At 35.0% G+C, this 72,089-nt stretch overlaps 4 protein-coding genes, 1 long non-coding RNA gene and 1 pseudogene across 7 annotated transcripts; 4 read left to right on the top strand and 2 right to left on the bottom strand.

Annotated features, from left to right (window-relative positions):
• Nucleotides 1-7,495: 7,495 nt before the first annotated feature.
• On the bottom strand, nt 7,496-18,453 carry LOC113714753 (SWI/SNF complex subunit SWI3C). 2 transcript variants are annotated; one of them, XM_027238808.2, is made up of 9 exons: nt 18,210-18,453; nt 17,543-18,097; nt 16,218-16,753; nt 12,596-12,959; nt 12,409-12,482; nt 10,366-10,493; nt 9,188-9,243; nt 8,940-9,118; nt 7,496-8,373 (listed from the first exon to the last, which is right to left on the bottom strand). In XM_027238808.2, exons 1-9 carry the CDS (start codon nt 18,226-18,228, stop codon nt 7,912-7,914), a joined length of 2,373 nt encoding a protein of 790 aa, XP_027094609.1. In that variant the 5' UTR covers nt 18,229-18,453; the 3' UTR covers nt 7,496-7,911. The 2 variants fall into 2 exon arrangements, with proteins under 2 accessions (XP_027094609.1, XP_071924970.1); XM_072068869.1 differs by having other exon boundaries at nt 16,218-16,756; nt 18,210-18,430.
• A 21,162-nt stretch (nt 18,454-39,615) lies between these two features.
• Nucleotides 39,616-44,714, top strand: LOC113715018 (N-glycosylase/DNA lyase OGG1). Of its 2 annotated transcripts, none has more exons than XM_027239168.2 (4): nt 39,616-40,398; nt 42,563-42,773; nt 43,507-43,753; nt 44,362-44,714. In XM_027239168.2, exons 1-4 carry the CDS (start codon nt 39,665-39,667, stop codon nt 44,388-44,390), a joined length of 1,221 nt encoding a protein of 406 aa, XP_027094969.1. In that variant the 5' UTR covers nt 39,616-39,664; the 3' UTR covers nt 44,391-44,714. The 2 variants fall into 2 exon arrangements, with proteins under 2 accessions (XP_027094969.1, XP_027094970.1); XM_027239169.2 differs by having other exon boundaries at nt 39,638-40,398; nt 43,507-43,773; nt 44,362-44,604.
• Nucleotides 44,715-45,574: 860 nt separating this feature from the next.
• On the top strand, nt 45,575-46,037 carry LOC140016115 (uncharacterized). Its single transcript, XR_011822452.1, has 2 exons — nt 45,575-45,708; nt 45,989-46,037. It is a non-coding gene; the product is annotated as an uncharacterized lncRNA (long non-coding RNA).
• A 1,699-nt stretch (nt 46,038-47,736) lies between these two features.
• On the top strand, nt 47,737-47,847 carry LOC113715257 (U6 spliceosomal RNA; annotated as a pseudogene).
• Nucleotides 47,848-56,113: 8,266 nt separating this feature from the next.
• Nucleotides 56,114-58,401, top strand: LOC113715187 (berberine bridge enzyme-like D-2). Its single transcript, XM_027239430.2, has one exon. The coding sequence runs from the start codon at nt 56,571-56,573 to the stop codon at nt 58,272-58,274; it is 1,704 nt and encodes a 567-aa protein (XP_027095231.1). The 5' UTR covers nt 56,114-56,570; the 3' UTR covers nt 58,275-58,401.
• A 3,750-nt stretch (nt 58,402-62,151) lies between these two features.
• On the bottom strand, nt 62,152-71,470 carry LOC113715186 (beta-galactosidase 16). Its single transcript, XM_027239429.2, has 18 exons — nt 71,093-71,470; nt 68,644-68,739; nt 68,452-68,564; nt 68,141-68,207; nt 67,809-67,901; nt 67,592-67,735; nt 67,230-67,324; nt 67,026-67,134; nt 66,734-66,818; nt 66,543-66,661; nt 66,185-66,349; nt 65,705-65,886; nt 65,029-65,114; nt 64,521-64,630; nt 64,013-64,117; nt 63,621-63,698; nt 62,996-63,141; nt 62,152-62,601 (listed from the first exon to the last, which is right to left on the bottom strand). The coding sequence occupies exons 1-18, from the start codon at nt 71,255-71,257 to the stop codon at nt 62,418-62,420; spliced, it is 2,142 nt and encodes a 713-aa protein (XP_027095230.1). The 5' UTR covers nt 71,258-71,470; the 3' UTR covers nt 62,152-62,417.
• Nucleotides 71,471-72,089: the final 619 nt, after the last annotated feature.

Genomic DNA, 72,089 nt, shown 5'->3' with positions numbered 1-72,089 from the left:
TTCATGCTCCGGCATGCTTGCTGCTGCAGCTACCTCCCAAAACAGATCTCTAAGGTCTTGATCCTTGAATCTTTGTTTGAAGTTCTCGAACATATGTTTCAAACAGAATCTGTGCTCTGATTCAGGAAATAATTCTTCAATTGCATGGACAATACCCTTTTGCCTATCTAAGATGAAAGTGTAAGCCACTCATTTGTTTCCTCTTCCAATTTGGCTGATTAATTCCCGCAAAAACCAACTCCAACTGTCGTAATTCTCAACCTCAACAACAGCAAAGGAAATAGGGAACATATTTTCATTGGCATCCCTACCCAAAGCTGTAAGCAGCTGACCTCCAAAGGGACTCTTGAGGAAGCAACCATCTAGACCTATGATAGGTCTACATCCTTGTAGGAAACCATTTTTCAACGCACCTAAACCATAATATATCCTCTGAAATGTAGCCATTTCCTCAATATTTCACCTATCAATTTGCAATGAAATATGACTATCAGGATTGGAATTTTTTACAGTAGCTACATAATCCCAAAGTCTGTGGTATTGCTCCATGTCATTGCTCCTGAGTGCCTCTAATGCTTTTTGCTTTGTCCTGGCAGCTTTTTTTTTTACTAATGCCTAGCATGAACAATCTTCTTGTCTCATTCACCATGCCAGGAATACTACACCCAGGATCATCTCTCACTTTGGCTTGAAATTTATGACTCAGATATGTTGAGGTGGCATGTCAATTGCTGTAATCCCTGCCACAATGGTGATGTCCCTTAAGAGTCTTGATCATAAATGTCTTTGATCTCTGGATTCTGCTTGCATGAATCCTCCAACTACACCCCTTTGCACATTTAACTGTGATTCGAGACCCCTTATTTCTGATGTACTTGTGCTCATATCCCTCTCTAATACCCCATTCCACTAAAACCTCTCTAAACTTATGAAAGCTGCTAAATTTCTGGCCAACCTTTAGTTCAAATTACTCTTTTCTAAACTCTTCATCCGCATTAAAATAGCTGTAGACAGGGGTGCTTTCATCATCAGAACCTATTCCTCTGTCAAACAGGTTTTCATCATCATCTACTGCCTCATTCCAATCCCGTTCTTGCTGATTTTGTTGTTGTTGTTGATGTTCATCTAAATCAGCTTCTGGGTTTTCGGTTGGTTGCTGATTTTCATGTTGTTTTTGGTGCTGTTCATCTAAATTAGCTTTGTTTGATGCTTTTGGTTGCTGATTTTCTTTTTGCTACTCAGAAGGAATACCAATCGAATTTGCAGATCCAATATTTATAGACGCCTGTGTTGATCCTTAACTATGTAAACCTGCAAATATATCATCATCTTCAGGCAGTTCTACTGCTTCTCTTAGCCAGTCAGGAAAATCTGAGTAATCCAGTATGATTTCATCTTCTTCTACGCCTTCATGAATTGGTCTTTCTCCATAACAATCAGTCTGCTCTGATATTGGATCTCTCTCTATCTGTATTGTTTCTTCTGCTGATTTCCTTGTATGAGGCTGCCGAAACTCTGAGGATGTATCACCTTCTTCTTTGTCTTTAAAAAACCGCCTGACTGATTTCCTTGCGCTTAACTTTACTCTTTGTGACTTGACTTTTTTATCATTTCTTGTCTTCTTTCTCTTGAACTTGTCACCATATCTTCTCTTTATGTGGTCCCATAACAGTTGGATCTGACTCCATTTGTGATGACTTTTCTTCGCAGACGTCCTTTGCTTTGTTGTTAATGTCTGGAATGTCATTATTGTCCTCACTCCCAATTATTTTCTTGACCATGTCATCCTTGCCTTTAACAGTTGAGGACGAACTAATCTCAGCCTGCCAGGCATCATGATATGGAAGTGCAAGTATGTCATCACCAGTCACTCTCTTGTACAGTAATTTTCCTTCCGGGGACACAACTTCAATGGGATCAGACCCCCTCTCAGCATAAATGTGCATTTCTTTAAGCCCCTCATAACATGTTGTCAATAATTCGATGTCCACATCATCATTGATGCTAACCACACGAACATCAAGGTTATGAAAGGGAATAGAGTACCAGAAATTCATATTTGTAACGCCGTGCTCAATAGTTTGGTACATTTTTTGAAACTGAAATACGGATAATTCATCAGGGTCGAAATCACAAAATACCCTCACATGTTGGCCAGTGTATCTAATTCTCAGTTTCCATTTGAAATATCCACCATAATGCAAGTGTATGTCTACGGTCTGCCACGAATTTCTCCCATTTTTATGCACCTAACCCAAAGTAACCGAGATTATTTTACTAATTTCGTTTTCAAGTGTATCAAAAAACAGAGATTCATTTACTCATTTGCTTTTCAGATGTATCAAAAAGGACATGCAATATTTCATACACTCAGTTTCAAAAACATAAAATATGAACAACAACACACTTATCTAGAAGGATGAAAAACATAATCAAGACCAGTATGGACCAATGAAAATTCGATTACTCCCCAAAAACTCATATTTTTTTGCAGTATATTGCAATTTTTTAAATAATTGCACCCAAACATTGTCAGAAAAGCTTCTGACTAAGCCAAATCTTGACATTTTGCGTATTGTTATAAAAAAGCAAAAAAAATTCCCACAAACATTGTCGGAAGACTGTCGGAAAAGCTTCTGACCAAGCCGAAACTGACATTTTGCAATATTTACCAAATTTTAAAAATAAATTCTCACAAACATTGTCGGAGACACTTCTAACTAAGCCAAACATGGTGGTTCCTTTACCAAGTTTCAAAATATCCCCAACAATTTAGTACCAAAACACCTGCTATCAAACAAATCAACTCGTCTAATGCATAAGGTTCATATATGTATTTTACCTGGTTCAGATATGCTCAATGCGTTGCGACTCTCGACCAATCTACACATAAACGCTGATCCATCTGCACTAAAGCACCGACCGATGTTCTTGGCTGTAGGTTTCCCGATCCGCAGCACACAAACACCTTCTTTTTGGAATTAGGTTTAGGGTTTCTCTCTCTAAACGTGAAATGTATCTCAAGCCCGACAGATCTTCACCATAACTCGCACCGCTCAACAATACAGTTACCTTCTTCTTCGTTATAGGTTTAGGGTTTCTCTCTCAATTTCTTTCATCCGCTCCAGATTGACTCATTGCATCTGTAACTTTTCACATATTATATATGAGGGTATTTTTGGTATTTCATATTATTACCGGCTCCCCAGCCGATTAGCAGGTAAAATCCAAACAATGCCAAAGCACAGGAGGGTTAAGTGGGAGTTTCTAAATCATGAGGAGGTTTCGTGTCAATTTTCTTAACCACAGGAGGGTTTTATATACTTTACCCAAAAAAAAATGAAAAATGAAAAACACAAAAATCATCAAACAAGAAAGACGAATCAATCTCATTTAACTCCCAGTAATTGTTCCTACTCCCTCCAATCAAATCAATCTGCTTTGGAAGGAACGAGCTTCACCTTAGAGTATCTCTCGTTTCCTTAGGCCCTGTTTGGTTCTAGGAAACCAGTGAGGAAAAGAAAGTGGAAAATAAAAAGTGAATTTCTTTTTAAACCCAAATACTTCAAAGAAAAGTGCTAAGGAACTGGAAAGGAATTCTAAAGAAAGAAATTCCTGTATTTGGATTATGGATTTTCAAAAGGAAATAAGAATGGAGAACACAGCTTAAAATGAAATTTTAACTTAAATTAAAATTAATAAAAAATTTCCAAAATTCAACCTATGTTTATCATAGCATTTCATTTTCTTGTATTAAAGGAAAAAAGGCAATCACAACTTTAACAAAAATTTGACAATTTCTTTGTATGATTATTTTTAGCCATTTACAAGATGATGTGTAAAATATCTAATTTACCGTCACAACTCTTATTAGTTATCTTTTGGTTGGGGGAGAAGGGGATGAGTTAACCAGCTATTGCCCACCATCAAGTCTTTAAAGTTTGGTGGGATAGGAAGTCAAGGATTCAAACCTTACTTCCTATCAATTGCCATAATACGTGGTTTCTCTAAAAAATTCATACAGGTACATAGTGCACCCGTAGTAGGATATAGATAAAGTAACGATGACAAAAAAAAAATAGAGAGAGAGAAGGAGATGAGTTAGGTGGCATAGGGGAACAGAGTGTAAATGAGAAATTTCATACTCGAAACTTTCCACCTACACTTAAAAAAAAAAAAAAAAAAGAGTTAGAGTTTGTGGTTGCTAATGAGATTTTGGTCTATTGATTAATTAACCACATTTTAGTATTCGTCTAAGCATTTGTTAATAACTACATGTTACTTTTTGGATAATAGATACTTCTCTTCCGTTTAAGTTGTGTCTCACATAAATGACACAAACTACAATACTAGCAAATGAAATGAAATGAGAAAAAAAAAAAACATTATACTCAAATGCAAAATATTGAAGCTAAAGTTCTTCTGAATTGTAAAGAATTAGTTGGTCTTCTTGAATTTTTGTGGTATCAGTGGCATGCTATAAAATTAGTTGTGTATTTTGACTTTGAATGTGGTGATTTTGCAATTGCATTTGAACAAGTCTGTCCAGTATAATTGTCATTTGACACATATGTACCTAATGAGAAAACAATTTTTAAGAATTATGGTTGAATTTTAGTAATCTATCAACCCTAGGCACATATACCAATATCTTTCTAAAGCCATTCAATCAATCCAGTTCAAGTTAGCAAATGACTCATTATTCACCTTTGGTGTAGGTTTTGCCACTTCAGGAGTGCCCAAAACATTCTAGACTTTCATTAGCTGCTGCAGATGCAACTGTGCATCAATTCCCCTGGTAGGGATGAAGGCCGAAGAGGGTTTTTAGTATCATGAAGCCAAATGAAATAAGATCAACTGGAGGAAAAGGCAAAACCAAGCAAAGATGTAACAAACAACATTCTAATTACATAAAATAAATTGCTGATCTCCACTTTAGAATGATTCAAAATCTGATCCATCAGCTTGGATGGGAGACAGAGAAAAAGAGAGAAGAAGAAGAAGAAGAAAAGAAAAAATGAACATTAGTATGATGATTAACTAATTAGAAAGATTAGTAGGAATGTTAACCACTAGGAAATATAATTGTTTTTATTAAGAAGCAACTCACTTTAGCATTTCATGCTTGTTCTTTCTCTTTAAAACTTTTCTCATGTAAACACTATAATCTATACCTGGCAGTTAGGCGGGTTTCGCGCGGGTTAATATTGGGTCTTCATTTAAATGGGTTACATCCAACCCGTCCAACTTTAAATTAGATTAATTTTGGGTTGGATCATGTTGGGTTAACTCAAACCCCATGACCCAAATATGACCTAATATATCAATTAATAGATTTTGATACATAAACTCTCTCAAATACATTTTCAAATACAAAAAAAAAAAAAAATTGTCACAGATAAACATATTTTCACACACTAAAACACTCACAGATACGAGCATACACTCACTTCTTAAGCTCTTTTAAAATACTTTATTTTTACACATACAAACACACTAAAATACACTTGCGGATTATTAACTTAACATACTTTGTGGGATCATTAATCCTATCAAGGAGCCAATCATAGAAATTGGAGTTGCAGTATTTGAAACCCTTGAGCAGGAGTTCAAGATTGGGGAGGACAGCCTGTACAGCATTGTTACGTGCAAATCCTAGAGCACTAGCTTGTTCAAAACAGCCAGCATGGTGGCCTTTAGGATTTCGAGACCTAGGAGTGCCGGCAAGCAACCCAAGGGGCATAAGCTCAGAAATCCAAATTTTCTGGCTCTGCGATCATACAACTCCTAAATTGAATAAAGCACGTGTTTACTTTCATTATTATTTCTTGTTTCCTGATTTTAATTTGTTTATTTGTTTTTTTAATTTAAGTTGGATAATAAATACCCAACATAAATACCCAAACTGCCCAAAATATATATGGGAAATTAGTGGGTGGGTTGGATGGGTTCTTGGGTTTTGGACATAATTGTCAGATCTACTACAATCCATATATACGGGTTTTTATTACCCAATCCAAAACCCAACTTATCCAACCTAACCTCTCAAATTAGTGGGTGAGTTGGATGGGTTCTTGGGTTTTGGACATAATTGTCAGGTCTACTACAATCCATATATACGGGTTTTTATTACCCAACCCAAAACCCAACTTACCCAACCTAACCTCTCAAATTAGTGGGTCGATTGGATGAGTTATTGGATTTTGGACATAATTGCCAGGTCTACTACAATCCATCTAAAGAGAACTTGTCTCCTAATCATGGAATTGAGTTCTAGGCAGGTGATGCAAAGAATATTGCTTGTTTTCATTAAATTTCTTAGATTAAACTGTTGCAGAGGATTTATAATTTGCTTTGCATTTCAGGAGGAGGACCAATGAAACTCCCAACCTAAAACATGAAAGTCCCTCTTCGCTTATGACAACCAATTGCTACGGTGGATGAGTTTTAACAAATTCCCAGTTTTGTTCCCAATGTTTAAACATCATGCACTTAAGAAAAATCATCTGCCAAGCTCATTCTGGTCAACTTGAAGTGGATTGAGAGTAAATTTTTTGGAACCAAAATCAAACTAAATTTCTTAAAACCATGGCAGGTGCCAATTTAATAGGGACTGTGTCAGAAAAATGTGACTAAAAACAACACGAGGACCTGAAAGAATGCACGCAAACTTCAGCTAAGAAGAAGCCGCGAGCAAAATTTCTGGCTCAGCCCATTTGATTAAGATACTGGAAGGTGATTTTAGGAATCACATCTAGATTCCAGACTATGAACTAACAACTTTTAGTGCCCAACGACTTTAATAAGACAATAAGCCAGCTCTTAGCATGATGATTACCATTGTATGCCTTCATTCTAATATAAAATAGATGTAATTATATCATTCAGCAGGACTAACGGATGAGTTTCTAGATTACCAATTGGCCACAAATTTCCATTTCCCTTTTGACGGTTTCAAGCCAGCCCGATCAAGTGAGAATCCACATTCAAGCTAGTTGCACAAGAAAATTTAAAACAGAAAACTAACCAAAGAAACCCACAAATTAATAAGTGAAAACAAGAAAGCAAGCATGATACATCAAACCTAGAAACTGCATCAACCAAAATCCCGCAATAGAGGAACCTAAGGAATTGATTTTGTAGGCAAAAAAGCATTCCCAATTCCCTTCTGAAATGAAATCCCACGATTTCCTTTCCATACTGGCTTTCCCCCACACCAAACATGGGAAACACTCTCTCTCGGAAAGACTTTCCTTTTCCTCAGTACTTTCCTAGAACCAAACAGGGCCTCAATGTTACGTTCCAGCACTCTTTTTGTTCACCAATTCCATATATTTAAGGAGGCAGAAGCAGAGAGCTGCAATATAAAACAACGCTACAAAATTATCACGTCGCATGGGACGTGTAACAGAAAGTGATCTACAACCCAATGCCACTTCGATTTGCAAAATCAAGGCAGCTGCAAAATGACATGAAGATATGCATATGCCAGAGATTTAAATAACAAGGCGTCTATTTCATGCTTTCACTACATCCCTGCATATTTCATGATCTGTACAGCAAGGTTGCAACATCTCGAGCATGCTACTTAAATTACTCCTGTCTTGGTAGTTAATCAGTCAGCAACAAAAATAACATACTGGAACCTACAATTGTAGCAATGAAAAGGAACAATCAATTAGTTGAACCACCATTGCTGAAGAAAGTCACGTCACTTTCCTACTGATCTGAGATTTGCTGCATCATCTTCTGCATGGGCTGCTGCGTCGAAAACACTGGCCCCCAGTGAAACATACGGGCCAAAATACAACATGCACAGCAGCTATCTACCCCATCCACTCTCCCAACTTTTAGTGCTGAAAGCACAAGAATTGTAACACAAGCAATCTTGTTGCATCATCACTTCTACAGTCAACCTAATCCAGATTTAGACCCAGACACAGGTCTCAACATTGGATGATTTAAAGCAGCCTGGGAGGTCGCTGCAGGGTTGAACATAACATTAGGAGAGGAGGAAGATGGCTGTATAGCTGATAATGGTAACCTAGGCCCAATTCCGTACATCGATTGTTGTTGTGACATGAGTGACATATGCGGATGGATTGGTTGATTACTGCCAAACCCAGATATAAATGGTTGAGGAGAATTTGAAACTTGTTGCCTATTATTACCGACATTACTATTAACCATGGCTTGACCAACACTTGGTGGGCCCATAGGTCGAGATAATCCAGAAGAGCCAAGATGTGCTGATAATATAACATTACGTTCTGCAGCAATTCTCTGCCTTGTCCTTTCCATTTGCTCACATTCTCTCATTAAGAGTGTCTCTACTTCTGCAAACTGCTTCAGTTTCAGCTCCAATCTTTTCAACTGCATAGAAAGGTGAAGTTGCAGAGTCAAAAGTCAGAATGCTCGCAAGGAACCACGTCTAGAACTAAGTTGAACTATTCCACATAATAATACTGTGAGTTCAAATAGAAAATCAAAGTGTAACATGTATTAAATCAGCAATTGTCAAAAAGTTCCCCAAACAAATATCGAGATTGGAATATGAAAGGTGCACAAATCCAGAGACTTTTAAAGGCCTCACAAGAGCAGCAGAGTAACATACCCAAGTAACAAAAATTCTAGGTCCAAAACAATTCTCTGTATGGATTAGGGAGTATTTCAAAAACAAGTTTTGGAGTAAGTTTTGGAGTCTACAGTACGTGGAGTCAGTAACACCCCAAAAAACACTCCAAATATTCACATTATAACACAATTCCAAAGCAAACAGAAGTTATTTTCCTCAATTCTCCCTTCAAACCAAACCCACTTTGCTAAGACTATCACAAATGCAAAAGTGTACCTCCTTCCAATCAAACACCTTACAGAAAGAATAAACGAATATAATCCTTAGAGATCTCAAAGATTCATCGTATTAGCAACTAACATACCTGATGATTTATGATATTAGCCGATAACCTCTGAATTTCACGTTCTTCATGGTCAGCAAAAAGCTTTGCCTTTGTAGCTGCAGCTGCAAGGCCAACTTTTGCAGCAGCTTTTACTTTTTCAGCAGATAATGGAAATGTATCTGTATTAGTCCAGGGACCTTGTCCTCTCATCTTTTCTTCTGAGAATTTTGGCCACTGATTATTATAAAGAAGAAGAAAGAAGATGAAAAAATTAATTTACAGCATACCTTTTTGCTGGCTTGAGTTTCCAAAGTCTCCACGGGGACCGCTATCCTTACTTATCCTTCAATAGCATAAAAATTTGTGAAGGATGTCAGGAAAGGAATAGACTCAAAGGAAAGAATCAATAAGAGGAACACAACAGCATTCAAATGCACAAGCCGTTAAAATAGTAAAGCAGTGACTACAGACCCTTATCATACAAATGTTCACTCTATAACATGAACCAAAGGAATGACATAACCAAGGTTCCGTTTGATAAAACTAAATCTGAATTCTGAAGTTGGAATTCTGAAATCTGAATACTGAAATAATTAATTTACTGAATTTTAAGCACTGAAAAAATATATGAATGTCTGAATTTTAATATTAAACCTATTTATACTGTTTGATAAACATTTATAACTGGATGCTGAATAAGTTAAATTTGACAAATTTGCCCTTATATCTTTTCATCCAAAAAAGAAATAGAACCTGTGATTTAATTAGCTAAAAATGTTAGGAATGAAAATGACAATATTTATTTTTAAATCAAATTAATATAAAAGATAAAATATATTATATGAGTATGGAGAAGATGTGAAAATCATTCAAAAGGGAGAAAAAAGAAATAGAAAATCATTAGATAGAGAATATTAAATTGTTTTATTAGATAAGAATTTTTTAACATAATTAACAAATAAGGGTAGATTTGGTAGATAAGATAAGGTAATTGAAGTAATTCTATTGATTCTTATCAAAATTAAGCATTCAGTTAGGATTCTTGTGCTGAAAAAAATACACACAAGTTCAGCATTACTTAACAAGTTCAACAAATGGATTTTCATTTATCAAATACTCAAAACATCTAAATGTCTGAAAAAATTCAAATTCAGCACTTTTTTATGTTATCAAACAGACCTTAATAGCATAAAAAATTGTGAAGGATGTCAGGAAAGGAATAGACTCAAAGGAAAGAATCAATAAGAGGAACACAACAGCATTCAAATGCACAAGCCGTTAAAATAGTAAAGCAGTGACTACAGACCCTTATCATACAAATGTTCACTCTATAACATGAACCAAAGGAATGACATAACCAAGTCATGAAATTGAAAAAATCAATAGTACATTCGGAAAAGCAAATAAGAATTGCCAATATCAAAATACTGACTAAAGAACCAATTGAAGAAGACAGTAAACTAACCTTGATCCATCCATCTGCATAAAATTTCTAGTTGAAGTTGAACAATCATCCTTAGATAATGTAGCCAGGGATGCATGGGCACATGCTGCAGCAACTCTTGGTCCGACTGCAGAAGCCAGAAAGGCAACCTAGGAATTATAACAGATAGGTCGACATGAATATATATATATATTGAAAATTTAAAATACAAAAAACATCAAAGTCGCTAAAATGCATATGCAGATTCAACAAGTTTATATTAGAAGCTTTCAATACCATAAAAAAGACGCCCAGAGTAAGTCTCAGATTTCGTATAGCCAAGGGTTAAAATATGTGGCTCAATGAAGAGTGGTTCGATAGATGTCTTGATATCAAAGAAAAGAAAAAAAATCTTATTTTGAACCTACACATCTGGTGCAGAATATGGCAACTATATGGCTCACATTACTCTCAATTCTCTTACCATCTATATTCATCTAACTTGACATTATAACATCTCTAGAAAGCAAAGCTACTCTAGGAGATTGGACACGTTCACCAGGAGTGCAAAACTTACCTTACCCTAACATTCAAAAATTCATATTCTACATGGTTCATGTCTGTAATCTATGCCAGCCACAGACAGGGATTGCTAGCAAAGGGAGAACATCCACCTTTTGCGTATACTACATGCTTTTCTTTTCAACTAAAGAGGAGAGAGAGATCCCAAGCTAATAGAAAATTGTCAAAGCATACTCTTAATTTGGTAAACATAAATCGCTTTAAGATGGCATGAATGGGAAAAGCAACTATTCTATATTATTGTATAATTACTTATTGTCAATATTTGGTTATCTATAAAGCACATTTGACATTTAAGCAATACTCAAGACAGTTTCAGCTGCTTCTAAAAGTTAACATGCCTAGCATACATTACCTACAAACTTGTGAGGTATGCAAAATTACAAAAACCAAGAAAGTATTCTGCGGAAGAACTTAACCTATATTACTATAGAAAACAAGGATACACAAGATAGTTTACTCTGAGGTGCCAATGTGTGGAGTAGTGACTAAGGTCAGATAGAACCTTCATAGCTTTAAAATCCAAAATGAGGAGGGGAACAAAAATGTAAAAAAAAAAGAGTTCCACGTCCAGGGATGGGAGGAAAAGAAAGAGAAAGCATAGAAATCAGCATATGAATTGGAGTTGAAGCTATACAGGAAGAAAAATGGTCTGACGTACCTCCTATGAAATAAGGAGGACCAGTAGTAATACCTCCTTTAAGTAGGAATAAAAATATCCTAGGTATCTGCTATTAATGTAGAAGAATACAGAGGAAGTAACAACATAGAACTAAGGGTTGAGCCAGGCAGGACTTTCACTAATGAAATCACAATCCTCCTTCCACTTTTAACACCAAGATACTGTTTCCTTGATGAAGTTAGCAAACACGTACAAAAGAGGAGACAAATTAAAGAAACGCTAAAGAAGGATATGACTCTAAAGAAAAACAATAGAAGGAAACAAACATCCTGTAGGACAAGTATAAGCTGGGATTACGATTTTTAGCCTAACGCTTTGGTGAGTGGGTGAGGGAAGAAAGTGCAGCCGCTCATACGGCTGAGACTTGTAGATACAAGGCTGGCTTGCACAAAGACATGGATATCAACCATTAAACCATCTCTCCCAAAGACAAATTCATCTCAGCAAACTGGAGGAAGTCAAGGTGAAGCAACATGAATTACTTATGACATACATAATTGGAGGATGCCAAGGTGAAGATGATCTCTCTCTCTCTCTCTCTCTCTGTGGATTTTCTAGATTTTCAAGATTCTTCTACCTCAGTGTACAATTTCAAGTCAATAACATTGCAGGAAAAAAATTCTCCACATTCAGTCAGTCAATAAGTATGAATAAATGTAACATGCAGTGTAACATGCAGTCAGTTTTTAAAAATGATACAAAGTTTAATAGAACTCAGACATGAATCAGGTAATAGCTAAGCATGCAAAAAAACAGCACTAGAAATAAACATGCTACAAAATCATGTGAAAAGGAACTAGAGTTTTAGAGAAACCACCTACCAGAGCCATAACTGGGTTTCCACAATTAGCAAAAGGAAATTTAGTTTCAAAATCAGGGTCTTGCAAGCCACATCCTGGATCAGTAAAGAGATGCAGATTTTTAATTATTAGCAGATCCTTATTTGGAAATAAGAGACCAAAAGGGCGAAGTACAAGATAAGGGCAAAAAGCAAGCCCAGTACAGTACCTGCAAGATTCCCATTTGCATTTGGATGTGACCTCCCACATTCATTTCCATCCGGGAGATTTGATGAATTAGCGCAGCCAGGGACATCAATATTTCCCAAGGGAGTAGCATCAAGAGGCAGACGGACAAAATGGAGGATACATTGTGCTTTAGACTTGGTGCCCACATGCTCTGCAATTTCATTCCAGTTTTCATTATAGAGTTGCATCCCTTCTAGAAGAAGAAGGGTTTCCTGATCAGTCCAACTTTCTCCATCCAGACCTGCATAACCTTTCATGGAATTGACCTTCACAAAATCCAGGCTAGAATGGCCTGCAACATATTTGCCATCATGGAAGCAATCCAAACACAATAGCACATCAACCTGTCAAAGATGCTTGCCAGTCATGAATACGAAACAGGAAAGTGACGAAAGAAACAAAAAATGTTTAGCAACTCCGAATCAGCTTACGTTCCTTTCCTGATTACTTTTCTCTTTATAAGCGAAATACAAGACACTCCAGAAAAGTCAAACTGGTACAAGTACACACACACAGCTTTACCAATAAAACAAAAAAAAAGAGAGAGAAAATGTGTATTTTTTTAAAAACAAGGGAACTCGCAGTTCAATCAGTGAAAGGTCACCTCATATGCTCTTCTAGTCACTAAAAATCTCTTACCTCAGAATGCACCCAAGGACAAACACATATCTCTTTCCCAGTAAGAGGTACATAGCCAAGTGGCAACACAACATGTACAACAACTTAAAACTTCTCCATCTCATTGTATCAACCATAACAGCTTCCTAAGTTTATTTTAGCAGTAATGCCTATACTGATTTTTTTCTAGAAAATGGAGACTAATTTGGGAATATTTCCACAAAGTTGAAAATGCCTAGCTCTTCAAACTATGTGCCAACCCTAAGAGACCAATCAAAATGTGCAAAGTGAGTGCAAAATTCCTACTCAGATTCAATCCCCAAGGGCAAGTCATTCAAAGCCTCAAACTCAAGACCAAAGACAAGGATGGACTTTAGGCACCAACAAACGTCCAAACCCATCCAGAAAGGTATGGTAAACATGTTACCAGGAACATTATCGTCCCCAGTGGCAAACTTTACTAATTCATAAAGGCTTCTAATGATTGGCTAATTTCTGATTACGTGAGGTTTCATGGACAAAAGTGTGTCTGATTTGCCCTTACTACAAAATCACCAAAAATTCTACCACTCTTTGTGAATGTAAACATTTCCCGACTCCCACAGTTCCAATTCTCTTTAAAACATTGATGCGATTGTGTATTAGAGGATAAGTAGAAAAGGACAAAATGTCAAATACAAGTTTGCAAGGAGATTTTCCTATGGGGATTGTCTAGTTTTCACTTATAAAAGGTTTTCCATTTAGATCTCCTAACAAATAAATTTTGATCCACTAAGGTCTGTTACCTGGACTCGACACTTCTCCCTCAGATACTAATGTCAACACAACAAAAAACAGGTACCAGTCTGAAATGCATCCAGGATCTGGTAAAAATTATCGGGTTTTTTTATCTTTGACTAGGAGACAAGCTTTAGTGCACTATATATGCATGTTCAGACAAAAAATGCAACTAGAAATTAGGCACCATGAAGTATGAGGAGAAAATGAGCCAAGCAAGATAAAAAAAATCCCTTGAACTCCTATTTCTATATACACTAAATAGGTCGCATATGTGAATGTGGGATAACAGGTAACAATTGCCATATTTTTTCTGATTGAATCATCAACTGGATTCATTTCATAAAGCATCACAACCAACTCTTGTTGGATTTCGTAACTAAAAAGTCGCAAACATCCAGCATTCTGAGTATCTTATCAAAACAACTACAACCATCATCATAAGAATAATATTTTGGTATTTGCCGACAAGGAACAAAACAAATACTCCCGCTGGTCTCAAGAGATTGTCACTGTCTGGCGGAGCTTTTTGACAACAGTTCTATGCAGGTTATTTAGTTTGCATTAGTTCCATCTTTATTCTTCTCAGTGGGAGTTTGAATAGGAAAAAGCTTGAAGAACTAGAGTAGTACATCTTGTATAGTCACAGGTGGGGCCAAAATGCTTGTGTTTCCTTTTAACATGTAAATCACATATACTGCTAGTCTGTGCACCAAACGATTTGTAATCACCTTCCTCTAGTTTGTGTATGTGAAACGCCATTACATGGAGTTAGTTTGAATAAGATTCCTGGGGGCCTAACCCATTCACTTAACATCATATTTTTGCCAGTAAAGTAAAAAAGAACAACTGAACCTGACACATACTTTGGACGGACCAAAAAGAAAAGCGTGACATCATTACTGGGACATAGGTAGCAGTTACAATAAAGCCTCCGAGTGAAATGCAGGCTCAAGAAATCCCAAAAACTATGTATTATAAGTCTAATAACTCCCCCCCCCCACCTTTTCCGTGGGGACATATCCAACTCAAAGACAGTATTACCATATCTATATTCTAGTACCCGAGTATGTAACATAGCAACTATCTCCTCCTGTTTATTGTGCAATTCAGTGTCTAAATTTTATAAAGAATCACAGTGTCCATAGCTAGCCAAGTAAACATTAATCAACCAAAAATTTTGGATCCATCCTGCAATATGCACTTCTACACCAGTATAAAACAGACAGAACATAACAGAGTTCCATTGACCAGTTACTTTAACAAGATGTCACATGATAAACAAGCCACATGTTAATGGTCTAGACTCAAAAACCAAAACATCAAAGTATCAACTCTTGGCCAATAAGTTGGCCAAGATTTGGCCATTATAAGTTGGCCATCCTATACCAATCAATGAAGATTCCACCAGAACTTAAATATCCTAAAAAAAGTAACCCAACGGAAAGGTTCAGCAAACAATCAGTAGAAGTGGCACCATACATGCAATTAGTGCAGCTTCAAGTTTCCATTGTTTTCATGCCTCCAACATTTGCTTGCTAAAGTGCAATCTTCTGTCTGAAGCATTAAACTCAATTGGCAGATGCAAACCCAAAACCCTTGGACCAAAAACAAAAAATTGAAATTTAGGCCAACTAATTGCTAAATGGTCCTTTCGTCCATGTTTGGACACAGAGGAGTTCAAACATCACTATCACCTTTAACAGAAATCAGACTACCAAAAGAAACGGAACAAGATTAAGTCCATATGGACAACCACCAAGAACGAGATTAACACAGAGAATATATATCAAATTCCTATCCCAAGAACCACATATCTTGGTCATATAAAAGTTTCAAGCCATTCACAAAATGTGAACATCTCTTTTGCAATCAACAACATCAAAATCAAACTTACCTATGATTTTGATTTTGGACAGATGTATATGACATGCAGGATGGTTGCATTGCCTAAAAAGCCACGTGGAAGTAGATTACTGAAAAGGTTATAACTGTGTGAACTCTGCGAGCATGATTTGCATACATGCAAGGAGAATGTGAAAGGATAATATTCCAACACATAACCCCATGAAGCTGCATAACATATTGTCCTTTAAAAGACACACAACAAAGTTGTCTATCCAGCGACTTAACCGCAAAAGAGAAGAATATGAACCCATTCAAGACCGATCGCAGCTGAAATAATTAATAAGACAATAAGTAATTACCTCCTTCTGTGACTGATAGTATACTGTAGGAGTTGGCCGAGAACAACAGTTGCATCTGGTTTCAGATAAATGTTCCCGGATTGCACTATCAAAATCAGAGTCTTCATCGTGCTGACATGCAAGTTCCGGATATACTTCAGCTGCCTTTAACCTACACTTAGGCCTGTCAAACTGAACCAAGCTATCAATACTTTTCAAAGCAGCTCCAGGAACACAAAGGTCACCGTTGGAGTCCTCACATAAATATGTTCCATCCTTTTGCACACTACGACTAGGGGTAGGAGCACAATAATTGATGATCCCCCAGTGGTCAAGAAACCGCAAAATACGAGTTAAATCGTCAATACTGACACTAGCTACTAATCCCTGGCAGTCAGATAGTGACAAGTGCTTGTCTGGATTCTCCATGTATTTGGCAACTATACAATTTCGACACTCCATGTATTTTTCAGGTGTATGATCTGATGATTTTCCCGAAAAAAAGTGTGGCACAACTTGCCTTTCCAATCTATGCACTGTATTAGGCGAAAACCAATCTGCTAAGAGATTAATATGAAAAAACTAGATTATATTTCACAAGATGATGTTAATCACAGACTTGAACAGATGAAAACACTCAAAAGAGAGGGGAAACCACACAAAAACAAACATCATGTTCTATTATTTAAAGAAGAGGAGAACCACACCAGTTAAGACTATTTTAATTTTATGAAGCACCCATGCACAACAGTTGTACCTGGCTAAAACTTAAGGATCATTCTGCAAGACATTTTGCAAACAAATTAAAAAGGATATTTTAGCTCAATTTCACAACAATACCATACACAATCCTCTTAAGTAAATCCGCCGAGAGTCATATCAACAAGCATCATAGGCAGCTAAGAAAAAATCAAGCGCATTGGAGAATTTAGTCTCACCACCTAGAGAGACAAATCTTTGCACAAATTATATAATCTTTACATAAACTTGTATTAAACCATCCTCAGAAGGACTATACATATCTCTAGACAACCCTAAGCAACATTGGTCATTAGTTCTCTTGACCTGACCACCCCTGAAACAAGTTGCTCACAGCTATGCCTACTTTTAAGCAACTGATTACTCATTCTGAATAAAAACTAACCAAACAAGCTATTACGCCAGATTTATAACTAAACAACAATATGATTCCATTACATCCTCAGCTCTTCATTCCCTGGTTTTTCTAGCTGTCAAAATAATTTTCTATTGGTATACAAAGCCATTAAGTTGGAATAAACACCAAGCATGTAAATTTATAACTATTAACTACGAATCAACGCATAAAAGAATTTTTCCACAATAACCTGCGTGCATTGGAACCACATGAACCCTTTCAGCACTGCCAAACTTCTTAACCACGCCGTGCCCCTTCATAATCCTGGGAGGTGTAATCACATACGATCCACTCCCACCCTCCTCACCTATAACCAAATTATCCGTGGGCACAGTAGACAAGGCCTGTAGCTGCCCATGAGAAATATTCTCCAAAACGAGGGCGTTTTGCCCCTGCCCTCTACTTTCCCCTAAATTCCCAGCTCTCTCCATCGTCACGGCAGAGGTCACGGACGAGTGCGGCCGGTGTACCGCCCGTTTTATAACCAGAGGGAAGCTACTAATCCTCTCACCGCCGTCCGACACCGACTCGCTCTCCCTAATCTGGACCGTCCGTTCAAGGGTAATGTTGTTAGGGTTTTGGTTATTATTGTTATTGTTGTTGTTGTTATCATCTTCGTTCAATTCTTCTTCGTCCTCGTCGTCGTCTTCCAAAACGTCGTCGTCTGGAGCAGGCTGTTGGGGTGCTTTCAACTTTCGCGAAATTTGGGGCTCTCTTTTCCGCTTCCTCCACCTCGTCCTCGCCTCTGATTCATCCAAGGGAAAAAACCCAAATTCATAAAAATGTAAATTGAACAACAGAAGAAAAAATCAATCAATAAATAGAAAATAAATGTTTTCTTTCTGCTGCAAATAAACCTGAGGAGGAAGCAGGCATTGCTGGGAAATTTGAACGGAAGAGGAGGGTTTAACGAGAGTTTTCCAAGGGGATAAATTCAGGGTTTTGGTTATGGGGGATGGGGTGGGATGTTGGGGGGCCCCGGGGAGGGGAATTGCACCGGTGGCGCTCGATTTGGGATACTGAAATCAGGAGAGGATTTCAGTGGTGGCGACCGCGGAGACTGGCGACTGGGGGGAAGTGGGGAGTCCTGAAAAAACGAAAAGGGAGAAATTGCTATAGAAGGGCTGTTTATTATGGAAATTATTGAATGGGATACTAATTATTCATAATTGATTTTTCATATTGACTGTTTTCACTAATCTTTCCTAATTTGCGTTCGAATATAAAATGAACTATGTGGTAACTGGTAAGTAGTAGGACTTAGCCCCCGCTTGAGCACGATTTTATTTACTTAGTTGTGAATTTGTGCAAATATGACTAATTCAAGTAAAAATTCAACAAAATTCTCACATAATATTAATTTTAGAAAATGCACTCTAATTATTTGACTACAATATTTTCTTTTAAAACTTCTATGCATACTTCTACTATAATGTAATAATATCATCAAATACTATAACATATAACAAAAATTACAGATATTTTTGAAAAAATTAAAATCTTTACCATGACCATAAACTTAGAACTACATATTTGTATGCAATTAAATACAAAAGAGTTAACAACTCATTTTCTCATAAATGAGTATTCAGTTTTCTACAACAAAAAAAAAAATTTACTAATGCAACAATTAAAATGATAATAAGTAAAGTTAATCCATATTGATAAATCAAACTATACAACTTTGCTAAGAAAAAGATAGATATTATTAGAAGAGAGAGAAATAATAGGAAAAATAATTCAAATTTATTTGAAAACATAAAACTTATTAGAAGAGATAAAAACTATAGGAAAAATTAATTAGAGAAGAAACGGATACAAATATAGGTAAAACTTAAGGATCGAAATGACCTATCAATTCTATAATTCTATTCAATTGGACATCCCATGTAGGTGGGTAAAGGTGGTTAATTAGATTGAGTGCTTTTATTTATTATAGACACAAAATATGTATGAGAATGATATTGGAGATTTATTACATTGTTTTTATTGATTTCATAATTGTTTTTATTGATTTGATTGCCACAAGTTTCCTTCAATTGAGTTGTAAAATGATGTATAATCAAATATGCTAATTTAGAAATGGGTTTATTTGGTTTTTTTCTTTTTTTGAAAGAAAACTACCTTTGTCATAAATAGAAATTAGAGGCATATTTAATAAATAAGAAAAGAAAGTAAGGAAATACTCCATAAGAAAGAAGGTGGCTATTTTGAGTCTCTTATATTTTATTCTTAGGAGCTCATGAAAAATATGCTAAGGAAAAGCTACCACATTTGTGTACAAAAAGTTGAGAGCTTGATACAAAACAATGTCAAGTGAGTTGCAATGTCATAAGTTCAAAGAGGAACTAACATATCATTTTTAGCTATTTTTCCTTAACAATGGTTAGACACGATTAGGAATATACATATACAACTTTTATAAATTTGTTGGAGTTAAGTTGTTCGTGATATTTGCCCTCTGACTCATTAATCATTAATTGTGACAGCACCTTTAAAGATGAAAACTGTGGTGGTCATCAAAATTAGGTACAACAATAAAAGTCGAAAGGACAACATGTAATATATTTGAAATCTATGCTCAAAGGCAAAATGGAAATAGTATTGCCTTTTCTTGGCTAAAATTGAAATAAGTAATAAGTATTGATCCAATTGATGATCTTCAATGTGTAACGAATAGCTGAGTTGAGAATTGAATGTCTAAATGTGTTCATAGTGGTGGCATATTGTTCATGACAAGTTTTTTTTTTCTGAAATTTGTTACCAAGATATAAAATGCCTTGTTGGAATATTTTAATAAAATATTTAACTTTTCAATTTTACATGAGTTATTTGGAGACAAAAGTTGTAATTGAATAACTTTAATATTCATTATTATCAGGAATTGAACCTATTTCAATTATTAAAATTTGTAAGCTACAATACTAATTTAAGTATCCAATATTGTAACTTATGATTTGCTTAACTTTTCATCTATATATATATATATATATATATATATATGAGTGTTGCTAGAGATAGAAAATACTAGTAATCTACTACAACTATTATGTATACTTTGTCCACCTTTTATCGCACGTAACACACGCACATAACTTGAGATAAAAAGCACTACCAATATTAGTGCAACTATTTCTAGTAATGTTTTCAGAGTTAGAAAGAAAGAAAGTGGCTCTGTTTGGATCCATCAATTTTTCAAAAATTAGTTTTTCAAAACCTATAAAAAATTTTAAAAAGTACTCTAAAATGCAGTAGTCTAAATTTTTTTTTATGTTTAAAAAATATCTCAAAATATATTCTAAAAACTCTGTTACTCTTAACTATTGCAAAATATATTCTAATAATATCTTAACATATACTATAAAAACTCTGTTATAATAAATTTTTCAAAAATAACCCCAAAAACTGTTAATCCAAATAGAGCAATTTTTTTCTCTATTTTCTATCTCATATTGGCAAGTAAGAATGGCACCAATGGAGTTATACTCCAGAGCTATATACTATTTTCTCATATTTTGCTACCTCATATTTTTCTATCTCCATTTTTCTACATCGAAGTTGATTTTTCCACAAAAATTTGAATCACTTTAAAAAAAATGAAATATCCATGTATCAACTCTTCGGACTTAGGCATTACTATAGTATTATTAACATAACTATTTTATTATTGTTGATTTTTTATATATAGTATTAATCCTTTTGTTCTAGAGGAACAACATGTCTTCAAAGATGGTTATTAGTTGTGAAAAGAGGTTAATTATTTGTCTCCAATTTATTACATGTAAATGATGTAGTTACTCTTCGTGCAAATTATGTCCTTATACTATATAAGATTGAGTTTTGGTGAAAGAGTGGGTTGCATTTCAACCACATAGGCAGGAACTTTTTGGAAATGCGAAATATTCTGTAGTGTTTTACAAACTATAGGTACAAGTGAGGAAAGCTTGTGGTTAGGTATATTAACCAAAATACCCTTATTTATAGACATTTAAAACTTTATGCTGTTGAAACATACGGGTATTTATGGTACGTGCAATTAATCTGCAACCATTTGTTGCTTTTGGTACAACACACATAAGCCTGTGGGGTTTGTGAAATTACTTAAATGGCCTTCACACATCATAAGTACGATCATTACGAAAAGAAAAAGTCATGACCATAAATACGGCAATTGAATCACACGGTCATTACTGAAATGGCCTTCACACATCATAAGTACACCGTTTGACTAATGATCACTGAACTTGGAAATCACTTGTATAGGGAACCCACAAGTGAAAGGGAATAAGAAAGGCCAACCTTGCTCAACCATCGCCCTGGTTAGAGCTCAGGAGTGGAAGCACCTCCTTTTAGACCTCCTTCTCTATCATTTATACCTGAATTTAATGGCAAAAAACGTGGGCCTACTAATGGCTCCTGAGCTTCGGGGATTGGGTTTTCTCTTGCAACTTTTGTCTGAAACAGAATCATTTCCCCTCTCACCCAAGCTTATGGCCAAAACACTCCATTTCTTTCTCATTATAGCCTCAATTAAATAGCCAGACGTTGGTAAGTTAATGCCCAACGACTACATCGGTTATGATTATTTCCATGCCTCCTCTTCACCTTCTTCAGTTTTAACCTTTTCATATTCTGGGATTGGGATATTTTTTTATGCCCTTATACTACATAAATCTTAGGCATGGAAACAATCACCACCCACTGAAGCAGGAAGTTGCGAAGGGCCCGACCGACAATCTTTACGAGGGTCATTAAGTTAATTTGGGATTTGATGAGACTTTCACTTGGCCTTTGCTTCATTTTGGTCCCATAGTATCTTTATTCTGCTACAACTTGTCATTAATCACCTTCTATTAGTAAGTTAATGACTCACTCACTTGAAAACCGACCGAATGTGGGCATTAGCAGTGCGTAGTCCTTCACCACACAACTCCTTCAGCTTACTTGCTTCCTTAAGCCAAAAGCACCAAAAGTAGCTACTCCGACAAGAAAAGGCACCAACATCCCTGCGTTGCCTCCACTTTCAACTTCAGCAGTCAGAGTAGTTGAAGCAGGAAGTTGCGGAGGGCTCTTGATCATGTATGTTCTACACTCATCATGTAGATGATGAAGTTGGGACCAAAATGAAGAAACCACCAAGAAGCAACGCATCTGATTGCTGTCTATTACAGCATCTATATGAGTTTACTACTATTCATATCACTAAATAAGTAGACATACATGATGTCTTATTTAACCTACTCTACTATCTATCTCGTAGTTTTTACCTGAAACAATTTCATAAATATTTGTCCGTACACCTTTGGGAACTTGCTGCATCTAATTATTTGTGTTCGAGAACTTCCTGATTCTAATATTGGAAGACTCTTATGTTGTTTGTCTTATAATCATACCTGCTTCTAATTATTTATCGCAACGTACTATTCTCGCAATGTATTATTATTTGTCCAACCAAAAAACTTTCTTCAACCACAGGCACCAAACACCCGCGCAGTGCGCGGGCACTCCTCCCCTAGTATTCATAGGTATTCAGGTTGTTATGAATTACTTATTATTGATAGTGCTACCATTATTTAAAGTAGATTACTCTAATTTAAAATTATTTCAAAAATTGATTACAAATTGTTAATGATAAGGTAGAATTTGTTCTCTACACATTTTCAATATTTTTTTTGTTTATTAAAAAGCAAAATCAGCCTATTAGAAAAAGGCAAACAGTTTCTCTAATTCTATCCTAAACTATTTAAGAGCTTCTAGTCCCCAGGCAGTCCAACAACACTAGGTTAGCTCCAAAATAGGCAAAAAACGAAAAGAAAAGAAAAGAAAAGAGAAAACGCAAGAAGAGAGAACCCATATCCGCCATCTACCATCATGGTCAAATTTCTCAAGTTAAAATTTAGAATTCTACTTGTTTGTATTTCTTTTGATTATTATTAGAGGATTTCTTTCTTTTCCCCCTTTTTCCCTTTCCTTTTCTATCTATTTCCCTTTTTCATTTTTGTTGAAAATTTATTTTCTTGTTTTTCTTACTTTCCCTTTCTTTTACTCTCTTATTGGCAAGATTTTTCGTGTTTTTCTTTTTTTGCCTTTTCCATCTATTATCATTTTCTCTCATTTTCTCATCTTTCTTTTCTTTTCCATTTGTTTTCCCTTTTTATTTTCTGTGCTTATTTTCCTTTTTTATCTGATTCTTTCTATTTTACATTTTTTTGTTTTTTCCTAATCTTTTTCCTTTTTTAATTCTTTATACTTTCAATTTATTCTCCTTTCCTATTCCTGTCTATATTTATTTCCTTTCTATTCATTTGTCGTTATTAATAATTTTTCTTTGTTTTTTAGCTAAAGTTCATCCAAGGAAGAAAGCTTTTCCTCAAGTGGACTAAAAAATGGTTTGTTTTTATATTTTTTCCTTTTTACATTTAAAAAACAAAAAAAAAACTAGCAAAAGCATTCATTCATCCACATTCTTATTCATTTAAGTTTATATCAGCAAAATTGGTTCACCTTCATTAGGAGATTGTATTAGTAATATTTTCTATTAGAAATTAAGTACAAAATTTACCCATAATTTTGTCGCCAATATTAAAAACTAATTCTAAAACCACTGTAGTGATAGGAATATTTAAAATATCATGTGTTATCAAAGAAAGAATGGTGTACCGATTTTTTTTTCCATTAAAAAACTAGGAAAATCCAATTCTTGAGTTGAAAAGAGTTAAATATCATCCAAATAAGATTATCTATGATTATTTCTCTTACTTGCATGTTATTAACTCTAAAATTCATCAAAATTATCATTATTACTGCCTAAATTATTGCCCGAACAACATGCTACTAAGCCGTCTAGTAACTCATCATCAAAAACATTCTCATACTTCTTAAAAAATAAGTAAAATTTATATCAACTTGCTTTCACACATTCTTGATAGTTAAAGGGATACAATTTCTTAAAAGCATACGTCATATTATCTAAGTTGAATTTAGAATCTAAAATTAGAGTACAGTACAAAACTAGACTATAGTATTCTCAAATTTTAGTTTTATTTGCTTTGTTATTCCATTTATCTAAATATTCAAAATATTAACTTTTTCCATGATAATTTCTTGAATTTTCAAGACCTTATGAAAATAGAAATTTGTAAATGAACAATGAGTCCATGAAAAAGACAGTTAGATAATAAAAAAGTCAAAACAGTGTCGCAATTTTCTGTACTTTAAGCCACTCTTCTTTACGATCAATCATATGCAGCTAATGAAAAACAAACTTATACTCAAATATACTATCAAGCATAACAAATATTTTTCATAACTCGAAAAATCATGCTATTTATCAGTCTGTCTTCTTTATGTATTCATCACTCTATTCATAACTCTCTCTTCGTTTTTTCTTTCTCGTCCCCTTCATTTTTTCTTTCTCGTCTTCGGCTTCCTTTTTGGCAGTCTTAACAATGTCTTTGACCTTCTTGGCCTTTAGTTCAAGTATCAAAACTTTTTGAACATGTTATTCATTGAGAAATTTGTTATAAAAGTAGCCAAAAACAACATTAACTGAAGCTAATTAAAATGTAGCTTGAGTCGTGCTTATAGCACTGTCCTAAGAAACTATTTCAAAAGGTTGAAATGTTTCTCCAGAATTAAACAAGCCTTCTTCTTGTTATAAACAAGAAGGATTAGAACTACCAAATGTTTCATAAATCGGTGTAGAGAGTGAAAAAAGAAAAAGATAGCAGTAAAAGAAGAAAGCTGGCAGGTCTCTACTGTCAGTAGCTGACATCTGATAACATTAAAGAAACATGCCTAATTTTTCGTGTAATAGAAAATAACGTTAATAAGAGAACGTTGCGAACGTGCTTTGACTTTCGTAACCGACGAGATAAGAATTTATCTTCCCGCGAAAGAGTCAAATTTTGATTTGCAAAATGTAAAAGTAAAATTTATTCTTGTTCGCAGTAAAATCAACTTGGGCCGTGTTTAATCCACACACAGAGGGGGCAAACCTATCAGTGTGTACTGAAACGGTCCAATTCAACTTTCCTCTCATGCGCATGAGCCAACACTTATTATCAACTTAACACAAGCCCACTAAAAGACTAAACATTATAAATATTGAGAAGTCCCTTTAATTTTTTAATATGGGACAAAGTCTTTTGAAATACACCTATTATTTACAACAAACTTTGCCTTCTTCCCTTTTCTCATCATTGAAGAGATGAACAGTGTAAATTAATTCATTCCATTTATCTTTTAAATCGTGAGGGGTATGGAGTGAATGCTTGAAATACTCTTCTTTAACTATTGCCCAACTCTCAAAACCCTTAGTCTCCAATATATCAAATAAAAGCTCTATTTTGTCAATGCAGAATTTAGTTCTTTAATGTCTCCCCTTCCTCTTACCATTGCACTAAATCATGTGACAACCTCAATCAACTTCTGATGAACCCTTACTATAAAGAGGTTAGGAATTCAACTATACTATTACACCACGAAAAAGTTGGACAGTAATATGATCAATGCTTAATCTATTATGAGAAAATAAGAGATTACCTCTTTTCTTTTATGAATGGAGTTTTAATCAAATGTTTACCTTAAAAAAATTGAAAAGATTCATGATAATATTTTAAAATATGTGACAATAAATGGTAAATTATTTCATGAAAAAGATTTTAGAAATAAGAAATTTCTTAATGAAATGAGTTAGTATGATGATTTTTAAATAAAAGATTATACTAAAATTTTTTTAAAACAATAGTAGTCAAAACTATAACTAAACCTATGTTTGCTAGTTATATGATAAATAATAAAATTAACTATTTTATGATAGTGTTAGTAGGGGACTAACAAAAAATATGTGGACAGAGTGGTAGAAACATAAATTAATGTGAAATTCAAATAATAAACATATCTAAGGTTAAAAAAATTATTATGAAATGTTGGTGTGTTGAGTCAATGACCTTCATTATATTATTATTCCATGGAGGTTCCAATTATCAACTTAGGAATTTGGAAAACGAGAATAATATCAGTGACGTGACTAGCAGTAGGCTTTATATATAGTGAGATTAAAGTATTTGCTCATTCTGATTTTCATATTAGGCAATTAGGTAGTCAAGAAGATGGAGTAGGACCTAGTAATATTTTGCTAGATTTTGATATTTGGTTAACCCTTAGCGGTGTCCTTGCTAAAAATAAAAATGAGAAACTAATCTATCTATGTGCTAAAGTTGATAATGAGAATGAAAATGCTTCAGTTCATGATCGTGATTTTGAATTTAATGATAATGATGATGGTGAGGATGTTTACAAAAAATTTGTGCATTTTAACATTGGTGACATTGATGACTTTGATAGAAAATAATAAAATGGTTGAATAGCTGACAGGTGCCGAACCTGTGCAATAATAATTACTAAAAAGTTCTAATTACCACCACAATTAATTGTAGAACAAATCCAAATACTGGAGCAGGGACCCTAGATGTGCAATAGGTTACTTGATTCACCCTATTCCCGAAGAGTTTGCTTGATCCGATATACCAGATTTGTCTATAAAAAATATTAATTTTGCGTACAATGGCAAGTAGGGTCGATTCCACAGGGAGCGGGTAGGAAATTATTTTTTTTCAAATTAGTAGAACGAAATTGGGGGATTTTCAATGGGAGACAAATAAAAATAAAAATAAAACAAACAAAATTCAAAACCAACTCACAAAGAACAAATTACTAAAAATAGCAATTACTAAGAGTTCTACCCAAAAGATCAACTGCTCAGACACGGTCTAATAAAATGATCATCGATGCAAAGATATTTCATCCATTCGTCACTAGATTGGTTATAGTTATCAATAAGCTCTGACAACCAGTTCTTCCTTACTTTTTCGACAGTCAAGGTACGACCATTGACTGCTTCCCTAACCAGATAACAACCCTAGGTACGACCGTATGAATTTAATTACCCAATTGCATTAAAGTTAGAAGAACCCAACCCTAACCAATAAACACGCTAAGAGGGTTTATTTAAACTAGATCTTACGTTTCCCCAACATAAAACCAATTATGATGGTCGCCACTAGGTATCAACTAAACGAACAATTACGGATTCAATTTAGTAAATATGACAGTAGGCTATTAAATTAAATCAAATACCCAGCTGTTGATATTCCATTAATAAAATACCAATGAACAATTAATTCAGGAAATGCATGAATAGCAATAAATTGGAAGAAATAATGAAGATTCGATTAGATCTCACAATATTATGGACCGCGCCATCGCGTCAACCTTTGGGTAGAGGAGAAAATTAGTCGCTCCTCATCGTGTCAATCCCGCGTGATTTAATTGAATTCATTCAATTAATTGCCGAAGAATTGGAAAGGGGAAACAACGAAGGAACAGTTTTTCTTATTTTGCGTCTACGCTGGAGCCGCGAGCACAAGAGAAATCTCACGAAATATTATTCGTAGCAAAAGTAGAAGCAAAAACGTCTCAGTCGTACCAGGCCAAAAGCCAACAAGAAAAGTCTCCAATGTCTGACCGCTAGGAAAAAGGGAGACGAAAAGCTAATCTAATTGCGGCCGAAGAAAACAAAAGCAAAGAAAAAGCGTCTACCCAAAAAAATAGAAAGAGAAAACTAAAGCTAAGGTCTTGATGATGTTCTGAATCTCGCTTCCTTTCTTCTTTTTATAGCCGCCGCCCAAGAAAAGTAAAAGAGACGTCTGGAGCAAAACTTTGTCTCAAGAGTTCTAATCCCATGCTTCGGGTTCACGTGGACCGGGGTCCGTTTTTCGGTAGCATCTATCTTTTCTGGCGTGGCCACGTCCTGAGATGAAGGGTCTTCTGGAAATTTATCTCGAGAGATCATCTTTAATGCCGACCACCTACAATTCACACAAATATCGAATATGAGTGAAATTTCAATTCTTAGCACCGTGAATAGCCAAAATTAGGACGAAATAACAGTGAAAAATGTGCTAAATAACTGCTCTATCAAATCCCCCCATACCTAAACAATGCTTGCCCCCAAGCATTTCGGAGCTCAGAAGTACAACCAAGAGAGCAGAGGTCATGCAATAGTCTATACTAACATAAGCATCTCAAGTCCCTGACAATATCGTCAAAATTAGAATACACCGGACAGGTTGTAATTCAAAAAAAATATATGAATACTAGGAACGCTCAAATCAACATCACGGAATGCCATTACCATAGGCTTACACATTTATCACATCTCCACAACTCAAAAGTGAACTAAATACATAAATCAAAGGGATTTCGATAAGGTTGTAATGGGGTTCAGGTGAAAGGCGAGATAAGAAGGTAAAAATAGGGTGTAATGTGTCAAGAGAATGTCCAATATCCACTACATAACCACAATGCTTTATCGGGGCAAGTTCTCAAGTAGGGTGTTTCCATTTGCTGTTTTCATTGTGCAAGTGTCGAAACTCGTTCCTCTTTTTTTTTTTTTTTTGGAGAGGACGTCTAGCAAGGCGTGGGCACGCCCTGAAAGACAGAGTCTTCTGCTCACCAACTTTTTGCCGATTTCTCCCCCTTTTCCTTCTTTTCTTTCTTTTTTTTTCTTGGCTTTTTTTTTGATCTCAGATATACAGAAACAGCACCATACAGCATCTTTTTGACAACACTTGCGCCCATAGATTTATTTGTCTTGCACAAGTAATGAATTTCAAACATCCCTTAATGACACAAGATTGAACAAGAAAGTCTAAAAAGGTCATGGGTTATCAAACACGGCTAACAAGCAAAAGTAAAGGATAAAAGCTGAAGTTGGTTCACTATTGGGAAACGAGATGAAGGCATGGTTTGTAGAAAACTAAAGAAGGTTAAATCCTAAATGCCCTTATCATTTCAAATGCATTCAGTTCAACAAAATGTGGTCTCGACATGTACAAAATAGCAAGTTCTAGAATGTCGATACCATGTGTGATACCCAATCAATCAAACAAAATAGAGCAAACAAGAATAATGTGCTCATGCATGGCTGAAAAGCTCCCAAAAGTTTCAAGAATAGGTCAAGTCTAGCGTATTCAACACTCAAAAACACTGCCAAGGGAAAACAAAATGCATAGCTAGTATATTTACCCATATACCCACGCACCTAGCTGACTAACTACAATGTTTTCATTTTTTTTTCATTTTTTTTGTTTTTTTCTTTTTTTTTTTGTTTTTTTTTTGAGTAACAAAGAAAAAAGAAATAATGGAAGCCACTCCCCCACACCTAAAACCTATATTGTTCTCAATGTAGAAAAGACAAATGAAGTATTAGGAGAAAAAAAAAAGAAACTTCCCTGACCACCGGGGAGGGAAAGTGAGTTACTAAGACGGAGGAAGTGAGACGGCTGCGTGCGCAAGGTGGAGTGGCGGCGGACGCAAGGTGGAGTGGCGGCGATGGACGCAACACCAACAGGAAAGAGAAGACTGAAGCTAAAACAAAGTGAAAAGGAATTAGACAAGACAGGATAAAAAAAAAGTAAAAAAGTGGGGCTAGGAAATTTTTTTTTTTTACTTTCGTTTTCGGAAGGGTTGGAAGGCGTGGGCACGCCTTAGAAGTTATAGTCGTCTGACCGTCAATTTCAAACTCCATTCCTTAGGTGTGACGACCTAGCGTGGGCATGTTTAACTGCCAACTTCCGATCACAAAATAACAACCCACTAAATGACACTAACACTTACAAAAACTTCAAAAATATAAGAAAATTAAAATAAAAGAAGCCTTGGTTGCCTCCCAAACAGCGCATTTCTTTAATGTCTTTGGCTAGACATAGCACCACTCTTTAGTTTGGATGTAATTGAATTTTTCTTGTTATTGGTGGCCCTCCTCCGGGATCCACATGGCCATTGAGTGCAACTTTTTTCCTAAATTTTCTCTTCATTTTTACCTCATGAATTGCTTTCATCCTATAGGACTTGTTCGCAGTAACCTTGAATTTACCCCTATAAGCAAACTTAGAAAATTCTTGCACAGAGGGATTAGTGGTATACATAGCAAACACAGAATGAGAGTTAACAGGATGTTTCATTGTATCAAAAATATTAAAGTGGACTATTTCTCCATCAAATTCCATCGTGAGAGTACCCTTACTAACATCAATTTTAGTTTGGGCAGTACTAAAAAATGGTCTTTCTAATATAATGTGTGATGGATTTGGAGCACTTCTATCATCCATGTAAAACACATAAAATCAGCAGGAAAAATTAATCCATCTACTTGTACTAAAACATCCTCAACTATCCCATTCGGATAAGCACATGTACGATCAGCCAATTGAATTATTATCCCCGTTTCTTTTAAAGGTTCTAAATTTAGGAAATCATAGATTGATTTAGGTATCACATTAATAGAAACCCCTAAATCTATCATGGCATTTTTGATACTAGAATGGCCAATCTTACAGGGGATAGTAAACATACCTGAATCTCCGCATTTGGGTGGGAGTTTTTTTTGAAGTACAGCTGATACATTCTCTCCTACCATCACTCTTTTATCACCCCTTATTTTTCTTTTGTTAACGCACAAGTCTTTCAAGAATTTTGCGTACTTGGGTACCTGCTTGATCGCGTCCAATAGGGGGATGTTTACTTGAACTTTGCGGAACACATCCAGGATTTCTTTTTCCTTTTCTGCACTCTTTGTCTTTTCCAACCTGCAAGGAAAAGGAGTTAGATTAGATTTAATAGGGATCGAAGGAATAGATGTTACCTTAGACTCTTCGCGAATGCACCCTTCCTCTTCAATCTCATTTTCTATCTCCTCCTTACTTTTGTTTTTCGAATTTACCAACTTAGGTCTCTCCACCTCTTTGCCACTCCTTAGTGTCATGACACTTACATTTCTGGGGTTTGCTTCAGGCTGCGAAGGCAATTTTCCATAGACATGGGACTCCAGGCGATTAATGGCAGTTGCCATTTGGTTCATTCGAGCCTCCATGTCTTTCATGCCCGCTCTGGTGTCCTGTTAAAACTGAGTAGAGCTTGCGACCAAGGACCTAGTCTCTTGCTGGAGTTGAGCAGTGGTCATGACTAGGGTTCTAGTCTCTTGCTGGAGCTGAGTGGTGGTTGTTGCCAAACTCTTGACAATTTTCTCCAAAGAATTTCCTGAGCTAGAGGACGAGGGTTGAGCCTTTGATTGCCACGGTTGTTGGAATCTTGGTGGACGATTAGAAAATCAATTCTGTGGTTTGTTACCATAACTAAAATTGGGGTGGTACCTCCAGCCCGGGTTGTACGTATTGGAGTATGGGTCATACTGCCTACGTGGTGTGGGCACGCCTCCAGCCATGTTTACCCGTTCCGCTCTGTTCTCTTGCAAAATGGGGCACGTGTCCGTGTAATGATCCATACTCGTGCAAATTCCATATGCTTTCGCTCGCGGCGTGTCTCTCATGGCTAATTGCCTAATAACAGATGTTCACTCTGACAGTTGTTGCTGTATGGATGAGGTCTCTACCTCGTTGACTCTACGGGTAGGGTTACTCTCACAGAAGCCAAATTGGTAGGAGTTCTCTGCCATGGTTTCGATAAGCTCCCACGCTTCCTTCGGTATCTTGTTTGCCAGTGCTCCCCCACTCGCAGCGTCAATGATATTCCTATCAGTTGATTGGAGTCCTTCATAGAAGTATTGGATTAACAGTTGTTCATTAATTTGATGCTGCGGGCACCTAGTGCACAACTTGTTAAACATTGTCCAATATTCATACAAGAACTCCCCGGGATACTGTTTAATGCTGCAGATCTCCTTCCTCAAACTCGCAGTTCGGGATACGGGGAAGAATTTTTTCAAAAATTTCTTTTTCAACTGTGCCCATGTGATAATACTACCTGTTGGTAGGTAGTACAGCCAATTTTTAGCTGCATCCTTGAGAGAGAACGAAAAAACTCTCAGTCTAATTTGCTCTTCAGTGACCCCAGGAGGTTTCATACTAGAGCAAACCACCTCGAACTCCTTAACGTGCTTGTGGGGTTCTTCGCCAGAGAGACCATGGAAAGAAGGTAAGAGGTGAATCAATCCCGACTTCAATTCGAAAGCAGTATTCTCAGCCAAAGTGGGGAATGTGATGCATAAGGGCTGGTGAGTCAGCTCCGGGGTACCCAACTCCCTTAATGTTTGGGTGTTGGCCATGCTTACTTCGCCTTCTTTTGATTCGTTTGCAATAAATACGTGCCCTTCTTTTCGTCTCTTGGTCTTTTGCCTCCGCCTACGCGCTGCCTTCTCAACCTCAGGATCGTATATTAATTCACCTGTACGAGAAGAACGGGACATAAACTAGCAAAAATACCAAGAAAAATAGAATAAAATAAAAGCTGAATTTGAAAAGAAACAAATAATCCACATGCCAGCTCCCCAGCAACGGCGCCAAAAATTGACAGGTGCCGAACTTGTGCAATAATAATTATTAAAAAGTCCTAATTACCACCACAATTAATTATAGAATAAATCCAAGTACTGAAGTAGGGACCCTAGGTGTGCAATGGGTTACTTGATTCACCCTGTTCTCGAAGAGTTTGCTTGATCCGATATATCAGATTTGTCTATAAAAAATATTAATTTTACGTACCATGGCAAGTAGGGTCGATTCCACAGGGAGCGGGTAGGAAATTATTTCTTTCCAAATTAGTAGAACGAAATTGGGGGATTTTCAATGGGAGACAAATAAAAATAAAAATAAAACAAACAAAATTCAAAACCAACTCACAAAGAACAAATTACTAAAAATAGCAATTACTAAGAGTTCTACCCAAAAGATCAACTGCTCAGACACGGTCTAATAAAATGATCATCGATGCAAAGATATTTCATCCATTCGTCACTAGATTGGTTATAGTTATCAATAAGCACTGACAACCAGTTCTTCCTTACTTTTTCGACAGTCAAAGTACGACCATTGACTGCTTCCCTAACCAGATAACAACCCTAGGTACGACCGTAGGAATTTAATTATCCACTTGCATTAAAGTTAGAAGAACCCAACCCTAACCAATAAACACGCTAAGAGGGTTTATTTAAACTAGATCTTACGTTTCCCCAACATAAAACCAATTATGATGGTCGCCACTAGGTATTAACTAAACGAACAATTACGGATTCAATTTAGTAAATATGACAGTAGGCTATTAAATTAAATCAAATACCCGGCTGTTGATATTCAATTAATAAAATACCCATGAACAATTAATTCAGGAAACGCATGAATAGCAATAAATTGAAAGAAATAATGAAGATTCGATTAGATCTCACAGATATTATGGATCGCACCCTCGCGTCAACCTTTGGGTAGAGGAGAAAATTAGCCGCTCCTCATCGTGTCAATCTTGTGTGATTTAATTGAATTCATTCAATTAATTGCTGAAGAATTGGAAAGGGGAAACAACGAAGGAACAGTTTTTCTTATTTTGCGTCTACGCTGGAGCCGCGAGTACAAGAGAAATCACACGAAATGTTATCCGTAGCAAAAGTAGAAGCAAAAACGTCTCAGTCGTACCAGGCCAAAAGCCAACAAAAAAAGTTTCCAATGTCTGACCGCTAGGAAAAAGGGAGACGAAAAGCTAATCTAATTGCGGCCGAAGAAAACAAAAGCAAAGAAAAAGCGTCTAACCAAAAAAATAGAAAGAGAAAACTAAAGCTAAGGTCTTGATGATGTTCTGAATCTCGCTTCCTTTCTTCTTTTTATAGCCGCCGCCCAAGAAAAGTAAAAGAGACGTCTGGAGCAAAGCTTTGTCTCAAGAGTTCTAATCCCATGCTTTGGGTTAAGTGGACCGGGGTCCGTCTTTCGGTAGCGTCTACCTTTTCTGGCGTGGCCACGCCCTAAGATGAAGAGTCTTCTGGAAATTTACCTCGAGAGATCATCTTTAATGCCAACCACCTACAATTCACACAAATATCGAATATGAGTGAAATTTCAATTCTTAGCACTGTGAATAGCCAAAATTAGGACGAAATAACAGTAAAAAATGTGCTAAATAACTGCTCTATCAATAGCAAATATCAAATGAATGATAGAAAGATTCTAAAACCATTTATAATTAGATGAGGTATTCAAACTTGATTGATGAGGATAAAAAAAATTAAAATTGATGATAACTTTTCTGAATATAATTTTGATCAGTTGAAGAGCCTTATTAGTGAAGAATGATTTTGATGAGTTGGAATAAATCTAATAACTTTCACGACATTGTTTAGAAGAAATTTTAATTCTTAGTTTTATGTAATATTTATCCTCACCGAAAGGATCGGCCACATCGAACTCAGCCTCAGCATCCGGATTTCCATGACCCGCTCACCAACTCAGATATGGATTAGATTCCAAACTCCCAAACATACAAAACAAGTACAACCATGGTACTTTTGTAAAAAATTTCTAAAAGAAACTCTAATTTTGCAGGGAAACTTTCAAATATAAAAGACATACTCAGGTCAACCTTACCCACAAATGAAAATTGTATCCATGTAACCATTGACTTTTGGAAACTTCAGGCTTCAGCAGGAAACAATGTGAGAAAAGATAATTTCATCCCATTACTATAATAATTAAGTCAATAAAAGACATTAGCCTTATAATTGAAAAGTAAAAAGACTTGCTGACCATCCTGTAGTAATAGTGTCATCCAGCAAGCAACATGTACATGGAATTTTGAAGAGATGTTCCTATTGTAACTTAGTCTATGTTTCAACATCTGTAAAAGGATCAATGATGAAATTTTCCTGAAACAAAATGGTTAACAGTTCAAGGGCTTAAAAGAAAAACAGCAAACGCAAGAAAGCACCAAGACTATTTTGGAGAGATGCTTTGTACATGACTACTTGTACAAGTGTACTTCACCATTGAGTTAAAGATTTCTAGAAGACAAGGAGTAATACATTACTTAATCCATTGTTGCCTACATTTTTAAGAAAACTTGTTGCCTGATTGAATGAAATCTGCCACAAGGTTTTAGAAAATATTATAGGATAAATTACAAAATCACTAACTTTGGTCTAGCTTCAGGTAATCAAACTTTGATAGTCTTGTTTTGTGGAGATTCATGTTGATTGACAGAGGTTGAAAATTCTTTTTACTTATTGTAGCTTTTATTTCACTTTCCATCCTATAGTAAGACAAGGGGACGAGATTTTTTTTAGGTGGATGGCTTCGAAATATTGGTTGAATTATATATATATATATATATATATATATATATATATAAGTAAAGAAGATTAAGAGAATGAGAAAATACATGTTAGAAAGTTTTATAAAATTTTTAAAAAATTAGGCTACTAGTGACATGTACAATCCAAAATTGAATGCTGGACAAAAATTCACTTGCGAATCTAATTTTAAGAAGGCAATTGAAAACTTCAAATGGAGATAGAGATGTATTATTTAAAAAAAAATGACAAAATTCGAATGATGGCAGTTTATCAACAACCATATTGCAAGTGGTTTATCCTGACTTGAAAGTCCAAACATTGTGAGTTCTATCTTGTGAAAACAATGGGACCTAAACATAGTTATAGTAGATTATTGAAGCTAAAATATGTTACAACCACTTATCCTACCAAGAAATATATGAGTTACTTGACATTGAATATGACTAGCATTGGAGACTTCACATAGGAGATGCACACTGACTTAAATATCAACATCACCAAAAAGCAAGCAAATCTATAGGGCATTTCAAAAGGCTAAACTAAATAAGTGAATAACAAGCAATAGAAACTTTTTATTTTACCTTTATATCATTCCAGTTCAACTATTACTATTCTATTTTTTGCATTTATAAGGTTCTAGAATGACTTTACCATTTGAAGTAGCTGTAAACTTCTTTGTCTTGTCTTTCAAAAAAATTAAATACCTCATTCAATTAGATATTCCATCATATACTACATTATACTACCCCAATTTTTATGAAATCTTCTTTGATAACCATAAAATCAGTGACATTATTTCATATTTAGGGCAACCATAAAATTTTTGCAAAGGAAAGACTTTTACAAGATTACTAATTACTATCCAAACAACCTCACTACAATAGCAATATATGATTTTATTGGCCCTCCAATTTTGAAAAAAGATCCACTCATCACTTCATTTGTCATTAAATGCAAATCTCTATGCCTTGTTTTATGTCACAATCTTTTTGCTTGATTGATTGGCAAAAAAAACCGAGATTAATGTGAAAAAATTTCAACAAAATCGGCTATGCACTCTCGCTTTCATGGCATAGATTGAGGATGAAGAATCAGTCACTATTCTTCTTCTAGGGTTGGAAGATTTTTCAGCTAACTTTAAAGAGAAAGGGTTTAGTTTTCTTTTGAAAAATCTACCCTACTTGATTCGATGAATCTACCCTGCATTAAGTGTTCAATAGTAGTAGTGAGATTTGAATTTTTTTGATTAGTTTGTTATTTAGGAACCAATTCAGCAAAAAAAAAAATTTCTTAATTGGAGGACTATATTGTTCTATTTTAGAGATAGAGAACTATAACCTAAATTGGTAAAAAGATTGGAAGGATGATTTAGGTCATTTGCACTTTTTTTTTAACCAACTAAATTATACAATGTTATTGGTAACATCTATTTGTTGGCTTTAGATACTTTTTTTTGTTCATTGGTTTTAGATTTTTCTTTAAGGTTAAATGCAAAATATGCCTTTCAACTATCCTAGTAACTTGCCCCCTATACCATCAATTACACCCTATACCATTAATTGCAACAATCCAATGACTTATGCTTTCAATTTATGGTAAAACATTCAAATTAGGTCAATTTAGCAATTTTTTTTGGACAAAAGACTGTATTGTCCCCTAAATAACTACATTTCCTAGAATACCTTTTTGTTCGTTTTCTTTTTTCATCTTCTCCTTCCCTACACTGTCAAAATCATTGTCATTGTGGTTGCCAAATTAATCTTCTTTTCTCTTTAATAATATTTTTCTTCAAAAATCTTTTTGGCACATCCTCATGGGAATTTTATAGACAATCAAGAATCATCATGCATGGACAAGAGCAAAGGTAGTTCCACTATCAAACTCCCCCCTATTCTTCTCCTATTGTTGTTATTCCCATGTATCACCATTACTATAGACCCATATAATAACAACAATTGCATCAGATTCATTTGGCAGATTTAATCACAATGTAGAGATTACTATTGCCATCAACAACTTGGTTGAGTCAAGGAGTTAATTCATTTAATTAATTAAAAATAAAAAAGATGAATGCTTCTTTATCAAATCCAATTGGCCTTTTTTTCCCTTCCCTTTTCTTTGCGTGGGTTTTTTGAGCTAAGCCATCTCTAAGTCCATTATAAGGAAGGAAAAATAAAGGGTTGAGAAAATCAAATTTATGGGGCAAATTCGAGATCCAATACTTGATGATTAAGATGAATATTCTCCAAGGTTTCAACGAAAATAGCAAGACAAAAGCCACCTTGCTTTGACAAAAAGCCAAATTAGTGAATTTTGCCTTTGATTTAGAGATTTTGCAAGATTGCAACACCTGAGTCGTTGTAGTTGCGTTCTTAAGTGTAGTGCTATTCCATGAAAATTACTACTAACTACAAATAAGGAAACCTTATAGTAGTAATTTAGAACTAAAGCTAACTGGTGATTTGGAGTTGGAGACAGAGTCCTGAGTCAAAAGGAAATAGAGAGCTACAAGCTGGAATACATAAAAAAGTAATTTTATATTCGAAGGAAAAGCTATTAATATGCTTGGTTTAGATTGAAGTGGTCGGTTTAACATTTGCAAAATAAGTGGATTTTTGGCTACTTGATTTCTTTGATTTAGATAAATTTGGCATTCCAACTCTTGTTCAATTTGGTTCGAGTAATCTGCCAAAATTTGAGAGTAGGAAGTGATACATTGTTGCAATTGGTAGTTCAGGGGCAAGTTACAAAATAGAGATAGTTGAGGTAGGTGTTTTGCAATTAACCCTTTCTTTAACCAACTAAATTATACTAATATAATTTGCAAGTCCTTATTATACTGAATAAATATTAGGAGCTTTGTATCCTAAGATAAAATTGTAGAGGGACACTACTTCTTGCCTCAAATTCCAACAAGATGATGATTGATGTATTGACCAAGAATGTTTTGTACTTGTATTGATTATTTAAATAGTAGAAAATGGGGTTAATAACACTTTGTCCTCCTGAACTAAGGAAGTAGTCGCACTTTCCCCCTCTCAACCTTCAAATATACATTTTAGCTCCATAAGAATTAGTCAGAGTTAGGAATACCAAAAAAAAAAAAAAATTGAGTGCAATGACGTTATTACCTTTTTATTCATGAACTCATACATAACTTAGTATCATTTCCTTTCATTGCTAAAATATTTATAGCTTCTCAATCATATCAACTATATAGAATATCAAACTAAGAAAAGTTAAAAACGATTAATATTTAGTTTATATCTTTGAAATTATTTCTGTTGGATTAATGTTCACATTTATATATGTTTTGTTCAATATATTAGACTTTAACTCAAACAAAATGGATAATTAAGACAACAGTAAAAATGAATACAACTGCCAAATTTTCCCATCAAGGGTAATGCTAAACTCATTTTAAAGTAGTTTTTATTATTTTTATTTATTATTTTCATTTTTATTTATCAAATTAGTCCAATATTAAATTCTTAATCAAATGGCTGATATGCCTTATTTTTAAAATTAGAGAAGGAAAATGGAAACTGAATCAAATTTCATTTTTAAAAAGAAAAGGCAATAATAGTAAGCTCTAAATATATCAACAAAAAATGAAAATAGTATTAGCCTAAAAGTTCACATAAACTAAAATAGTAAAAAACTACTTTTTTAGTACTATTACCTTTTTTTTTTGAAAAAGAAATTTGGTAATTATATGTTTATTTTAGTATTGTGTTATTTATTATTTTTATTTGACTTAAAGTATAATAAATTGAACAAAACATATATAAAAGTGAATATTAATCCAACATAAAAAATCTTAAGCATCTAAACTAAATATAAACTTTTTTTTAGCTTTTTTCAAATATTGTTATATAGTTGATAAGATAGAGAAGATGCATACTTTTTAACAATGAGAGGAAATAAATAACAATGAGTTATAGATAATTTCATAAATAAAAGGGCAATAATGCTATTGCACTCACTTTTTTTTTTTTTTTTTTCAATATTTCTAACCTTGACTAGTTTTCATAGGAGGGTAAAGTGCACACATTTAACATTGGAGGGGTAAAGTGTGACTACTCACTAAGTTCAGGGTGGTAAAGTGTTATTAACCCTGAAAATATGCTAGCCAAATGGTACCTTGACATCTTTTCCCCTTCTCTTCAGCTTCAAACAATGCTTCAAAGCAATCAATCTGTGGCATCACTAACAAAACTCCGAATTATGAAGAGAAAAACATCAAGCCAACCTGCATCATCAACCCCTCCATCATCTCCACATCAATCTCCCCATTTCCCCGTCAAACTGAACTCCATATTTGCTTCCAAAAAACCCAAAAACATACTCAAGAATTCTCCTGCAATCACCACAAAAGCCAGCGGGGAATGGGTACCATTGAGTATTGGAAAATCAGAGCTTTATTTACCTCTTACTTTCCCCACAGGCCAAACATTCAGGTGGAAAGAAACTGGCCCACTTCAATACACAGGTGTTATTGGGCCCCACTTGGTGTCACTGAAGCAGCTTGAGAATGGTGATGTGGGTTACCATTTTCATCATACAGAGTGTGAGGAAAGTGCAAGATTGGCGCTTTTTGACTTTCTGAATTTAGGGATTTCTTTGTCTGAAATTTGGGAGGAATTTAAGGTGTCTGATTTGCGGTTTTGTGAGCTGGCAAGCTATTTGGAGGGAGCCAGAGTGCTTAGACAGGACCCTCTTGAGTGTTTAATTCAGTTTATTTGTTCATCGAATAACAATATTGGGAGGATTACTAAAATGGTTAATTTTTTGTCTTCTTTGGGGAAGTATTTGGGGAATGTTGGAGGGTATGATTTTCATCAGTTTCCGGAGATTAATCGGTTGGCTATGGTTTCTGAAACAGAGCTCAGAGAGGCCGGTTTTGGTTACAGGTTGGATTCTTGGATCATATTCTGTTATTTATACTGTAACCTTCTGCAAAATGTAAGATTTTTCATTTTATTGTACGATTAGAATTAGAAATTGATTTGTTCAGTAGGGAAATTTTGGGTCTTCTGAGTACTAATTGTGCAATTGAAGCTAGCATATGTGTGCTTTTAATGGTGATTGAATTGCTCTTTTTCTATTTGGCATCAAGTGGCAATTTCTTGTTTTAGTCTGAACCCCTGTATGAGAATTGTGATTATGTTATGGGGGAAATTAGTGGAGCTGAGGCAAAAGGCTCCATGAATGTTGGTTGATAAGATAGTCATTATAGCCTAAAAAGCAAATCTAAATTTTGATGTGTATAGGAGTGAATGTGAAAACATAAGCAAATCTAAAGTTGGAAGTGAAATAGGAATAAATGTGAAAAATATGGTCTCAGTCAAAGTAATCAATGAAAGATCTGCTAATCTTTGCAAGAATCTAATTTCCTGGAGGGCTTGAAAAAAATTGTAGTAGTAATGATGAGTATGACAGAAACATAGAAACATGCTACAAAAATAAGGATAAATTGATTTTATACGTGGTTGTGGTCAGTTAAATTCTTTATTCTTAGCTATTTTTTCTGTAAAGTGTAAGCTGATTTGTCTTAGTGATGCAAATCGGAACAGGGATCCGGTAGTAGGCTTAGGTTGTCAGGAAAGGATGCATCTGGGTTCAATTTTCTCTTTTTCTTAGTACATCTTATAATCCGGCTCACTTATAAAACACTGCAAAGATTAATGGACCAATTATGGTACAATAGAATTGCAATTCACTAGTCCGGGATTTGACAGCAGATTCAAAAGTTAGCGAGTATGACAGTTTTAATTTGCTATGGAAGGCAGACCTTGTGAATTTATCAGTGGAAAAGGGATGATCTTACTGACTGGTTTAACTGAAGTTTGTTCTAACTGTACCAGTTAGGGAGCCCCAGCTCTCTGAAAAGGTCTTTGGTCTGATTGTGGTTTAGCTTAATCTGTTGTAGATAGTTTAGTGATGGCTATATGTAGTTTTGCGCAATTTTAATTTCATAGATATGCACAAATTACTAAATGATTTTAAGGTTCACTTAAATATGGGTTGACTTTGTCCTGATTAAACAGAGTATCTTACCTATAACAACTTGATTTTAGCTATTTTAGCATTTAAAAAGAAGGATTAATTAGTTTAGACTTCTTAGTTTTTTTGTTGAATCAATCAGATTATGCATGGTAAAGAGTATAGCATGATGCCAGCATTAAGGATCGGAATCTTTCTATGATGTAGTTTTTTATCCTGGAATGTCAAAGTTACCTGTCCACACAAAGTAAACAAGATTTGAAAAATTTTTCTTTCTTCCTTATGCTAACATGCTGGATTCTTTTGTACACTCATCAGATCATGCTTTACCTGAACTGTATTCTTGTGTGTTAATTTTCTAAATCTTCTCTTTCTCAAACTCTCTCCAAGCTTGCACTTAGATGACAATTGTAGCAAGCTTTAGTCTCTTCGATATCAAATATCCACGTAGTAAATGTTTATTTACCTAGGTTAAGGAATTCACAGATGCTGCTTTTAGTCAATAAGTATCTTAATCTAGTGACCTAACAAACCAAGTGATGGGCAGCTATTGCAGTTAGGGGCAGGTTTAGAAGTTACGTCCCTTGCCTGATAAGGAAGCTCTTACATGATTCATGAATCTCTAATAAATTCTCAAGCTCTACACTAAATTAAAATTTGAGGTGGAGAATTCCCTAAATTCCCAAATCAACTCCACTAACAAAAAGAAACTTCTATCCTTTAAAGAGATAAATGGTCATGCTCTGGAAACATTTATATGACAAACATCTTAAGCATATAGTATTAATGAGAAAACATACATTGGGAGACAATAATAAACTCTGCAGTTAGGAAGCTAGTCCCTTGCAAGAAGATAGTTACATCTAATATCTGCCAACCCAAGTCTTCTTATTTTTCTGAATAATCTCAATCAAATAAAATGTTCTCCAAGGTCATGCAAATCATTCTCCTTCTACTACTTTATTTGCAGGATTGTACTTTATTGAAGGTACTTGAATCTTTGTACATTTGATCTTTTATTTCAAATGCTGCAGATATTTAACCATATTTTCATTGTCAAAACATGAATAGGGCAAAGTACATTATAGGTACCGTAGAGGCTTTGCAATCAAAACCCAGCGGTGGTCTGCAATGGCTTGCTGCTCTTCGTAAACTAAATCTTGAAGAGGCTGTTGATGCTCTTGCTTCGTTACCTGGAGTTGGTCCCAAGGTGGCTGCCTGCATAGCACTCTTCTCTCTAGATCAACACCATGCTATTCCTGTTGATACGCATGTGTGGCAGGTTAGCCCCTGAAAATTGATCTTTGAAGATGTACATTTCCCATAATAAACTGATATGATGAGGATCTTTGACATTCTTAATGTTTTCTGCTGATAAAAAAACTTGAGTTGATGCTCTCCAGTCCTCAGAGGCTTGTTTGACAAGGAGAAAAGCTTATGTATTATCCCACCTTTCTTGTAACCTATAGTAAACATTTTTGAGGTTTTTGACTCCAGTTTATAGATACCGGTCACTGCTCAAGTACATAACTTTTCTTTGAACTGATTCTTGGCTGATTTTCGCTTGAATGTATTTCAGAGATATTAAAGGTGGAACACTCCCAACACCCTCCCCTCCAACTCCAAACCAGGATAAAAAAGGAAAAAAAAAATAGAAAGAGGCATTGAGGAAGTAAAAATCCTAGTTGATAGTTTGGTAAAAGCTCTTGCTGTTCTCAGGGTAATAAATTGTTTAGCTAAAACAAGGAAAGGGCAGGTTATTACTGTCGTAGAAAAAATACTAGAAAATGGACTCAAGGTTGTATGGCATTACACCTTGTCAATTTACTTTTATTCTTCTGCATGGAAAAAGGTGTTGCATCTTATGAAAGTGATACACCCAACGAAGATTACCTGGTCATAAATAGAACTTACCTTATTGGTATACATATGGCATGCATTTTACCTCTATTTCTTAAGATTTTGATTTCTATAAACTGCTAACTAGAATATCCTTCTAATATGGGTTGAGAAAGATTGCAACGCAATACCTCATCCCTGAGCTTTCAGGCACCCGTTTTACACCAAAACTTTGCAGCCGCGTGGCAGATGCTTTTGTGTGCAAATATGGGAAATATGCTGGCTGGGCCCAAACTCTACTTTTTATTGCTGAGTTACCTTCACAGAAAGCAATACTGCCTTCAAGGTTTTGCGATGCTGAAAAAGTTAAGCCTGCCAAGTCAAAAGAAAGGAAAAAGGGGGCGCACAATGCCAGAAGTAGAAGTATGGATGGAAATGAAAATGTTGTTCTTCATTTTTTTTATTCATAATGGTTGGAGTTATTCTTCAAGGAAACAATTTCCTGCATGTGCAAAATTAGCTGAAGTGATTGTCAAACAGATGGAATCTGGAGACCTGTTTGCTGTATGATAGTCTGAGATTTTTAATTGCAGATATTGTAGCAGTAATTGGAGGCACAATTTCCTATCTTTCGGCTACTGTTGTTTCTCTTTACTGCGTTATTCTTCTGATCAATTGTTTCTTTTCTTTCTGTTTTTTGGTACAAAGGTGACTTTCTTGTTTGATTTCTGCTGAACTGCTCATCAAGCATGATTTTTTTTCACTCTGCATGTATGTGCATTTGGAGATGCAGCATCTGTGAATTTCTTTTGTTGCTCTTCATCTTTATTGTGCGGTTAAGAAAAAGATAAGGACCATAAAGAATACTTGGAAGACACTTTTCCTAAAAGAAGAGTTAAGCTATTATGAATGAAAATAAAATGTTACATAACTGTGGCACTGATATTGCTAGTCACTAGTTCTTTGTAGGGTAAGTCACTAAAAAGCATCAAACGTTTCTGACAGGATTTATCCTCATTGTTCTATTGCAGGTAATGTAGCAACAGCGAGGCAAGAGTAGCACCATATCTGTCTGTTCAAAACACTCTGTTGGTATCTAGATTCTACAGCTATCACATCTGAAGGGGAGGTAGATTCTATTTGAAGAGTATTATTATTGGACTGAGATTGATGATTACCCAAGAACAACTTGCGACAAGTATTCTTTAAGCATCTACTTCATATAAACATTGTTCCTTTAATGACTGATATGCTATTTTAAGTTTCAATTTTTACACTGATGTTCCAATTTGAGGGACTGATAATCATCCTCCTAATTACCCAATTTGACTAAATGTTGTGTTTAAATATTTACTCTTGAGGAAATGATTACAAGTTCTACAAAGTGGTGTGGGTTTTTTCCGTATGTTTTCATTGATAGTGCATATTATTCAACATCAGAGATAATAGCAATAGAGACTTCTAGCTAATTGGATTAGCATATGTGATGATCAAATTGGTTCATGGTAAATGTTCAAAGCACTGAAAGATTCCCTAAAGGTAATGAATGAGATTACAATTATTCAAACCTTTCATGTTTTACACTCTTAGATAAGTTTTTGCTCTTTATGCATCTCAAAAAATGTTAAATGTAGCCACAAAACTTTCCCTTTTTGACATCTTAGTAAAACTTTTTGGGTGCACTATACTAATTTAAGTTCCCTACATTGCGGAGTGCAATACACAGCAATTATTATTATTATTTTTTTTTGGAAGATGAAATTGAATCCCATGATTTGCATTACTTTAGTATTTCGGAGGCTTTTGCAGTTGGTGCAACAACATTTTGTGTCTATATTTCCTTCTAATCTAGATCAGTACACAGAAATAGCTTTAAAGTTTAAAGATAAGTATAAAGATATATAGTAACAAAATACCAGGTCTGGTATGGAGAGCTATCAGCTGCGAGGAATGAGACCCAATACCTACATATACTCTGGCCATTGATCCATGCTTCACCTTTACCCATGCAGCCAAGGTTTACTGCTAAAGGAACATCAAACATAATCTGTTGTTTCCAATCAAATGAATTTCTTTCAAATCGCGTACAACTCAAACTATATGTGTTTCAAGAAAACATGGATGAGAGAAAAAAAAAAGAGAGAAGGATTTGAACTGTTAGTATTATTTTTTGACATGCGATAAGATCATAAAAGGTGCATTGAAGCTTTGAACTTTTAGATAATGGACTTTTCTTTACAGAATGATCTTATATTTTGTAAATAGATTTAAAGATCAATATTGTGCTCTAATAATGGGTTTTATCTTAGTGGGGTATCTTCACATATGGGAATCTATGATTTCACTCTACTGGTCTACTGAGTCAAACTTCATCACTGGTACAATTGATTTCTTGTTACCTGTTCCAAAGTTTTCACTTACTATGATTAATTCCTTTGTGATGGTGCAATGGCAGTAAGACTTTTCTTTTATACAATATGGAATACCTTTTATCTGTATATGGGGAGGAAATGGGAAACCTAATCATAGTGAATATGTTTTTACTTCCACTATTGCTTCCTTCTGCAATTAAACAAGGTTGGGAAATAGGTGAAAGTGCTCTGCACAATGTTTAGACCAAAGATACATTCATCTAGTGAAACCTTTTTTTTTTTGCAGTTAAGATGTTTTGTGACATTTCCAAATGATAAAATTAAAAGCTCCAAAACTTGCCTGGGTGGTGTTGAATGCTACGGTCTTGTAATCAGGTAAAAATAAAAGCTCTAAATTGATGTTTGAGGTAGTTCATACGAAGGATTTTGGAACTGCACCACCAGTTATGTTGCATTGTCCTTGTTCACAAGGAAAGCTCCACAGTGACTCTGCATTGCATATGTTGGGCCTGTGTCAATTAAGTTGATCAGTATTGTGGTGTATTTAACATCTGATGAATATTTTGTTGATTTTATTCTTCCATTTATTTCCCCTTAGCGGGAGAGTTGAAATGGATAACCAGGTACTGTCATGGTTGCTAGCTTCAGAGAAAGCTCAATATGGAAAATGAGATAACCTCCATCTGAAAAAAAATGAAGTTACTAATCTTTCTTATTGCTAACCTAATGGTGCTATGGTTGTTATCTAGAGAGTATTGTATGTGAGGATAGCTTTATTGCTGCATGTTACTCCTTGAGGTGGTCCATAAGTTTTGCTTGTTACTGGAATCTAATTATACCGTGAGATTGGATTGCCTACCATATTCATCAATAGGAGCTTGATCATAATAAATTGTGATTATACTTACAAAAAAAAAAAATTGTGATTATGTATTATGATGCTGTTCTGCCAATATTGGTACCTCCATAACCCTAGAGCACAACTAACACAACCAACCATGTTACATCAAACTTTTGGTACTATGAGCTATAATTGATTAACAGTATATCTAAATTAAGTGGACGAGATAAAATGGATTTTCATTCCATATCGTTATGGATGAGATAAAATGGATTTTCATCGTAAATCAGGTGAAATGGTTTACATATCACTCCTTCAAGATGGTGGAGGGGTGGAAGTCTTGTGAGATTGTTTCTGTCTCTCACCCTGTACTAGTTTATAAAGCTTCTGTTCTTCCTTGGTATTATTAAAGCATTGAGTGTAATATCTTGTGCTGATCCATAGACTTGATAACTTCAAGCCAAAACAGAAAACTAATTCTCAGGATATCTTGTTACACTCAATCATCTATGCATCTATACACTGACCCTTATGGTTTGATTTCTTACAGACTTGTCCAAATCTGTCCAGATTGATGGTGTGTTGGGCGAATTAGACCCTATTAATGTCACTCGACATTTCCTCCCCTTATCGTGTTTTATCTGCAAATTTTGAAAACCTGAGTTTGTTCATTTTGCAGAGGCAGTGGAACTGCAACGGTAGCCCCTTTTGCATCAATCTTAATACTGTGTGAAAAGATGATGCATTCATGAAAAGAATACTCATGCTTCACACGTTAAAAATTTGTCAAGCCATACATTAAATGTTCGTGTTGTTTAGAAATGCATCATTAATATAGACTAGCTAAGATTGGCCTACTGAAAAATTTCTCGAGGATATTCATATAGTTGATATCCTATTGATTTTAGAGAAGTGATTACATCTGGATCAGGTGCATCATCTTGCTTGCACGTTTCCCATGCGAGCCAATTTGATGTCCTACAGCTGTGGCTGCAGCCCATCGGACATTAGGTGGACCTTTGTCTCTAAAAGCTTTCTCTACATTTTGGTACTCGTTCTCAATCTGCAGTATTCAACTGCAGCATGACAGCTTCAAATGCATGGTGCTGTGTCAATTGTAATAATAATATATCAACCTGTTGAAGAATGACAGGCCTCCTTATGGAGCTTACACTCCTAGTTTGAACAAGTTGGTCCCTTCGTGGACATCCGAAAAAATTGGAACAATACGGAGAAGATTGGCATGGCCTCTTGCCTCTGCGCAAGGATAACACGCACAAATCAAGGAATTGATAACAAGTTGTCAATTCTTCTCGTGTAGTTTGGCATGTAATATTGTCATAAAAGAAAAAGAATATGTGATTGGCAATTACTCTATTATGCCATATTGACATCTCCTGACTTTCTATTGTATGCAGAATTACTTTGAACTAGGACAGAAAACAAAATCTTTTTGGTGAACTAGTCAAACTCAACTATTTTTGAACTCCAATGGCATAGAACTCAAGCAATTGGGATTAAAAAGAAAAGTTTGTTGAAGGGTGTTTAAATTGATATTTACAACAGCCTACGTTTAATTCAACAAGGAAGGTTATTGTGGGATTCGATATCTGTCTCGTGGAGATTAGGAATTCAAGTTGAATCTTACTCGTTAAGATATTAATATATAATTTGAGAAGTCCCAATTAAAGAGCATTCTCATTTTGATGTGATTGATGTGATCTGTGCCGCCTGACATTGACAATAGGACTTATTTGACATATCTACAGTTGACTTATACCCTATCCACGATCATAAAGATAACTTGACTTACAATATATAATTTGCCTATAAATACTCCCTTTTCTCCGGACATTTGAGGTAACAAATAATTTCTAATCATCTCGTTACTCTATTCCTAAGCCTTCTTCCCACTTCCCTGTCTTTGGCTTAAGCATTGGAGACACGATGGGGGATAAAATCCCCTCCTCTGCTTTGGTTATTCTTGTTATGAGCGCAGGACACCCCACCCGTTTACATAAAGGACTGAATCGGCTAAACCCATGCTTGTATAGTTTTGCCATTAATGATCCCTATAATTCAAAAGAATATGTTTTGCAACCTATGAATTGGTTTGAAAGGGAGTTAGGAACAAGAGCAACCACTGGGCCCCTATCCAGTGGCCACCAGTAGGAATTTAAGCTACTTATTGGATGTAGGTTAGGGGATGAACCCCTTTACTCTCTCCAGAGTTTCCTGGGTTATTTTGCTCCTTTTGTCTCTTTCAATAGATGTTAGTCAAGCAACTTTTGAACTACGTTTCCCACTAAACATTGGACCTAAAAGTAGAGGTTTTGTGATTTTTGCTCAACGCACTCAAAACTTCACATGAATATTGTGTGAAAGCATTAATTATTAAAGAAACCAAAAAAGAAAAGTAAAAAAAAAAAAAATCTCTGACATACGAGTCTGTTAGTTGGTAACAATATGATCAAATTTACTCCATTCATTATGTTATGATTTGTTTTGTTGGCAGGCAGGATTGATTTTGGTTTCTACGTAAGAGCATATTCAAATGTAAGCTGCTTTGAGAGCGAGCAAAAAGCTCTTCTCGAATTTAAGAGAGGTCTAGTTGACAAATCAAATCGTTCGGCATCCTGGATTAGAAAAGACTGTTGTTTATAGGAAGGAATTGACTGTGGCAGGAACACTCGGCATGTTGTGAAACTTGATCTTTGTAATAATGCTACTTTTTATTCCGATCGATTTATCAATGGGGACATCCAAAATTAAATCTCTATCCTGCGTAAAACTTGCTTGGGAGGCCAGATAACTCCTTCGTTAGTGAACTTGTAGCATTTGCATTACTTGGATTTAAGCTCGAATTATTTTGCAGTAGTTCAGATCCTCCCAACATTTATAGGATCCTTAAACCCATTTCATCTGCACCATTGAAGCAAGGGTTTGGGAGGTGTTTTGTGCCTATAAAAGGCTCGTAAATGCAGCCCTAAAGAGAAGGAACAAGGGAGAGCGGTGGAGGAAAAAGAAAAACAGCAAAAAGAGAGAGAAACGGAGAGAAAAGGAAGAAAGACTTGTTGCAGAAATTTCGCAAAAATGGGCTGATTTTCAGCCATTTTGTGAAGGGATTTTGTATTTCATTTTAGCTTGATTCGAGTAGCTTTTCGTTTCTGTACAAACTAGGTAGTTAGGAGAAGAGGTTTTGTTCAGATTCTTCTTAACAAAAACATTGAAAAAGCCCCCAAATTCGGACCCCAAATCCCCTACTTCGTTTCACTGGTGCATGCCCGAAAACTGAGCCAGGGTTGATCGTTTGGCTCTGTTGATGGTCCAAATCCGATCTCAGTTTTACCCCTTTATGTTTTTTCTTTACATCTACACCATCTACGCTCACTAGGAAATAATCTTTGTTCAGAAGATCTTTAGAAAAAAGGCTTGCAAGTCTCTCAAATCTGGGCCAAAATTCATCACACCATCAGTTTTGAAGTGAGTTCCTGGAAGTTTTGCAGCTTCACTTTGTCGCTCTTAAGTTCATCTTCCTTCAAAGTTTATTGCATCCTCTCATTAAAAGGTAGCTCTTTTTGCTCGCTTCATCTCTATGTAAGCCTAAATCCTGACCGAAATCCGTCAAGACTCTCCTGTACTTGTGTTTGCTATTTCAATCTTTTAATATTTTTCTTCCTTTTGTGTATCATTTAGTTCATATTCTTGCTTTGATTTTGATTAAAGATATGATATTTATGTAATAAGGTCGGGTATTGATGATAGGATCGTGAAATATCGTGGTTTTGACTTGACTTGTTTGGATTTTGGTTCCCTCCATTTTGACATGAAAACCCAGAAATGTTCCAGAAGGAAGAAAGCTTCTTCGTGCAAGGCGGCTTTTTTTTAAATTACAGTTTCACCCCCCGATTTTTATATAATTTCACTATAGCCCAAAACTTCTGCAAATAGACCATTTTGACCCCTTTTAAATTTTAATCATCTTTTGCATATTTTAAACATGTTTTTGGGCAGAATAGTTCTGGGTTTAGGTCAATATTAGGGTTCAATAATTTTAGTTGATTTTATCATGTTGCGTTTTAGTGAAATAGGTAATTTGGATTAAAAGGTTATTTTTGTTTGGGTTTAAGAGAGTGGGTTTGGTTTATTTTTTTTTTGGGTTTTTATCTTGGGTTGAAGGGTTGAAGCCCATCAGTCTTGTTGGATTATTTTGGGTCAAAATGATGGACTGGCCTGCTTCTTTTGCCTTGGACTTTTGATTGGGTTTAGGAGGCTTTGGCACAAAGAAATAAGAAAGATGGCCCGATGGCCCGATGGCCCGATGGCCCACTTCTCTTAAGATCTGCTAATATAAGTTGCAAATCAGTCCCTAGACGTTTGAGTAATTTTATTGTGATCCTACAAACTTTTAAATTCTTTCAATTAGGTTCCAAATGTAATTGCAAATAGGTTTCTAAACTTTATTTTTCCTTTATTTTTACCCTTAAATTTTGTAATAATTACAAATTGACTCCTAAAACTTTCTCATTTTTTGCAATTAGATCCCTAATAGTTTTGATTTCTTAAATACAAGTTGCTTTTCTTTTTTAATTGTTAATTATACTTCATTTAAGTGCTTTAATTGATTGATTTCATGATTATTTTTATTTCTTTATAATTAAATTGATGCCTTGATCATTTTGCTGATTTTGGAGCATAAAAAGGCAAATTTCACCCCATTCAACCACAACTTCAAGGGAGGTATCTTCTTTATTATATTAACTTCTCTTATGTGCTCTTATGTGATTTTTATGTGTAATTACATCTTTTGAGTGCTTTTTGTTTCCTTTAATTACTCATTTTATTAATTTTAAGTTTCATTTATTCTATTTAATTTTGATGATTATTTGTGAGGCATTAATATGCCAAATTACAATAGATAGGTGCTCAAGACATGTATTTAGCTAGCCTATGTAATAGATAGGTTTTAATTTTTGCTAAAATGTATTTAATTAGATAAATGTAATAGTTAAGTTATTATTTTTAAATTCCCCCCTTAGATTGTAGTTAGGGTTTCAAATGTAATACTTAGGCTGTACCTGAATAAGAAAGATGTAGGTCCATCCCCTCCTCTTTTCCGCAAGTGTATGACCATTTGTAACAATGTTCTACTTGAATTTGTATCCCAAAAAGGAATAAAACCAAAATTTTATAAATCATTTCATGCTAATATTTCTTACCTGTTCAAAAAACATAAAATTAAAGGGAGAAGGGATAAAAGCAGATAATTATTTAGTTTTGAGGTCAATAAACTTTCTTTTGCCTTCTCATATGTGCTTCTATATATTGATCCTTCGATGAGGTCTTTGTAAACTGATTTTGTTTATAAACATTATACAGACTATCATCTAAGACAAAAGAATCAAATTCCCTAACCACTATTCAATTGTTTTTTTACTTGGTGTCCTTTTTTTTCCTTGACTGATGCATTTAACCCAAAATAATTCTTTTAAGCTTAGAAAGTTTAAAAATTTTGTAAATTGATCTTTATTTGCCATCTCAAAATTTTTAAAATTTTCTTTCCTATCTACATTGCCCACCCTCCCCCCAACCTAAACAATTAAAATTTATAGTTCTTACACTTCACAAGAGTTTACATCTAAATAAGTTTAACTATTAATGTTAATCCTAGAGTAAACTATTTTGACAAAACTAAACTCTTTACTGCTACATCATTGTCACGATCTAGCTATACAAGTAGATGGTGAGAAAAAAAACAAGGCATGTTTAAGATAGAAGTCCTTTGATTTAAACTTTAATATTACTATTTTCATGTCTTCTCAAGAACTCATCTCTTGCAGAGAATTGATCCTGACTAGAGGTGTCAAAATGGGTGACTTGGGTGGGTTTGGATTGGTAAAATGGGTAATGGGTATAAATGAATCAACCCATTTATACTCATTTAATTAGATGGGTATAAATGGGTAAGTCAAAAAATGAATTGGGTAACTCAATTACCCATTTGTTTTATTTTTTTTTGTAAACTCATTTAAATTCATTTTTGCAAAATAAGTTATCAATTTATATCGCTCTTTGTACCCATTATTAATTTTAAAAATTTACTTATCATGTTCAATAAACCTAATTACCAATTTTTTTTTCATTTATACTCTATGTCGCAAAATTACATATTATTTAATAATTGAATAATAAGAATAAAAAAAATTTGAACTAAGTACTATAAAAGTTAATATAAAAACTTAATCCAAAAATTTTGAACCCCTAACATTTTTTTCATATATAAATTTAAAATTTCATTTTAGAAAGATAAGAAAAGAGGCTAAAACTTATCATAAATTAGTAATGCTAAAAAATAAGCAAGTTAACAAACTAAGAGAAAATAAAATAATAAGATAAAATCAACAAATAATAATAATAATAATGAAACAAAAGTAATTAACATCATGATAAAATAAAAAATTTGAAAAAAAAAATGGATGGAAGAAGAGAAGAGACTTGGGGGAAGAAAATTCTAAATGGATTAATTGAATTTGATGGGTTATCCAATAATACCCATTTATTAAATAGGTATTATTGAGTAAGTCATTTATATCCATCTACAAAAATTTAAGATACCCGTACCCATCTATTTATAGACGAGTATGGATAAATTTAGTTAAGTGGATTGGTTTGCCACCTATAATCCTGACCCTAAGGTTCTGACTCTATCACTGCAACAAGTACCATGTAAAGCATGCCATGATTTATGAAAGGACAAGTTATGCTTGCTGTTTCATGCACTAGCTCACACAGAAGATCATCAAAACAGAGAAAAACAACGTAGCAGTAGTATACTCCTAAATAAAAATAACACATAGGCACACGGCACAATACTTGAGAATTGGCAGTTTCTTCCTAATTCTTAAGGTTTCATACATTATGGTCATAGCAGGCTAGCACCAGAAATTATAATAACAGATGGTCAACGAAAGAGTTGAGTTTTAGGCCGTTTCTGTATTGGTCAGTGGTTTTGCATTGTTGTTCTTATTTCAAGCATGGCAATTAAGTATAACTACTGCTTGTTATTTTTATAGTCTTTGCCAAAGAGACTTTAATGTTTTGATATCTTCACAGGGGCAACAAAATTTCAGAAGCATCCGATCAAGTCATGGCAAGAGAAAAGCCAAAACATCAAAAAAAAAAAAAAAAAAGAATCAAGTTTTGTTTGTCCTTATGCTTCAATTCATTTGACTATAATAGTAAACTAAGACTTTGTTTGATAACGCAATTCAACACTTAAATTTAATGGATTCAGATCTTAATATATTCAGACGGGTTTGATAATAAAAAATTGAACATCTTAATTAATTAAGTGGCACTGAATTTTCTAGACAAAACTTGCTCCCAAAATTAAGTGATGAGCTATTCACTTATTACTGAATGTGATATGCATTCAAATTTAAATTTAATACTTAACCATTCAATAACTTAATAGATTCAAACTTCAGATTTTAGATTTTAGATTTCAGATTTCAAATTTAAGTTTTCAAACTTCAATTTTATCAAACGCACTCTAAATCAAGGGACCTTGTTGGAAAAATTGTTCTTTCTTTTCCTCGTCCTTTCAGCAACAAGAACACCTGATCTCACATGTTGACAATGCGTTCTAGACAAATTAGACGAACAGATTATTTTGGTAAGTTCTAAGAAACTAACTTTAATTTCTTAGAAAGGACAACAGATTAGATTTAACTGTTACTACAATTTTACTCTAATAAAGTGGTATTTTATAAGTCGTTAAACTATCCCCAGAATGAGATGAAATTTTTTACTTTTATTAAAAATATCACCTCCGCTTTGTTGAAAAAAGTCACATTTGGTTTCTTTTAACTAAGAAAGAATACCCTTGTTCTAAGCATCACTGAATAATCTATATCTTTGTTTTATTGAAAAAAAATCATATCAATTCATTTAACTAATGAATAACAACCTATTACCTGTTCCAATGACTTAAATAATTGAATTAGAATGCCTTTTTATTGGAATTATTCTAATATTCAATTTATATCAAATTGTAAAACTAGTCATTTATACTTTTACTTCTAAACAACTTAGTGTGGGCAAACACTGAAATTTTTCAAAAATTTTATGGATGTAAATGAAAATTTCTGAGGACAGTGGGGCCTGTGCCCCCACTAAGATCCGCCACTCTATAATTATTGACATGAATAAACATCACACTATGGTTGATGATCTGAATAAATTGGCATAAATTACATCTTAATCACACCTCATACCACAATCATAGGTGTTTCGACTGAGATGCAAGGAAAACGAGAAGTTGTGATAGAGACTAACACTAAAAGGTTTTGTGATCAGATCAAATTACGTGTGATTCGTCTGTAGATAAGATAAGTCACCCAGGTTCTTAGTCCTTACACTCACGTAACATTAATAAATACCCTGAAAAGTGAAAACTGGCTATAGTAAGGCATAAGGTATCATGAGTCTACATTCTAAAATTCAGGCTTTTCTGAAAATATCGTTAACAGGTATATAGGTACCTGTCTGGACTAGTGGTGTTTAGACCAGTGGTGGTTCAGTTCCCCTCGAGCTCTTCTTGAGCCTCTTAAGTTTCTCTTCCTCCGGTATAAAGTAAGTGTAAGTTTATCGTGTTTAAAAAGAAAAGATATAAGATGTTGTGGGGATGAAAGAAAACGGAAATGGACCCCCTCGAGTTTCAGTTTCAGTTCTATTCAATTGTATAACCTGATAAAACTTTGATGTAAACTGATACAATTTTAATATAAATGTGAATTATAGTTGAATTGATGTAAAACTCGCGATTATATAAAAAATATGTTGTGTCAGTTTATACAGTTGGATGGGATTGGACAGAACATCAACTCCAGAGGCCATGCATCCAAAGAATACCTATCCACTTTCTGAGCTTTCCTTTTATAACCCATTTGGGTTTTAACAAAGGAACTGGTATCAATGTTTTCTCTTGCATTAACTCATCCAAAGGACGAAAAATACGTGAAATATAATTAAACATCAAAGAATTCTGCTAAAGAGTTACGGTGCATGGCGGTTAAACTTCATAGATTAGATTCATTTTTGTGTATGCAGCTTCAAAGAGTAGAAAGAAGTTGATGTACAACTGGACCAAAGGGATAATTTTGTTGACACCCTTATAATTCTAAATTCTTTTTGCCCTTCCCAAATTTTATTTCTTTTTTTCATACTTCATCGTTTAATCATCTAAAATTGTGCATCTAAATTATGGTTTAGGTCTTCCGTTACACTTTTCCATGTTATAGTTTGTTATACAATTTCTTAGAGTGACAAGTGTCCCGTAAAGAGAGATATTTTAAAACTTGAATACAATTTTCTATGAAATACGTGTGTCTGATAGATAGAGTAACAAAAGTGTACGTATACAAAAAGTTGTGATAGAAAATCGTTTGCCCTACATTTATGTAGAAAAATAAAAATAAAACTATGATATAGATGTAAACATATACATCATTGTACCATTGTATGTGATGTAAAACAAAAGCAGGCCTAGCAGTTTCTTATCATTGGCCGGCATATGCAGACGTTCCTTGGAGTAATTAATTACTCCAAAGCCATACTTGTTTGGTTTGATGTTCGTTATCTTCATTCACAATCTGTGAAGTAAGAACAGAATCAACAACTAGCTAGTTAAAGTAAAACCTCCCCACTCTGGTCTCTATCTCTCTCTTTATGCCGATCTCTGCATATGTTACTTATCTACTTGAATGTCACGGAAGTTTTTCCCTGCAAACTTTTCATTTCACTACTAGCAGTAATAGGAAATCTACATTGGCCGGCCATCCACGGTTTTATGTATATATGCTCTCCTCATCGGATTGTTCTTCATCCCTTTGTCCTTATTCCATGATATTAATCTTTTTCCTAATCAGTTTCTCAAGTAGTATAAATAACATGAGAATACTAGATCATTCCTTTGCTACTACTGTTCAGGAATACATCACACTTTGAGATTAATTAAGTAGCTAAGATGAAGAAATTCATGATCTTGGGAAGTGATAAACCACTAACCTTTCTTGTCCTTGTAATTATTAGCATCTTCATCACTTCATTTGCAGTCCCTTCATTGTGTACTGCTCCCCTGATTGAAACTTGTTTGGTTGATTATGGGGTCAAGAACTTCACCCTCTTCCCAAGTAATCATGCCCATGGTGAAGACACGAGGGCTTACTACGGCTTCCTCAATTTTTCCATTCAGAATCTTAGGTTCGCAGAACCCTCGATGCCTAAACCAATGGCCATCATCATGCCAGAGAGCAAAGAGCAGCTAGTCATGACTGTGCTGTGCTGTAGGAAAGGATCTTGGGAGATTAGAGTCAGGTGCGGGGGACACAGCTACGAGGGGACTTCCTCGATTGCTACAGATGGCTCTGCTTTTGTCATCATCGACCTGATGAATCTGAACCGAGTTTCGGTGGATTTGGAATCCCAAGTGGCTTGGGTGGAAGGAGGCGCCACTCTAGGCCAAACTTACTATGCAATTTCAGAGGCCAGCAAAGATCATGGATTCTCAGCAGGCTCTTGCCCGACGGTGGGGATTGGCGGGCACATTGCAGGAGGGGGTTTCGGTTTGCTGTCCAGGAAATACGGGCTGGCTGCTGATAACGTGGAGGATGCACTCCTGGTGGATGCTGATGGGAGGGTTCTGGACCGGGAAGCCATGGGAGAGGAGGTATTCTGGGCTATTCGGGGAGGCGGTGGGGGAATTTGGGGGATCATTTGCGCTTGGAAGATTAAGTTACTGAAGGTCCCTGAAACCGTGGCAGGTTTCATATTGTCTCGACCTGGCACCAAAAGGTATGTTGAGAGGCTAGTGCACAAGTGGCAGCATGTTGCACCAAAGCTGAGTGATGGTTACTATCTATCAGTTTTTGTTGGTTATGGTTTGCCGGAAACAGCACCAACCATTGGATTATCAGCAACATTCAAAGGGTTTTTCTTGGGTCCTAAAAGGGAAGCCTTGTCTGAATTGAACAAGGCCTTTCCGGAGCTACATGTCCGAGAAGGAGATTGTAAGGAAATGAGCTGGATTGAATCCGTAGTCTATTTCTCCGGATTGAAACCAGCAGGAAGCAGCAGCTCCATGTCTATCTCTCAGTTAAACGATCGCTACGTTATAGACAAGTTATTTTTCAAGGCTAAATCAGACTACGTGAGGACCCCGATTTCGAGTAGGGGAATCAGGGCTGCAATAGACATATTAGAGAAAGAACCAAAAGGATACGTGATCTTAGATCCTTATGGGGGATTCATGGAAAAAACTGACACTGAATCCATCGCTTTCCCTCACCGAAAAGGCAACCTTTTCTCAATTCAGTACATGGTGGAGTGGAATGAAAAGGACGAGCAGCAGAACAGGAGCAATGGTTACATAAACTGGATACGAGGATTCTACGGTTCAATGAGCACTTTTGTTTCATCAGCACCCAGAGCTGCTTACATCAATTACATGGATCTTGACCTTGGTGTGATGAACACTAGCAATGAAATGGAATTGCTAATGCTAAATGGGAACGCCCCATCTTCAGATGCTGTGGAAAGGGCCAGAGTTTGGGGTGAGAAGTATTTCTTGAGTAACTATGATAAACTAGTGAGAGCAAAAACTCTCATTGATCCGCTCAATGTTTTTAGGCATCAACAGGGCATTCCTCCCTTGTCAACGTCCACTTCCTGAAGCAGCCAGCTAGACTACTGCTAGTTACTGTTCACCAATCTGTAGAACAAATGAGACTTTTTTGGTCTGCATACCATTTGATGTCAATTAGCAGGCATATCACAAGAACACTTTTCATTGTTTTTCATGCACGTTCCGTTCTTGTCCACATAACATTTCATTGAAGATGACCGACAACATATAACATATGCAACTTAATTAATTGCATGGAAGTAGTTAGGTAGATTCAATTAACGACTTGTACACTACGTGACTATATTTTATTCAATTATTGTGTATCACTTATCATTATTATTTCTTAGGAAAAAATATTGAATGTCGCCTAACTTTCAAGTTTGTGTAATTTAATCCTCCAACAACTATAAATTGCATCATTTTACCATATGAACTTTTAAATGCATCATTTTGATCCTTCCCTTCTATTCATGACATTAACCCTAATGCCACCTACTTCAAAACAAGTAGTATGGTTGTCGACAAATAGTATTTTGATTCTTCAGTTTATTTCTACCATTATTACTCAATCATCCTCCACCCCTTAGCATTTTTTTTTTTTTAACCTTAAAAGACCTCAATTGCTGTTGAACTTTTAGGTTTGTATATATTCTTTAACCCTCCAACTATCAATTGCATCCTTTTGCCATCTCAACTTTTAAATGTTTATTATTTTGATCCTGCCATACATTTATGTCTACCATTAACTCTTCAACCATTTTGTTGTACTACTTGTAATAGTTTCTAGAACTGGTACGTGCTTGGAACTTGCGTCAATAAAGATATCATCTTTTTTATACAACATATATATGCAACAATCGAAAGATGGAGAATATGATTAAGTTTGTACAATAAGTGTTTAACGAGAATAAATTAAGAGGGGCTCTAAGTGTTAATTTTTTGGAAGAGCCAATTAAATCATTTTGGATGAAATGTACCATCGTGACACTGTCTAAACTCATTTTACCTAAAGTCAAAGGCCTGATTAAGACAGATGATTTTTATAGTCGTCCAAATACTAGAATCACCACAGTCCAAATTAGAATTCCAAATACTAGAACCACAGCCAACATAAGAACAACATCCAAAGTACACTCCAAATACTAGAACCAACCAAGAACAAGATAACAGTTCAGGTAGAGTCTAGGAAAAAGTTAACAGAAAGTCCAAGATGCTCCAGTCAAAGCCTATCATCATCTTCATCATTATAATTAAACAGCCATGTCACTCTAAGATCAACGTCTTGTTGCTGTTTGTTCCTTTTCATGGTGATGTGGCAAGGAATGATATCCACCTGAAAAAATGTTCAAGGCCTGGCTGGAAAAAATTTATTGACTCGAGAATTTGCAGCTTCTTTTGAATTCTTAAGGTTTTACACGGCCATTGCAGGCTAGCACTAGAACTAAGTAATTAACCAATGGTGGCTCAACTTAATACGCAAAGGCAAGTTGGCAACGGAGTTAGTGGATTTGCATCGTTGTTGTTATTTATGCATGGCATGTATCACTATCACTAGTTATTTTTATAAGTTTTAAGACTAACTTTAATTTCTTAAAATGGACAAAGAGACTAGATTTAACTGTTTACTTTAATAAAAAGTGGCTTTAGATATTATTATTGAGTTTTGTATTTTATGAGAGGCTTTTTCCTATTCTGTGTACTTAAGGCACAAGATAAGCACATGAAGAAAAGAGGAGGGCAGAATCCATTATAAAAATTTGATTTTATGCTATTTGGTATTTTTTTAAACTTTTTTTTCCTTTTTTTTTTCTGGAGCTAATTTCAACCGAATGATAACTCTTTTTAATGCGTGGTCTGGCTTAGGTCTTTTTTTAAAAAAAAAAAAAAAAAATTATCTGGCGTAGGTCAGTTTTATATTGATGTCGTTAATTTTGTCTTTATTTCGGTTCCTCTTGGAGTTACTTTCCTACAATTCTTCAATTCAGTTTTCTTGCTTACAGTTCAGCCAAGTTACTTTTCCTTTAATTTCCAGCCACTTTTCATATTTTAGTACTATCATTTTCCTATTTATGAAAGCCGAGTATTAATCTCCATTTGCAAATTCCTTACTGCGATTCAATTTGGTTTTGTTTAGTTTATTCCTAATACCCATCTAGTAGTTTTATTTGCCTGGGTCGCTTTCAGAGCGCTTCATTGAGCTACCGCAGAAATCTTTGAGTCAGGTCTTGGTATTTTTTTTTTTTTTAGGGAAAAATACCTTGGTGTCTTTTAAACTAGGGTAAAAAAAAAAAAGCCCCATGTGTAAACCTAATACACAGAAAAGAAAAGCCCCTCGTGGTTTCAAAATATACAGCACGACATCCCGTATTTTGAACTAAATTGTAAAGGTGATGAAATCCGTTAAACTTAACGGAAATGGACGAAATGATCAAAATACTCTGATACAATGAAGCAAAAGACAGCTCAAAAAAATCATTTGTTTTATTGTTTAGATAGAGAGAATTGAGGGTTAAAGGGTAGAACAGGTATATTTGTTAAAAATTAAGTATAAAATTTTTTTTTAGGTTCCAATAAGTCATTTCCATTAGGTTTAACGGATTGCATCACCTTTACAATTTAGTTCAAAGTCGGAATGTCATTTTATATATTTTGAAACCACAGAGAATTTTTCTGTGTATTAAATTTATCACAGAGGACTTTTTTATATTTTACCCTTAAACTATTAAGAAGTTCAACTTTTGACTTTCCAACGCTACTAAATGTATACTTCAAGCCTTCCAACTAATTAAAAGGTCTGTGCATAGTTCTTCCATCAACTAGAGTTGTTATGTGTAACAGAAATAGCAAGAGGGATAAACAAGAAGCGTTTTTATCCGCACAAGTTATGGGTTAGGGTAAGGAAATAGCAAGAGGGATAAACAAGAAGCGTTTTTATCCGCACAAGTTATGGGTTAGGGTAAGGAAATAGCAAGAGGGATAAACAAGAAGCGTTTTTATCTGCACAAGTTATGGGTTAGGGTGAGGTAAAATCATTTCGCTACTTGGTAAATGACAAGTCAATTTGAAAACTCTCCACTTCTTACACGAAGAAGATTTGAAAACCCAAAACCCTCAACGAGAAATTTCGGCTGTAGTTGCTTGAAGGACCGTAGATATCTGTAAGTGAAAGACATTGACCAATGTGCATCCATCGATAATGGATTAGACAATCAGAAGAAGGGATGATTTCATTGGACCATACACAGTGTACAATATGTCAATTTTGAAGCTCTTACAACGCTATGATTTTTCATTCATTTGCAGATATGTCTGGTGGGGTGGGAACAACTTGAAGTATAGTGTTCATTATGGGTGGTTTAGGGTGTTGGGTACAGAGGGTCTCAATAGTGGTTGAAGATGGTCCTAATCATGGGTTTTATTGTAAAAAATAACAAGTTATGCCAATGGGCCATGGAGTCGGGTTTAAGATAACAGAGTGGATTTGTATATTATTAGTTGTTGATTAAAGTAGACATTGTTTTAGTCGACAACACTAGAATCTTGTATGTATACATGGTTTTTAAATTGGATTACTTACTGATTAACTAATGAATAATAAATTATTTACTGATTATCATGTGTGTACGCTTTTGTCCACATTCTTTTCTTTGACTAGCGTACATGATTTTTCACCAAGGATTCTTTAAGTTCATTCTGCTGCTTATAATTCATTTTATAAACGCTAATTCTGTAATAACTCAAATGTTTTTTACAAGTTCTCTGATTATTCTTTGATGCCTTCATTGAGCTAAACCATCGTTTTCTGGACTGTGGTTTGTAATTACTACTATCATTGGTATGTTCAATATGGTTATGTAAATGCTCTACATTTAGGTACCTTAAATGTAAGAGAGAATGTTACTTTGTATCTTTTCTGATGGAATTCCTAAAACGTATATTGTATATTGTAGAATGTAAACTTGTTTATAATTCTGCACAGAACAAGTCTGTATTTCAATCAGAAACTTGTGTATGTGATTCATGTGTATGCATATTTGTGTATGTTTTTCTATAAGCTAGTGCTCTTCTAAGACATGAATATTGAGTTGCTCATCCTCATGAGCATTGTGCATTAACCAATAAAGATTTGGTAATGCCTGGACACTGCAGCTGAACTCTTTGTCTTCTATCGAAGTGTTTCTCATGCTTTCATGAATTTCTTTTGTGATTCTTCGACGAATTTACATGCAGCAAATTCGAATTTGATACCAGTGCACATTCTTTATTCCTTGACACAGAGCCAATTGTAATTTGAAGCGGGTTCCCAGATTCTTCTTCAAACAAGACCAACTGGTTGCCTTTGGGTTGAAGAAAGGATCTTGGTATATGGTACCTAAAATATAAAATGTCAATCTCTGATTTTGCTTGTAATTCTGTGTCAGAGATGGAGTAATAAACATAGAGCCTTTTAGCTACTTTGAGTAGCATGTTTCGTAATCAAATTGGATCATGGTAAATGTTCAAAGCATTGAGAAATTCTCCAAAGTTAAAATGATTCAAGCATTTCAAGATTCATAATCCTAGCATGAGGATCTTAAGAATTGTTGAAAGTATATGTATAAAGCTTTCCTTGTTTGAATAAAAAACATTTTGGGTCAGGTTCCATACATTGCTAAGGTGCAATATAAAGCAGTTAAATTATTTTTTTGAAGATAAATTTGGACTCCACGATTTGCTTCATTGCAGTATTTCAGAGGCTTCTGCATTTATATGTGGTGGCAACATACCAAGTCTGTGAGGGAGAGCCATCAGCTGTGGGAAATGAGACCCAGTATCTACCTATACTCTGCCCATTGATCCATGCTTCACCTTTCCCCATGGAGCCAAGATTTAATGATAATGGATCATCACCCTCAGGAGCATCAAACAGAACCTGTTGTTCCCAATCAAAATTAATATCTTTCAAATCGTGTACAAGTCAAACTATATATGTTCTTTTCTCTCTTTTGCTTAGGAAGAAGGAGAACGATTGGAAAGATCGCGTAGTATTTTATAGGCATGCAAGAAGATAACAAATAGTGCAGTGGAGCTTTGAATTTTTGGAAAATGGACATTGTGTTACAGTATGATCTTATATTTGCAAGTGGGTTTAAAGACCGACATTTGCTTCTTTCAGTTACACGAAAATCATCTGCAAGGCTCAGTATCATCTGGTAAAGTCTTTAGCTCCTATGGACTTTTGGCAACATCTTTTTTTTCAGTGGATCATCAAAGAGGTTAGGCACTTTCTAGTTTCTACTGACTAGAGAACTAAGATTCGTTTTGTTTCAAAAAGTAGCACTTGACAGTTTTTCTTTGCCCAAAATTGATAAAAAAATACAATGACTAAGCTCCTGAACCGTTCATCATTACCTTGTACCATGTTAGTGGTTGAGGAGAAGCACCAAATTTGCTCCACTGAGCTGCACTTGATTCTTCCAGCAATCCCACCTTTAAGTTTCATAAGTATCATTGGTATAAATGCATTGTTCTGAGTATAACAGATAACTAGGTATGTTCTACTAGAACTCTTATATAGTGCAAGGGCATGTCCAAAAAATGCACCTTTTGAGAAAACAATATTTGAAAAACCATTTGCAAAGCCAGCAAAAATATACAAAAATCATGTTGATGAACTTGGGAAATTGCAGCCTTGATTGTGTGTTATATTTTACTTGTATTTTCTCTTAGCTAGTATTACATATATATAAGAAAAACTGAAATTCATAGTGATGCTAATTTGAAGGCTTATGATTAACATAAACCTGATATCCCCAGGACGAATTGCTAAGGTCCTTGGTCCCTTGTTTGTCTTCTATAGTAACTCTCTGCAATCCGAGAGCCCTGCGCTCAAGATATGCTCCTGAATCCTACACATCACTCAAGATAAGCAGAAACAGGAAGATGGTAGAGTCTTAGTAAGATATTGATGCCTTTGATTTAGGATTTTAATCCACTTACTCTAGTGCTGAACAGATTTCTCTTTCATTGATTCTCTTGAGAAGGTGTTGCAAAAAATTGTGGAGAGTAATTAAGGTATAGATTAATGAATTTAGAGACATCCTTCTGTATGAGTTACCTCACAATGGAACAACTAACTGAAGGGGAATAATGATATGCTATTTTGGCAAGACCTGGGATAGGGTCCATGAATTTTTATATGTTGACAAGTATAACAAGTTAAGGTGTGTCTGTCAAGTACATAGCATGACAGCTGCTTTTGTCGTTTAAGAAAAGAACTAGTTAAATTGGAAGAGTTATATGAGATATTACCGGTAATCCAACTGTTGCACTGAGTAAGGAGATATTGTTCAACCCTTGACTTAAATTGATAGTTCTTTCTAGTGTAAAAGATGGGTTGTTATGAGTTCCATGTGCAGAACCTGAAGAAACATGAAAGTAAGTCCAATGAGATACTTTGTGGCCTGAAAATTTCCAGAAAGGCAAAAATGATTTTTACACAAGATATTGTCAATTCCCTGAAGAAGATGCAAATTGTCATTCTATATCAGTTTCAGTGTAAACAAGAACATAGCTTTTGTTGTTGAAGATCCATAGTCAAGAGGATGACATGTAGTTTTACTTGTAGTTCATTGTTATTGTGAATGTGCTTTACAAACTCGGACCAATTGTTTTGAAGCCAATTTCTTGCCTTTGCTTGGTTCTTTCTGATTTAATATTGCATAAGGGAAAAGCCTCTTGCTCGAATCAGTTATTTTAGCCTGATCTGGAATCAAAAGTGAAAACTTGATATAGATGATGTATAGATGGTGACTCTTACCTGCAGGTGCTCCATTTACAAATGCATGTAAAACATGTCCCAAAGAGTCTACACTAAGCACTGGCTGAGTTTCTGATGAATCAACACTGTCATTGCAGATGTTGTAGCTGTTAGTACATGAGAATTTAATTTGGCACTTGAACATTTTGGAAACTTTTCACTTGTATTCTATAGTTAATTGGAATTTTCTCTCACCATGCAAGTGTTAGGTAGCTTAGCTAATAGCTCTCATAAGGTGGAAGAAAACACTTCTATTAAAGATGCAATAGACAGTGATGAAACACTGTTTGGATTCGGTAAATTATTCACTAGACTTTGGAAGCATACACATTGGGCTTTCTGTTTAAAAGAGGTTGATCAGGACAAAAGATTACAAAATTTTCAGAAGATGGTGCATCTCACAGCCATGGTTTTGGAGCCCATGAAACCACTAGGTTTTTTTTTTTTGTCATAACGGCACATGTCTAGCCTACTCCTACTCTTAGGGAGGCGGAGGGAGGGGGGTAATCTACTCTATGGGAAGGCTCAACTAAGCCGGGGGAACCTGACAAGGACTGAACCATCGTCAAACCAGACGGGTGCATCACACACCCATGAAACTACTAGATTGCAAATCACATAAGTGCATGCCAAATGAGATTCTTATGCTCTTACAATCTGATATGCTGTTAGTTACCTGACAGTATACCAGAGGTAATCGGATCTGTCTTTTGTAGTATTCATGTGCTCTAACAATGAGTTTGACCTCAGTGTGGTCTCGTCAAATGTGGGAACAACTTCTTTGAATTCACTCCACTGGTCGGCTGAGTCAAACTTCAATTTTGGTAAAATCAATCTCTCATTACATTGAGCGGTTACCTGTTCAAACTTTTTAAGTAAGACTAACAATCTGATGGTTCAATTTCAGGAAGATTTCCTATCATATAAAATGGAAACATCTATTTGCATGAGAAAAAGAAAAGAGATATTTTTAATTCTTGGTGAATGAATTGATATTTCCAACATTTCTTCTGCTGTTTAGCAAATTCAAGGAGTAGGTGGATGTGTCATGTACCCCCTTTAGACCAAACATACGTTCATCAAGTTGGGCATATTTTATTCAGCCTAGATGTTTCTGAGATTTAAAGATGATGAAGATCAAAGCTCCAAAACTTGCCTTGGCGGTATTAAAGGCTACGTTCTTGCAATCGGGTAGAATGCTGATTGATGTTGAAGGTAGTTCATAAGAAGAATTTTGAAATTGCACCACCACTGTTGTTGCATTGTCATTGTTCAAAAGTAAAGCTGCACATTCCCCTGATTCTCCATTGTATATGTAGGCCTGGGTCAATCAAGATGATCAGTGTTGGGGTGTATTTTGCATGTGATGAAAATTATATAAATTGCTTTCTTCTGTTTCTTCCCTCTCACACGAGAGCTATAACCAGTTACTCTCATAATATGTGCTTCAGAAAAAGCTCAATATAGTAAATGAGATAAGCAGCATCTGAAAGAAATGAAATTGCTAATCTTACTTCCTGCTGCTGACCCAATGTTGCTATAGTTGCTACTCCTGAGAGTATTGTATGTGAGCATAGCTTTATCGCTGCATGTAAATCCTTGAGATGACCCCATTTTGGTTGGCTTAGAAAACCTGTCATTTTGCAGTAAATTTTCCTTGTTATCTGGAATACTAACAACTATCGATTGAGATTGGATTGCCTACCATATTCATCAAGAGGAGCTTGATCATAATAACTTGTGATTATGTATGATGACGCTGTCCTGCCAAAATTGGTGCCTCCATGATACTGGAGCGCAACCAACATAAACCTTTAGGCACTACAGACTCCAATTGATTAGCAAAATATTGAAATAATTGGACAAATGGAGGTAGATTCTACATCATCATTGATAAAATAATATGGATTTTCATGGTAAATCAGTTAAAAGGTTTATATATACTGCCTCAAGATCGAAAAGGTGGGAAGTCTCGTCAGATTGAATCTGTTTCTTACCATGTAGTAGTTTATAAAGCTTCCGTTCTTCCTTGCTATAAATAAAGCAACATTAAATGCAATGTCCTCTGCTGATCTTAAGGGGGTCTTGTCGCCATAAACTTGATAGCTTCAAGCCAAAACAGAGAACAGATTCTCAGAAACTCTTGTTAAAGTCTAACCACTATGCATCTGTATGATGAGCCTTGTTGTTTGATAGCTTACAAACTTGTCCAGTTCTCTGTCCAGAGTGCTGGTTTGTTAGGCGAATTAGGCCCTACGAATGTCACTCCACATTTCCTTCCATTACACGCATTTATCTGCAATAACCTACAGGCTTAGTTCTCCATTCTGTAACACCAATAGAACTGCAACAATATCCCTATTGGATCTCCAATGCTACTCAGTTAAAAGGAGAACATATCCATTATCCATAAAAAAGTAGATTCTTATTTCAAGGGCTAAACATTAAATTTGTCGTTATAGGCTAACTAAGATTGGTATGTATGTGAAGAATTTCTTGACGATATCCAGTTACTTAATATCCTGTTGCTTGACAATAAGAAAAGAGAACTAGAAACGGTTACCACGGGATCGGGAGCATCATCTTGCTTGCACATTACCCATGGGACACCAGTTTGAAGTCCCACGGCCATGGCTGCTGCCCATCGAACATAAGGGGGACCTTTGTCACCAAAACCTTTCTCCACATTTTGGTACTCGTTCTCAATCTGCAGTATTCAACTTCATCATTGCAACTCCAAATACATGGTGCTGTCTCAACTGTGATAATAATATATCAACCTGTTGAAGAATGATAGGCCCTCCTTGTGGAGCATATAGTCCTTCTGATTTGAACAAGCTGACAATTTTGGTTGTGAAGTTTTGCATATAAAACTGTCACAAAGGCAAATGAAAATGTGATTAACATTTACATTCTACTGTGACATATTGACGTTTCTTGTCTATTCGGTTATTCAGGACTCTTGATCAACAATATTCTTACTGTGAAAAAGTATGCTAAATGGACCATTGAACATTACTTTAAAGTAACCAGTCTAAATTTGAGAAGCACTTCTGCAATCTGCAAATAGATCTCTCACTTGTGCTTGGTAAAACGCACAGAACTGGATTACCTTAAAGGGTTCATTATCAGATCGAAAAACGATTCCTGGAACATCATGCAACCAAAATGGAAGACCTCTGCAACATCAAATCATTTCAATTAGTGATCAGTGATTTAGGTGTAACTTCAGTACTAAACTTTTTTTTATTTTGCAACTTTAAACGCTTTGAATACCGATAATATGGTATTCCATATAAGTATACATATTTATTCTTGATAGTTTTCCCTTTCATATGTGGACCTAACACTAATTTAAACTGGACAGAAAGTTGGTTATGCAAATATGTTCTCTGATATTGCAGTTTCAGTAACTCCTTTTACCCATATGTCCATTCACTCTCAATGAAGGGTCCAATCCGAATGCATGCATAGAGACCTTGAGCTTGAATTTCCTTGATGAATCTCACTATATCAAGTCTCCCACTGAAATCATACTGAATGGAAAAGCAACTGATTATTATCCAAGTAGATAGTATGTGGTACATACAGTTCATTGATGGATATATAGGATACCTGTCCAGGTTGGGGCTCATGAAGGTTCCAAAACACATAGGATTCAATCACATCCAGTCCACCAAATTTGGCCTTTGATATTAAAGATGGCCACATCTGCTATCAAAATAATTTGTCATATATTGTTTTTTCACGGCCAAGTAAATGCAGAATGGAGAAAAGATGAAAATTGAGAATAATGTTACACTGCAAATATTTTGAGAGAAGTATGATTAAGGTTAGATTCAGTAAATACGAACTCAGCATAGTTCATCAAACTGTTGAAATTGTTTGTAGAAAAGATTATTTGCTAATTAATTCATTGAATTAGATTAATAGATCATTATTTTAGAATTGGTTAATTATTGACACAGACTCCTAAATGAACTGGATCTGTCATGACATGTGCTTGATGGTGAATGATCTTGAATACACCATAAAAGGACAGAAAACTTCTCAAAGTTTGTCAGACAATTGTCACCACTGATTGGTGCTCATGAGATGTTCTCTTTTCTTGTCATTGTACAAAAGAAACAAAGAGAAATTTGATAACGCGAATAATAAGTTTATCCAAAAAAAAGGTTTATAATGATAATTGTGGGTTGGTATATATCCTTGACAAATGATAAGAGCTAAAAACACACATTCAAGAAGACAAGAAATAGATCCAACTAGTACTGCTCCCTTGTGAATTTGTGAAGAGACCTTGGTGCGTACGTAAGACGTCAGAGGAACATGGTATAGGGGCAGCATGTGACATGAAAACAGACAAAATTACATAGAAAACTTCGACCCGTGTGTATTGTAATTTTTTGGGAGTTTTCATACACATATATATATATATATATAGATACGTGAAAAAAATATTTTTTAAAATGTGATGTATGTAAGATAAAAAAGTAATTGAAAAATGTGATAAGAGATAATATCACAAAAAACCCATAAAATTTTTCCGTAAAAGATGCAATTCAAATAGGGATTCATATTTTAACGTGCAACTTAAAAAAAATTAAAAACACATATGAATAATATAATGTAACATTTTTTTGAGTACTATATATTAGACGGGTTTGTCTAGTGGGTACCTTGAGGGGACCAAATAAGAAATGAGCTCAGTGTTAGTTTCTTTTGAACAAAAAGATAAATTTGTTTTGTGAAAGTGTTGTAAATTTGGGGATAATTTGATAATTTTAAAGGTTAAACGGTAGGTCCATCTTCCTTTTTTGAGGTCACCAAATAGAAAAAGACTACTGAATTAGAGTTGGTAAGTCTTGCGTCAATGAAAAGTTATCCATCCTTTTGACACTGTATCCATAGTCTCTCACCAACCCTCTTTTGAGAAAATAAGGGTGCATTGTATAAATTAAAATTTGAAAAATTTGAAATCTAAATACTTAAAATCTAAAGTTTTGAAATTTGAATCCGTTAAAATTAGTAAATTGTCAAGTTTAAAATCCCAACATTCGAGTATATTCTGCATTAAATAATAAGTAAACAGTTTATCACTAATTTTTTAGAATATGTTCAACCCAAACAATTTAGGACCGCTTAATTAATTAAAATAATCTATTTTTGGTTATCAAACACGCTTGAGTAAGTTAAAATTCATGAATCAACAATGACAATTATCACATGCAATTAACATCTCACACAGGAATTGCATTCGATTGGGAAGATGGTTCACCACAATGTAATGAAACAACATCATCAATTAACACACTGTTCACGTATTTTTGACCTTTGCATTCCAACTCAATTTATAAGGCAGAGATTGACTGAGGAGAGCTAGTAGACATGGAATTAGGTAGGTGAAACCTAAAATCCCAAATAAACCACATCCAGGCTTTTGTTGGCAAAACCACGTACATGGCTCAGACTTGGAAAAATAGACTGTACAAGACACATTTTGTCCCCCCAAATTATTTAGTTCAACTAAGCTCATATAAAAGAAATAAAAACAGGCATATGATAACTATTATGAGGTTGACATCTCACAAAAATAATTTCTATTTTAGCATGTATCGAAGTGTGACAAAATTTATGAGGTTAACATGTCACGAAACAGAATTTGGTGTTGTAAGAACGTTAATGCTGTTCTATACCATCATCTTCTTGGAGCAATCTTAGCAAATACTTCCCTAAATGTAATGGCTAAAATGTCTATTAGCGTCCCTATCTTGTGTACAGGATTTGGCCCCAAAAAAATGACCAAAGGCCTAAATTTTGAAGAATCGATACAAAAACAATGAGCTCGAAATTCTAAATGTTGCTTTCTCCCTTCACCCCAAAAATAAACCAAGAATTATTGACCTCAACAGATGGATTTCTTTAAAACCAAGAACTTACCTACCGCAGAAAGCTGTATAAAGTTGTTGAACAAACTGCATGGGTTCCAATTCAGCACTAATTTATCACTTTCTAACACACGCACAAAGTTACAGGACATGGAGAGATTTGAGAGAGAACATACATCAGGGGTGCTTCGAGGGTAATGAATTGAACCAGAAAACAGAAGTTTTCTTTGCCCATCAATTATCAGTGATCTTCCATCATAAGTGACTTCTGCTCCATGACCGGCCCTTGTCACCAAAATCACTACTAAGTAGAAACAGCTTAACCTGCAAAATGCATCCATCTCCTCCAATGGCCGAAAAATGGTGTCCCCTAGTTTGCATGCAGTGATATATATATATTGTCAAGAATGCTAGTTATCTATAGAGGTAATGACAAGGCATTCCAGTTTCCTAAGACCCAAGAAGGAGAATGCTTTTCTGTCCTATTTATAAGATTTTCTGTTCTGTCACTCTTTCTGATGTCTGTATCTATAAACTTCGGAATATGACCCTTGGAAGCTAAGTTAGGCAAAATCTTTATTATAATTATACTGAAAGCTAGATTTGATGCTACAAAATATGCACAGATTTGGCATGAAATATGCCATAAAAATAGCAGCAAATTTGTCTTCTTCTTGAAAACTAAAATAATAGGTTCATCTAACTAGCTAGCGTCCAATATCCACCGCTAAGTAAAAATTTTTTGAAAAGATAAAGTTAAATAAAAAAAAATTATCTACATGTCATAGAGGACAATATATAAATGGGCAAAATATACTTTAACCCCTGTAGTTTAGCATTTTTTCACATAATACACTTATGGTTTCAAAAACTATACATAATCCCTTTATGGTTTGGATTAAAGTGTCAAAATGACGGAATTTGTATTGTATAATGGAGTCAACTAAAATATCAAAAGCACCCATATATAAAGTTGAAAATTATTTGTTAATTTAGGAAGGTTATGTATATATTTTAAAAATCATAAGGGGATTATATGGTAAAACACTAAACTAGAAGGAGGTTATACGGTAAAACATAAAATCATACGAGATTAAAATGTCATGCATATTATGTTTATATATTGGTCATTTCAACCATTTTAGTTTTTAAACAAGAGTAATGTCGACATTT

Source organism: Coffea arabica, chromosome 10c (genome assembly GCF_036785885.1).
Source record: "Coffea arabica cultivar ET-39 chromosome 10c, Coffea Arabica ET-39 HiFi, whole genome shotgun sequence".
NCBI classification, from domain to species: Eukaryota; Viridiplantae; Streptophyta; class Magnoliopsida; order Gentianales; family Rubiaceae; genus Coffea; species Coffea arabica.
The sequence above is the reverse complement of the archived record's forward strand: the minus strand, read 5'-3'. Positions and strand labels throughout refer to the sequence as shown.

What these genes read in the sequence shown, in the direction of transcription:
- LOC113714753 (XM_072068869.1), bottom strand. An exon ending in ATGCAGATGGATGGATCAAG is followed by an intron (nt 9,244 to 10,365) that starts GTTAGTTTACTG and finishes ATGCTATTGAAG; the next exon opens with GATAAGTAAGGATAGCGGTC. An exon ending in AAACTCAAGCCAGCAAAAAG is followed by an intron (nt 9,119 to 9,187) that starts GTATGCTGTAAA and finishes CAAAATTCTCAG; the next exon opens with AAGAAAAGATGAGAGGACAA.
- LOC113715018 (XM_027239168.2), top strand. Translation starts at nt 39,665, where the DNA reads ATGCTTCAAAGCAATCAATCTGTGGCATCACTAACAAAACTCCGAATT. An exon ending in GAGGCCGGTTTTGGTTACAG is followed by an intron (nt 40,399 to 42,562) that starts GTTGGATTCTTG and finishes AAACATGAATAG; the next exon opens with GGCAAAGTACATTATAGGTA. An exon ending in TTGATACGCATGTGTGGCAG is followed by an intron (nt 42,774 to 43,506) that starts GTTAGCCCCTGA and finishes GGGTTGAGAAAG; the next exon opens with ATTGCAACGCAATACCTCAT.
- LOC113715187 (XM_027239430.2), top strand. Translation starts at nt 56,571, where the DNA reads ATGAAGAAATTCATGATCTTGGGAAGTGATAAACCACTAACCTTTCTT.
- LOC113715186 (XM_027239429.2), bottom strand. Translation starts at nt 71,257, where the DNA reads ATGGATGCATTTTGCAGGTTAAGCTGTTTCTACTTAGTAGTGATTTTG. An exon ending in GCTTTATAAACTACTACATG is followed by an intron (nt 66,819 to 67,025) that starts GTAAGAAACAGA and finishes GTTGCGCTCCAG; the next exon opens with TATCATGGAGGCACCAATTT. An exon ending in CATTGGGTCAGCAGCAGGAA is followed by an intron (nt 66,350 to 66,542) that starts GTAAGATTAGCA and finishes TGATTGACCCAG; the next exon opens with GCCTACATATACAATGGAGA.